This window comes from Euphorbia lathyris, chromosome 1 (genome assembly GCF_963576675.1).
Source record: "Euphorbia lathyris chromosome 1, ddEupLath1.1, whole genome shotgun sequence".
NCBI lineage: Eukaryota > Viridiplantae > Streptophyta > Magnoliopsida > Malpighiales > Euphorbiaceae > Euphorbia > Euphorbia lathyris.
In genome coordinates, this window is record NC_088910.1 from 61,163,304 (window position 1) to 61,235,392 (window position 72,089).

A 72,089-nucleotide genomic window follows, 5' to 3' on the forward strand; every position below is an offset into this window, starting at 1 on the left:
GGTTCACTCAGCCAAACAGTCAGTGTGACTGTTGTGGAAAGAAAGGACACACTATAAAAGTGTGTTGGTATGCTCAGCACCATCGTGCTGACAAAAAATGGAAATACCCCCAAAGGGTAGTTTATTGTGACTTTTGTGGGAAAGATGGCCACACTATAAATGTATGCCGTCACAAAATTAAATATGATGCATCACCTGTTGACTCTAACAAACGAGGACCCAAAAAGACTTGGGCACCTAAAGATAACTAGTTCAATTGCAGGTGAGCCTGAGGTGTGCTGAGAAGTCAAAGCTATGGTACATTGACAGCGCATGCTCAAGGCATATGACTGGTGATGAAACTCAGTTCATCACACTTGTGCATAAACGAGGAGGAAATGTAAGTTTTGGAGACAACAAAAAGGGTAAGATAGTAGGGTCAGGTACTATTGGTGGTAATCCTACTATTGAGTCAGTCTCCCTAGTCAGGGGTCTTAAATATAACCTACTGAGCGTAGCTCAGCTGTGTGACAGTGGTAGAAAGGTTGTATTTAATGCCACTGAGTGTAGGATACTCGAGGGAAAAACAAATGAGTTGATTTTAACTACCCCTCGTGTTGAAAACGTTTTCATGCTAAACCTAGAAAAGAAGTTTTCAAAGAATATATATGCTTAGTGTGAAAGGAAGATAATTCCTGGCTATGGCATAGGAGACTTGGTCATGTAAGCATTGATCTCCTTGCGAAATTAGCAAGAAAGAAATTAGTTGAGGGATTACCCAAACTCATGTTTGAGAAGGATCAATTATGTAATGCTTGTCAGCAAGGTAAACAAACTAAAAAATCTTTTCAAAGTAAAAATGTAGTCTCAACCAAGCGTCCATTAGAGTTACTACACTTGGATCTTTTCGGACCCGTCCATCCGCTGAGCTTGGGTGGTAAGAGATTTTCCTTGGTCATTGTAGATGACTTTTCTCGGTACACTTGGATCATCCTACTGAGCAGCAAGGATGAAGCGTTTGAGATGTTCTCAACATTGGTTAGGAAACTTAAAAATGATAAAGACCTAAAATTAGCTCACATACGAAGTGATAATGACGGAGAATTCAAAAATCAACAATTTGATGAATTCTGTGAAGTCAGCGGCATTGACCACAATTTTTCTGCTCCTAGAACTCCTCAACAAAATGGGGTAGTTGAGAGCAAGAACAGAACCTTGGTTGAAATAGCAAGGACAATGCTGAGTGAGAATAGGCTTCCAAAGTATTTTTGGGGTGAAGCTGTCAACATAGCTTGCTATATACTCAATAGGGCTCTAGTCAGACCTATACTTAAGAAAACCCCCTATGAACTTTGGAAAGGACGAAAACCCAACATTGGATATTTTTGTGCCTTTGGTTGCAAATGTTTTATCCTAAATACTAAAGACAACCTTGCTAAGTTTGATTCAAAAGCTGATGAAGCTATCTTCTTAAGGTACTCAACAAACCACAAAGCATATAGGGTGTTTAATAAACGAACTCAGGTCTTAGAAGAGTCTGTACATGTTGAGTTCGATGAAACTGACCCTGCAGGGAAGATAAGTCAGCCTGTCGAAGATGACACATGCTCAGCTTCCGCTGACCAAAATAGAGCCACTGAGTCACTACCTCAAGGGCTGACCAAAGGTAAGAACGAACCTGAAATTATCTTTGCTGACCAATATAATCCTGCAGAAAATGTTGAAACACCTATCCCTGAAGACACTACACTACCAAAGGAGATCAAGGTTCCAAGAGGACACTCTGAAAGTAGCATTCTTGATGCCGTTGAGAACACCCTAATGACCAGAAATCAACTCAGGAGATATCTCAGCAATGTAGTCTTCGTGTCAGTTCTTGAACCAAGAAACTTCTCAGAAGCTGAGAACGATGAATTCTGGATAAATGCGATGCAAGAGGAGCTCGATCAATTCAAGACAAATGAAGTATGGGATTTAGTGCCTAAACCAAAGAATCAAAAGACCATAGGAACAAAATGGGTATTCCGTAATAAGCTAGATGAACAAGGAAACGTAGTCAGGAACAAAGCAAGACTTGTAGCTCAAGGTTACAGTCAGCAAGAAGGTATTGACTATGGTGAGACCTTTGCACCCGTAGCTAGATTAGAAGCTATAAGAATATTGTGTGCGTATGCTAGCTTTATGAATTTTAAATTGTTCCAAATGGATGTTAAAAGTGCATTTCTTAATGGAGTTATAAATGAAGAGGTTTATGTTAGTCAGCCTCCCGGGTTTGAGGATCCAAAATTCCCAAACCATGTTTATAAACTTAAAAAGGCTCTGTACGGCCTAAAGCAAGCACCACGTGCTTGGTACGAAAGGCTGACTAGCTTTCTGCTAACCGGAAACTATGTCAGAGGAAAAGCTGACACAACCTTATTCATTAAGAAAAAGGGTAAAGATACCCTGTTGGCACAGATATATGTTGACGATATTATTTTTGGTGCTACTAATGAGTCAATGTGCAAGGAATTTAGCAAGCAGATGCAAACTGAGTTTGAGATGTCAATGATGGGAGAACTCAACTTCTTCCTTGGACTTCAAATCAAACAAGGCAAGAATGACATCTTCATTAGTCAGACTAAGTATGCCAAAGAGATATTGAAGAAATTTGATATGGAAAATTGTAAGCCAATATCTACCCCAATGGGTACTGACACTGTGCTTTGTGCTGATGAAAAAGGTAAGTCAGTAGATAGCAAATTATATCGAGGTATGATAGGCTCTCTACTCTATCTAACGACAAGTAGGCCAGATATACAGTACTCAGTATGTTACTGCGCAAGATATCAAGCTGACCCTAATGAATCTCACTACATAGCTGTAAAAAGAATCCTTAGATATTTGCAAAGCTCAGTGAATGCAGGTTTATGGTATCCCAACACGAACGATTTCACACTCGTTGGATACACTGACACTGACTATGGACGAGACAAGCTTGAGCGAAAAAGCACTTCAGGAGGATGTCATTTCCTTGGAAGCTATCTAGTGTCTTGGTTTAGTAAGAAGCAGTCGTCAGTTGCCCTGTCAACAACTGAAGCTGAGTACATTGCTGCTGGAAGCTGTGTTGCATAAGTCTTATGGATCAAGCAACAGCTGGATGATTATGGAGTCCAAACGAGAACAATTAAAGTCAAATGTGACAACAAAAGTGCCATTGAATTATCTGAAAATCCTCAAGAACACCATGTCGAACGATTCCCAGAATATCTCCGGTGAGCAATACGATGACAATCACTCCGACATTAATCCTCCCTCTCCTGCTGAGCATGAATATCACAAGACTTCCTCAGAGTCTCAGGAACAGATCCATGGTCAGCATGACCAACCGATGCCGAGGTCAGCATCCTTAGTGAAAACCCTCGCACTGACCAAACGACTCCTTCGAAGAAAAAGAAGAAAAACAAATAACCTAGATAAAGGAAGTTCTTTCAAGTCTTCAGCAGCATCAAAAACCTAAACGTCTATCATTCTCGATGGTTTTCCAGGAGCTTCATCGAAGAAGAAAAACCCTTCTGCGACTAGATTTCAAAGAATGGATGGACCACCCTCTTTTCTCTCCCCGGAACAACTTATCCACAACTGGTAAAGGAATTCTACGCGAACCTAAAAGTCACTGACGACGAAGATGACTATTTGGTCACCAAGGTTAAGAATAAGGAGATCACCATCACCCCCTCTTACCTTGCTATCCTGCTAAAGCTTAAAGCAGAAGGTGCAGAACTGCGATGCACAAATGATTATAAGCGGGTTGAGTACGTTGCCGAGTTATGTAAACCCAAAAACCACAAAGGTGAGATCTCCAGTACCAGCATGGGTCAGCCTAAAAAACAAGCACACTACATCCTGACCAACTACCTCTTTCCCAAGGTCAACTCCTCCTCCTCAGCCTCAAACTTTGTGCAGTGCTTCATCTGGCACATGCTGAACTACAAACCGCTCAATATGCCCGTCTTTCTTATTGGGGCTTTCCAACGCAGCACCGGGATCCTTTGGATGGGCTCTCTTATCACCAGAATTCTTCAGGATCACTAGGCCAGCTTAAAGGGGGAAATTGATGTAGAGGGCACTGAGATCACCTCAGCAATCCTGTTCGGGCTAGCCCATAGTCTTCCTATCAAATCCAAGAAAGGAAAGGAGGCTATGGTTGAAGAAGCACCTGCTGAGGGAGCTATGGCTAGAGAAGCACCTGCTGAGTTACCTCAGAAAGGAAAGGGAGTTGTGGTTGAAGCAGCACCTGCTGAGCGAACCAGAAAGGAAAGAAAGAGGAAAGTTGACCCATCCTCAACACCGATAGCCAAAGACATTAATCGAACTATGAAAAAGATTAGGCTGGCGACAAGAGAGAAGAAAGTTGCTCCTGCTGAGCCAGCTCAAGAGGAACCAGTGTCAGCTGAGAAAAGGAAGAAAAGAGCTGGCCTTGAGGAAGAAAGTGAGGGGAATCCTGAGCAACCCCTAAAGAGGAAAAAGACCTCTGGGATGACACCTTTGGAAGCTGCCCCCTTGACTGTGTCATCACCAAGGATTCTCACTTCCTGCGAGCTCAGGAGATCAACTTAGAAAAGACACCTTGTGAACAAGAGGAAGAACAAGGTTGTCCTGAAGAACAGGCTGGAGCTAACAAGATACACTCTGCTGAGCCTAGTAACATAGCTACTGCTGAGCAAGCTAATGAGCAAGGAGCTGAGTCACCAGTGACGGACAAGGTTATAGAAAACCTTTATGCTGACCTTGGACTCGACTCCTCTTTTGAGTCACCAGAGTCTATTGCTGCTGACCCTTCCTCTCAAACCAAAACTCAAAAGGGCAGTGCAGAAAAGCGGTTCAAACAAAAGGCTCAAAAGCCCAACGTCATAGACCTGTTGGATGAATCTCCATTGAGGGACCCCATCACTGACTTAACTGGGCTCCAATTCCAATTCTTCACTGATATCACTGAACCAACTCCGGATCAAGTAAAGGAAAAGCAAGCCTCTGTTTCTCAAACTGAGGAACAAGCCGACCCAAAAGCTCCTATGGGTCAAACCTCTACCGACACCTCTGCTCCACCTTCCACTGAGCAAGTGCTCGAAGTTCCTGCTGCTCAACACAATGAGTTAGCAAAGGAAACTCCTCTTGCTAAGACAGTTCTGAGTTGCCTCAACCTCAAGTTTCAACTCAACTCCAGACTGACCCTGAGCAGGTAATTAATACTACTGAGCAACCACTTCCATCTTCTACTGAGCAGTTAGTAAGCCAATCAGCTCCTGCTGCTGGCCTCAATGATAAAAGTGCAACTACTGACCACGCTGGCACTTCTACTTTTGGGCAGCACCAAACTTCTCCAACACCTGCTGCTAACCAGACAGCGGCCCCTGAGAATAATGCTGATGATCCTTATGCGTATTTGGATGCTTCTAAGTCAGGAAGAAGAATCATCCACTCAACTCGAGCTCTACTTCAAGAGATACATCAGTCTCAAGCCGATGATGGTGAGTCCCCTCCTGCTGAGCCAACTCAACTGTCCTCCATCACGCAACTCTTGACCGAACTCAAAGGTCTTAAGGAGTTGATGAGTGTTATGACTTCCTTGGTCTCTCAGCAGCCCAAGCAAGAATTTATGGTCAAGCTGGCGGAACTTCAGCTCTTGATGGTAAATCACATGGACTCAATTGAAGGGAAAATCAATGCCCTATCTGCTGTGAACTCATCATCGGCAACTTCTGCTGAAGTCACTCAGCACTTCACTCAGTTGACCGCCGAGCTCACCGGAGCTCATGAACTTATCTCCTCCACTTCTCAATGCTCCATTGAACAGATTGGTGAAGCCATTCGCCTACTCAACCTGAGCAAAGAAGAAATGGACACTGACCAAGTAAAGACCAATGATATTCTGCACTGCACCCGATCAACTCTTGCACATGTTCGGCACATCAATGCTCAGCGTCATTCGTATGATTCTTCGTTGCTTCGGATGTACTATCAATCCTATGCATGGATGACGGACTCCATTACTTGGATTGGGAAGTCATTTGAGTTTTTACTTAGTATGCTCAGCGCACACATTAAAATCCCCTCTTCAAGTTTGGCCGATGGCATGCAGGTCTTTAAGGGTCTTAAAGATAGTACGAGTCATATGAAACAGTATTCCACCATACTGACTCGTGCTGTTCAACAGGGGCAATTCTATGCTCCTCCCCTTCCGCCTGGTGATGCTGGCAAAACGGGGGAGAAGGATAAGCAGCCAGTTGACGGAACTCAACGTCAAACTCAGCAGAAGCCCCTTGGCTCAACTTCTGCTGTCCCGGGCAATCAAACTCAGCAACAAAGAACAGCCAAGCCCAAAGCCAAATCTAACCAAGTTCAAGCCAATATTAAGAAGTAGAACTAGACTTAGCTTGAAACTTGTATTTCTTATATGGCATCTTTTCTTTGTTAAGCTGACTATCTATATATAAGCATCTATTCTACAAACTATCTTCATATATGCGATGACTATTTGCTGTGTTTATGTGCTGATCTGTCTCATGTAACTACTCATTGAACAACAACAAATTAAAACTTGTGAACATAAAAAATTCAACAAGTAAAATATACTCAGTATACCTCAACTCTGATATCTGAACTTAACTGAGTAATGACAAAATGTTCCAAGTATTGACCTACTTCTGAAGCTGACCTTAGACTCTTTTCGATTAAATCTTAGAAGGTTTAGAACTGAACTAAGTTAGTGGATTCAAGCCTTAGTCTCACTCAATTAGATCATAGAAGGTTTAAAGTTAAACTAAGTTAGAGATCCAACCCTTATAGGGGAGTAACTTCAAAAGAATAGAAAAGGTCAACTATCATGGGGAAGCTCAACACTGAGTTCCTTAATTGAATACTTTTGCTAAGATCAAAATGGGGGAGTTTGTTGAAACACCTTTCCACATGATTTTGATTTGACAAAATTATTCCCATGGTTAAAACAATTAAATTTAAGTGCTTTGATTTAATTGTACTAATATGTTTGTTCAATGTTGAGTAAGTTAACTAAAGAGAACATGAACTGAAAGTCTATAAAAGAAAGACAGAACAAAGTCAGCATAAGCAAGTCACACTACAGAAGCTGAGTGGAATACAACTCAGCTTTGCGAAGGAAATGTCTTTTACAGAAAAGCTTGTAGGCAAAGCCGCTGAGTCAAGCTGAGTAGTAATCAAGTCAGCATCAATAATTCATCAACTTGGAAGACAATGTCTGGCAAATTTCTGAAACAAATCAAAAGCCTCGAAAATCCATCTTAAGGACCTTTTCGAGATGCATGGACCATCTGACTTTTAGCTAGAAGACAAACCTGGCGCAAGAAGACAAACCTGGCGCAAAAAGACGAATCTGACAAACCTAGCTCCTGGTGAAAACAGAAGACAGGATTGGCCTGCAGCTCTGGAAGCTGACCACGTGATGACGAAGAAGACCGTTCTTCCCACAACGGCTATGTCGGAATTCAAATCATTGGCACCCAAGGATTGCTATAAATAGGCCAAATCATCACTTGGATCACACACAGACATACAAGAGATATAGACAGACAAGCAAATCTTCACTAAGTCAAAGATCCAAAATAGAAGCTATCTGAAAAGAAAAAAGCAAGCTCTTACACCAAACTCCAATCATTGTGTAAAAGTCTAGATTGATTCTGTCATCTAAAGTGTTCTTTGTTGTATTAAAAACAACTTCTTATCATTTGTAAAAGGTTAGAAGAGTGAAGCTGAGTACTCGGTTATAGTACTCAGTGGTAGAGAGAAGCTGAATACTCGGTTATAGTATTCAGTGGTAGATAGGATTGAGTAGACGAATAGAGGACGGTACTCTTGCATACTTAGTTGCTATTGTAAAAGGTTTGTGCTCTACCTTTAAAGAGCTCAGTAGAGGATTGAAAAAGCTCGGAGGGATTCCGGGGACTGGACGTAGGCGGAGAGGCCGAACCAGGATAAGTCTGCTGAGTAACTTCTAACCCTTTCTCTTGATATATATGTATGTGTTGCTTGCTTAAAATTACTCAGTAAATAATTTGTACAAGCTGAAGCTGAGTAATCTGAGTGCTGAGTTGGAAACTGACTTAAGTGTTACTTCCCAACTCACAATTGAAACAGCTCTAGTCAGCATCTGATTAAAGCTGTCTTATACCACACTCAGCCTTGCGGACCTGAAACTAAGTTAAACTATCAAACATTCAATTAAGTCAGCATTATTAAGCGAAAAAGTTATATTAGTTCCTAACCCCCCCTTGGAACTAATCCTATTACGTTACACGTGACCAACACCAGCCTCCTTAGATGAAATTGCCTTCACCCTGGAAAAGGCATATGTCCCAATACAGCTAGGGATCTCCTCTCCAAAGATGGGTAGTCCTCTCAAAGCAACTACATCCCTCAAAGTGGTAGACAATAAAGGAGCAAACCGGCGACCATCAATTCAAGGTACCTTCAAGAATACTCATATAAGGTTTAATGTCACATAGTTTCAGGTGAATGAAGTTCCAGATACCAACTGCATTCCAAACATCGATATATCCTGGTTCTAGGCGACCCACCAGCTCATTCCATCCCGCATAACAATGAAGGAATACCGAACTTCTTTTATTCTTAGGAAATTGGTAAGTTTCCCGATGACGGGCTAGTTCAGTATCACTCCTCAAGGGATATGGAGGCAACAAAGTCTCATTAAGTGCAACAACATGGCCAAGAGTAAGGACACTATCCTGCAAATAAATAAACAAGCCATTAGAACCTATAATGTCACTTTAACACATAACCAAAAGAGTGCATCACGTCGGAGATTAATATAAGATCTATGATTAGGCCTTAACTATTAGTTCGAGCTTTTAGTTAAATCGGTTCCATGACATAGTATCAGAGCCTCTAGGACCAAACGGTCGAGGGTTCGAATCCCGGCAACCTCATTAATTTGTGGAATTAAAACACATGGTGGGATGAGCATGTGTTGTGTACCCTGCAAGCCCAAGGGGTATTTGCGTGTGGGGGTGTGTCGGAGATTAATATAAGATCTATGATTGGGTCTTAACTATTAGTTCGAGCTTTTAGTTCAATCGGTTCCATGACACATCAAACCAAGTAAATTAACTTCTGCAAACCGAGGGTCACACTCAAGTTAGAATCAGACCGAATGATGTCAAAATACGAGCAAGCAGCTAGAAATTTAAGTACAACATTTCAGCAATAAGACCGCATCCCAGATAGGTAATTCCAAATTCAAATTTTAGTTAAATTTGTCAATCATTTATTACTAAAAACCTACATGCTAGAGCTTTTAAATAAAAGAAAATTTAATATAAAAAATAAACGAAACAAAAATAATAAAAAGGAAGAAAAGGGAAGAGTTAAAGTTCAAGCACACACAGTTTAGAGTTTCTATTCCTAGCATAATCAGAGAATCCTCATGGCTCAACAAATCAAAGTTTTCTCAATAAATTCAGGATTTGAGAAAACTAAATTCTTAAACATATATATACAAGAACTCAAAAGAAAAAACGTAGATAAAAAGAAAAGATGTGTACCCATATTTGAATAAAAAATAGAATCAAAGCTTGATCACGAATGGAATATTGAGCCTTGAGAAAAGAAAAAGTGGGAAAGGTAAAAGCAAAGAGAAACAAAAGAATAAAAGAGTGGATCCACTAATCCTTGTAGGATTCAAAATAGGGGTGGTAATCCTGCGGGAGAAAAGCAAAAACTGTGGCGATCTGAATCCACGGGGTCGGAGAAAAACTAAAATTTTTGGTGCGGAGGAAATTTTAGCTCCGAAGATTAAATTTGAACGTGGATGAGTGTTACTATCCTCGAACCGTGGAGATCCTCACCCCGCCCCGCTCCCGAAAGACCGCCCGTAAAAATAACTGAAAATTCCGAAAAATAATGTAATATATATATATATATATATAGAACTTTTTGCTTTGTTCGTCATAGTCCTAGCTTCAATTTCACTTTTCAAGTTCGTTTTGACTTCAATTTAATCCTTTAGTAACCTATTTTCAAGTTCTTTACCTTTATTTACCAATTCCTACTCCAAAAGTCACCAATTCCTCAATTAAAAGTTCACTGAAATCATTTTACTGTCCACCATTTTTCCAGCTCCATTTTAGACCATTTAAAGTCCATTTTTGCTTTTGATCTCCTATAGACATTCATTCCTGACTTCCTCAAGTTCAATTTAGCTTTTCGTTTTTTATGATTCCGTGTTCAAAAAAGTCATTTTACGAGCTAATCTCTGTGCCTCAAATTATTTCACACATACTGCCCAGCTTTCTCACATTCTGTCCGACCTCCCATTTCAGACCACTTAGATTTTGTTTCTGTCCTCGACTTTTACCTAAACTCATTCCCGACCTCTTGAACTTAATTTTAGCCTTTTGATTTACTTAATTCCATCTCCGAAAGCTCTCATACGAGTCATCTAATGTCCAACCCAAATCTAGCCCTAACTTTAGTTACTTTTACCACTTTCCATCCACTCAAATACCATGCAAATCAGAAGTCCGCAAACAAAGTCACCCATATCCTTTGCCGATCGATCGTGGTGTTCGTGACTCCTAAGCCGACGGTAATCAATGCGTCACTGAGATTGGCAACTGTGACTCCGAGTTTGTCGTTTGAATTTTTCAATTCATTTCCTTTATTGTAATTATTGCAATTCGATTCCTACACATGTCATTGAATTGTTTACGATTTATTTTGCAATTGTTCAGCTATATGTTGGTATAGAGATTTCAATTATAATTATTCATCATATGCACGCGTATTTTTAAGTAAAGATAGGGTTACAAGTTAATATTGGAGTGCGGAAATCCCAATTAGATTGGCACCTCCACAAAACCAATAAAAAAACCCAAATCCGAATTTTATTAAAAGGAGGAAAAATACAGGGGAAAAAAATTAAGCGAATCGAATTTGTTCTAAATAAGACATATCATCAGAAATAAATCTATTGCAAAAAAGCTGGTGCAGAATTCCACCAATCTATATGATCCGTTGTGACTCCAAATTTAGCCAAGGCATCAGCCATTCTATTTCCTCTGCGAAAAATATGAGTAACTTTTAGCTTCATAGAAGAATAATGCCGAAGACAAGCAATCCAATCCTGTCGCAGATCACATGGAACAACTAGAGAGCGCTCCCTTAGCAAATTTACCACATAAACCGAATCGCATTCCACCCATAGTTTGTGCCATCCTTTTTCCCAAGCAATCTGAATTGCAACAATAATGGCCTTCAATTCGGAAATATGCGCAGAAGAGGTATCCACTCAATTTTCACACTTTTATTTTCCATTATTTATCCGTCTTTTACTTATCCGCATTAGCTAACGGCGCTAGAGATATTTCAATCCTTACATCTCTAGCCAACCGCTTCGATTAGATTTCAAGTTTAGACACGTAAATCCATAAAGTTAACCGTCAATATTAATTGAGAATTAATTTCTCTGGTATGCCTACATTCTTATCACATGCACGTGATAATGTTGAAATGGACATATTTATAAAATATCGCTAACAATTTGTTTTCCTTTATGATTCATTTCTGTTTCGTTTATGTATGCGAAAATGCTTATTAAATAATCAGAATTACATTTTATAGCAATATAAGAATGCAGAATTACATTTTATAGAAATACAAGAATGCAGTTTTGATATTAATATCTACAAATAAGAAGTGATGATAGTTAATTAAATTAGAAAAGTGAAGGTTTGATCTAAAAAAAGATGATATTGAATGAAGACAAATGACACTTTAATTATAGGGAGATTGGAATTGGTTAGACATATATTTTGATAGTTATACATCATTCATCTTAATATTAATGAAGATATTATTATGATTCATAATGAAAATTAAAATGAATTGAATTTGCGAATGATTTTGTGAACTACCCAACCAACGACTATCTTATCCTGTAATTAAAGAAGGTAGTATGTATGTGTTCAAAAACCTGTAATTGGAATAGTGAATCACACATTTATGGACCTAACACTTTTCAACCTACTTTCACACAAAATGCCCCATTACCACTCTCATTTACTCCTATTCCTATCCACATACTTTGACCCCAAATATATGATTACTACTTCTCTGGCGGTTATCATTTCTTTTTTTAAAAGAATAATAATTGTTTCGTTTATAGAAAAAAAAAAAATACATCTCAATATAAATAATAAATTACAATTTAGAATTATATCAAACAAAATTTAATCCGCATCTTCAATATCATAGATCGTAATAAAATAATAGTAGACGGTGCTTGAAACTGTTTTTGGCACAACGATGAGAAACACTCCGTTCAGGATTGATTTCATTGTCTTTTTTTTTCTTTCAGAAATGACTTCTTGATCATTCGATGAGCTCAATCTATGTGATGATATATAATTTTTTTTTCCTGAAGCGGACATCTCCAACATGAACCCGACGAGAGGAGTTGAAACAACGAAAATGGCAGAACTAAATTGACACGCCGTGTCACTTTCCACTTGGTGTGTCAACTGGGCTTGGCGTGCGGCAATCGTGCGAAGGGAGACGAAAAGCCACGGAGAAGCAGAATCACACCCACACGATGTGGGATAGGCGACTCGGCGTGTAAGTCATTTGTGTTACCTTCTTCACCGAGCTAAAATTAGAGGGGACAAGGGCTGACATCTCTTTATTTACTATTTTGCCATTAGGCCTATTTCCCTTATTGCCATTTACACTACTTATCTCATTCTACTTCTATTCTCTCCTACTTAATTTGTAACTATAGTGGGGGTATTTTAATATCTTTACCTAACCTAAGAGGAGGTATATAAACCTCTTTATTTGTAATGAAACACAACTTTTATGAAATTAAAATCTTTAGCCTCCATTGGGAGCTTTATTCATCTTATTTGAGATTAACTCCTTCAAGCATATGCTTGAGGAGAAAGATCTTTGTGGATTTAAGATTAAAATCCTCATCTCGATTTCATTATGTATTAGTTGGTATCTGAGCCGAGTCGTTTTCCTTTCTGGAGACTTCTTCTTGGTAATGGTTCAACAACGTCCCCAACAAGAAGTTATGGAGTCCAATAATAAGAGATTTGAAGAGCTAGAGTCCTTCATGAAGAGTTTGAGTGACGCTTTTCAAGAGCAAAATGAAAGGCATAAAGCAAGTATGAGAGAGCTGGCTCTCTCCATTGAGGAACTCAAGCTTGAGGTCCGAAATACTCACCCACAACCCATTGGAGGTCCTCAATGGAGGCAAGAAGAGGCCATTCGGACTCAACCCGAACGACATCCGACGCCACCCCCTATATGAAATCTCATGCAACAACAAATGGGCCCTCAGGTTCATGAGGTAAGGCGTCCTAATCACGTTATTATCTAAAATGTCGATAGTGATAGTGATAGTGATAGTGATGTAGATATGTTTGATGATTTTGAGCTTAATAGGATTGCTAGAAACATAGGTATCCATAATGATGTTGATGATGTTGGCCATGGGCATATGAATGCTAGAAATAGGAATATTGTGAATGATATTGATGTTGTTGGCCATGTGCATATGAATGCTAGAGATAGGAATATTGTGAATAGTGTTGATGTAAGTGGTCATGCAAGGAGAAATTATTTTGGGAAAGACCCTTACATGGAGAATGTGAATGTTAGAGGTGGATATGAGGGGATTTGGATAAAGATGATGCCTTCAAACTAAAAATTTACTTACCTTTATTTGGGAGTGAGCTTGACATAGAAGGGTTCCTTGAGTGGCTATTGGAAGTAGAGAGATTCTTTGATTATGCGGGAATACCTGAGGATAGAAAGTTTCAATTGGTGGCATATCAGTTAAAGAGGGGAGCCTCGGTTTGGTGGGATCATATGAAGGAAGAGAGAAGAAGAGGAGGAAAGGAGCCGATAAGGTCTTGGTTGCAGATGAAGTCGATGTTGAGGGAATGGTTCTTGCCACCCGATTATGAGCAATACATCTATATCTAATATCAGAATTGCTCATAAGGTGTAAGGAACATACATGAATATACTTCGGAGTTCTTGCAACTTTTGGCAAGGGCTAATTTGTCAGAAACTGAAACCCAAAATACTTCAAGGTATCTTGAAGGGCTACGATATACCATATAACATAGAATCGGAACGCAAATGTTAATTCGAGTTCAAGATGCTAGAAACCTTACTTTGAAAATCCGAGTCTCAAACTAAGTGCGAGGACACATGATGGGTATAGAAGATTGGGAAGTGATGGCGCTTATGGTGGAAGAGATGATTCCAAGGGAGCGGATAAAGGAAAGTGCGTTGCTAGATCGAGTGGCACCAAGGCTCCGATTATGGGTAAAACTCCTAGTAGGGATGTAAGGCCCTTTAGGGCGCCACCACCTCTTAGGGGACATAACCTTTATGCTAAGCCAACTCTGTTCAAGTGTTTTAGATGCAATGAACCAGGTCACCATTCCAATTAATGCCCCAAGAGAAGAAGTGCTAATGTAGTTGAGAGGTATGAGGAGGACTATGAAGAGGAAGATGATGTGTTTTGTGAACCGATTGAGGATTAGGATGATGGAGGTTATGAGGATGACCGGGCTATCCATGTTGTGAGGAGGTTATTGGTCTCCAATAGAGTGGAGGAGGACCAAAGGCACTAACTCTTTCGCACCCATTACCTTGTGCAAGGAGTAAGGTGCAACGTGATCATTGATAGTGGGAGTCAAGAAAACATTATTAGTGATGTAGTGGCTAAGAAGTTCGGGTTGACTATGAATGTGAATCCAAGCCCCTATAGTGTGGGGAGGATCAAGAATGTTGGAGAGATGAAGGTGACCCAAAGGTGTAAGGTGCCTATTGAGACAGAGGAGTATAGTGATGAGATATATTGTGATGTGGTTGATATGGATGCATGCCATCTACTTTTGGGACATCCATGGCAATTCGATCGTGATACCACCCATGCAGGAAGAAGGAGTACCTATCACTTTGTGAAGGATGTATTCGATACGTACTTACACCTATGGTAGGAGAGCCTAAGACTAAAAGGAAGGCTAATTTGATCGTGTTTCCTACTCACAAGGTGTTTATAAACGAGTGTGAGGAAAGTTAAATGGTCTATGTGGTTGTGGTAAAGGCTAGTGGGAAGTCTCATGATGAGAAAGAGGAAGAGAGGGAAGTACTAGAAGAAGTGGGGCATATGCTTGATGAATATAATGATCTCTTTTTGGAAGAGTTACCTCACGGATTGCCACCTCTAAGGGAAATTCAACACCATATCGACTTAGTTTCAGGGGCTAGCTTGCCTAGTCTTCCTCACTACCGAATGAGCCCAAAGGAGAGTGAGATCATATAGGAGAAAGTGGAAGAGTTAGTGAAGATAGGGTATATGAGAAAGAGCATGAGTCTTTGTGTTGTCTCGACTTTGCTAATACCTAAGAAGGATGGCTTATGGCGCATGTGTGTGTGGATAGTAGAGTCATCAACAAGATCACCATTCGGTACAAGTTTCCCATACCACAACTTGACGATATGCTAGACCAACTTAGTGGTTCTAAGGTCTTCTCAAAGATTGATTTTAGGAGTGGCTACCACCAAATCCGAATTAGAGTTAGGGATGAATGGAAGACGACGTTTAAAATGCGGGATGGGTTGTTTGAGTGGTTAGTGATGCCGTTCTGAATGATAAATGCACCTAGCACCTTCATGAGGTTAATGAACCAAGTACTTCGACCCGTGATCGGGAAATTCGTGGTGGTTTAATTCGGGAAATCCATAGTAAGAAGTTGGAAGAGCATTTTGAGCATTTAAGAGTGGTATTGGATTTGCTAAGAGAGAACCAATTGTTTTCTAATGCCAAGAAGTGTGACTTTGTGATGGAGAGTTTTGTGTTTCTTGGGTATGTAGTAAGTGGAGACAGTATCCGAGTTGATGAAGAGAAAGTAAGAGCTATCCGGGAGTGGCCGACTATGAGGAATGTTGGTGATATTATGAGCTTTCATGGTTTGGCCACCTTTTATAAGAATTTTATATAAAACTTTAGTGCTATTGTGGCATCGTTAACTGAGTGTTTGAAGAAAGGAAAGGGCTTCAAATTGGAAGATGAACAAGAAGGTAGATTTGCCTTGATCAAAGAAAAGTTAAGCACGACTTCGGTGTTAGATTTTTCGGATTTTGATAAGTTGTTTGAAGTTGAATGTGATGCTGGAGTAGGAGTTGGGGGAGTGTTGATGCAAGAGAAGAGGTCCATTTCTTCTTTTAGTGAGAAGGAGTTCTATACAGTGGGTCACTTATGAGCTTTGTTCTTTCCTTTTATAGTGGAAGCTTGAGGCAGAGACATTTGAATTTGGACTTGCCTGTTGGAGGGAAAGCTTCAAATGACTTATATCTTATGTCTTCCAAAGGCCATATTAATGCATAAATGACGAAAGCGCGACTGATGAAATCAAACCTATGTTTCATCCAGTTTCACTCAATTTCATTATGTTTCATATAGTTTCACATAATTTCACTCAGTTTCAATTCGAATAGAGTATGTTTCATCCTATTTCACTTAGTTTCAATGCGATTAGACTATGTTTCATCAAATTTCATTCAGTTTTGATATGAGTATACTTTGTTTCATTGATCCGCATTTTGCAAAAAATGCGATACAAAACATAAAATACAATTCACAATTTATTAAAATGTGAAACTATATGAAAAAATATAAACATGTCTTCACATTACAAATCAAATGTGATACAGAAGATATTATGTGAATCACATTTTTATAGAATGTGAATTGCATCACACAAAATGCGAAGTATGTGTGGAATTTCAGACAATTTCTCTCCAATTTCACTCGGTTTCTCTCAATTTCACTCAATTTCATTCAATGTAATATATGGATTTAATGTATAATTCAACAATGTAAAGTCATGTATTATATATATCATAATAAACAAAAATGTACACATAATATTAATAGTCCAAAAGGGTCCCATCAAACAACTATATAGATATACGATTCCTAAAATAAACACCGTCCGCTCCAGTGAAGTCAAACTCATAGCCTTCAGATGAGTACTTTTGCAAAAATACACGTAAATACTCCACAATCATTAGATAACGAATCTTGTTGTGTCACTCTAGCTACCATACACCACTAAATATCGGATTAAGTGTTACACTTGGGTGGAAGTATACGGCTTGTTTCATGATCCTCAAAATGGAATATAGAAAAGGCTCTAAGAATTTTGCTAGCTTCTCTTTAGGATAATATGTGTGGAGGCTATCATAAATGTGGAGATAGCCCTCCACCAAATTTAGTTTGCCACATATCTAATGTTCATTATTGATGTTGAATGGCATGAATACCCTCATAATATCCTTCCAAGGTCTTAAATAAGCATTCGTCACGGATCCATTCACTACATCAAAATGTAATGGTTCATATTTGTACCCCAGATCCATGCAATTGTCATTGGTCAGCATCATTCTGCATAACCATCCGGTCAACCCTGGAACAATCATTCCGCATAACAAAAAAGGCACTGATGTGCTGATACATCTAAACAATATTGGATAATCAATAAACACTATCCAATCTGTATTCACCAAATGAGATTTCTTCTCAAACAACGATGTATGAAAAATAACACCATACTAAAGGCTTAACTGTCATCCTCCTTGCTCCAATCAGTTTTTCCGAACACTCAAAATAGGTCATTGTGAGTTATGGGTTCTACCCCTTTGAAGTACTTCTTCATTATTTCCCGTTTTCTTTAGCTTAATTATCCTCTTCGTAAACTCCTCTAAACCACCAAATTGCAAGAGAAATATTAGTACGTACTCTCAATCACTAAATCTCAATTGAACTCCTCCAATAGAAAACCACATTTCTCTAGGGAGGGATATAACATGCTCAATCTCCCTAGTTAACAACGATGGACAAAGGCACCAGAGAAGGCGACATTATCCAAATCCATGAGATGTCTGAAACATCAGCTTTTGAAAGCTTTTATCTGTGAATGCGTCAATATATTTTGCAAGTGAATCATCGCTTGAATGTCACCCCTTATAGTTATTGTGCCTTTTGAACCCATGCCCCAATGATATTTAAATTTTACACCACTATCCGCTTTTACCGCTTTTATCTTGACAACTAGACCCTATAAAAATGAAAGCATTTTGCATTTCAGTGAATATAATTGCATTTTAGACAAAACATAAACTATTCGCATATAACAAATGGTGTTGCAATTCACTAAATGTGAAAGAAAACTATTCGCATTTACATAAAAATGTGATATAGAAACCTAAATGCGAAACACATTCAATGTATTGGGTATCGCATTTGTCTATATGCGACTATATTTTTTTTAAGACAATCTGTTCACATATCATCATCGTATTTGCAAGTGAGTATATGCAAATCCCATTTGCTGAACAGAGATTCACATATCATCATAGTAATCTCATTTGAAGATATGCAACTACCTAATTCAGGGTTGATAGGTTTATTCGTTCGCATTTTATGAAATGCGATGCAAACTCATAATATGTGAATAGTCGCAAAACTTTTCTTTCACCAGAAATTGCAAGTTATAAACCGTAAATTACACATATATAACCCAAATTAGTTCGTACATCATTATTGTAGTCATTGAACACTAAATCCTAAGCCATTAAACTAAACCCTAAGCCTAACCAAACATATCACATTCAATTCGTGCAAAAAACCCTAAAACCTATCTGAAACAAACAAGAAGAAAATAAACACAGATGGAAAGGAAATACCTTTGATTTAGTTTTATCCTGAAGGTTCTTCTTTGCCCATTTCTCCATCGTTAGACGTTTGTTTGTACAGTTCGCAAATCGCCGGATTTTCGCAAAGAAATGGGAGTGAGGCTCTGTTCTTTATCGCTGAAAAAAACTGAACTGAACTGAACTAAACTGAACTGAATTGAACTGAACTGAATTGAACTGAACTGAACTGAATTGAACTAAACTGAACTGAACTGAATACTACTGAATACTGAACTGAATTTAACTGAATACTACTGAATACTGAACTTAACTGAATGCTACTGAACTTAACTGAATGCTACCGAACTTAACCGAACTTAACAATAATGATGATATTAGACTTTAAAATAATTTTCATGATAATATTGGACATTAATTAACTTATAATAATAATAATGGTTCTAATAAATTTAATAATATCAATAATAAATAAATATATTATTAAAGATAAAACTAAATTGAATATCGAATAAAAGCCTGGGTTGATAAAATCTTGGCTCGATAAAGCCTATGAAATTAAATAAAAATAAGTCTAATTTAAATTAAAAATACAAATTACATACAAACACAAATTTATATATAATTTAAAGCCTATGAAATTAAATACAAATCTTCATATGAATACAAACTCTTAACTTTTTATTTTAATTAAGGATTAAAGTGCAAAAATAACGTATTGGGTCAGGAGTAATTTTACCTCTAACGTCTAAAATGGTGGAATTTTATCCCTAACATTGATAAATTGGATAAATTTGAAAAATAATTCATAATATGGATGCAATTCCTAATTTTTAAATATGGATGCATACTTTAGTTTTTTTTTATTAAATCATATATACTTTAATAAACTATCATTTCTTGACTTTTATCTAATTTATAGATAATGATAAACTATAAATAATAATAATAAATAATGATAAATTATAGATAAATAATAATCATAATTATAATAAATTATATATAAATACTTATAATATAATAAATAATGATAAATTACTGAATACTGAAACTGAATGCTGAAACTGGATGCTGAAACTGAATGCTGAAACTGAATGCTGAACTGAACTGAACTGATTGTTACTGAAATTAAGTGATAAAGAACAGAGTCTGAGAAGGTTGGGAGAAAATGAGAATGTTATGGATATTCTGGAAATGGAAGAATCTAGTTTGGTAGAATATATTTAAATAAGTCTAAATGTATAAATGATTTTTTCATTGGGACAGTTTTGTAAATATCCTTTTCGGAATCTATTCATTAAATCTCAATTATTAATTATCTAATTAATAATTAAAATGGTAGAAGGAGGGATTCCAATAAAAAATAATTTTGCAGGAAAATGATCCCAATAAAAATTATTCACAATCATTACAAGAAATGTAACTTGCAATTATTGGTAGTGTGAGTGACATCAAGTTATGGTAATATTTTAGTGTTGGTAGCTTATAAATCCATTCTTGTAATGTTGCTCAACTTTACAAGAAACGCACAATAATATAGTAGTGGGCAAGAGGACCTCAATACTTTCACCATTTCTCTAAACATAATTTTGATTGAATTCAAGCTATTTCCAATGGTTTAACAAATATTTATACATATTTTAAATATGATATTTAGATTCAAATATAAAAATTGGGTTACATGAAAATTAAATGCTCATTACTCAAAAAATAAAATTAAAACACTATTGTATTATCAATCACACAATTTTATTTTAAATTGTTTCGAGAGAAGACGCGATAATAACCACGAACTAAAAATAACTTGAAAGAGTTTAGGAGGAAAGAGAATCAGCCAATATTTGGACAATTTGAGTGTATCCAACCGAGTAAGGCCCTGTTCTTTATCACTTAATTTCAGTAACAATCAGTTCAGTTCAATTCAGTTCAGTTCAGTTCAGTTCAGTTCAGTTTCAGCATTCAGTTTCAGCATCCAGTTTCAGCATTCAGTAATTTATCCTTATTTATTATATTATAATTATTTATATATAATTTATTATAATAATAATTATTATTTAATTTATTATTATTATTTATTATTATTATTTATAGTTTATCATTATCTATAAATTAGATAAAAGTTAAGAAATGATAGTCAAGAAATGATAGTTTATTAAAGTATATATCGTTTAATAAAAAAATTAAAACTAAAGTATGCTTCCATATTTAAAAATTAGGAATTGCACTCAAATTTATCGAATTTATCAATGTTAGGGATAAAATTGCACCATTTTAGATGTTAGGGGTAAAATTACCCATGACCCAAAACGTTAGGGATATTTTTACACTTTAACCCTTAATTAGAATAAAAAGTTAAGAGTTTGTATTCATATAAAAATTTGTATTTGATTTCATAGGCTTTAAATTATATGTAAATTTGTGTTTGTATGTAATTTGTACTTTTAATTTAAATTAGACTCATTTTTATTTAATTTTATAGGCTTTTATCGAGCCAAAATTTTATCAAGCCGAGCTTTTATTTGATATTCAATTTAGTTTTATCTTTAATAATATATTTATTTATTTATTATTGATATTATTAAATTTATTAGAACCATCATTATTATTATTATAAGTTTATTAATGTCCAATATTATCAATTAAATTATTTTAAAGTCTAATATCATCATTATTGTTTAGTTCGGTTCAGTTCGGTAGTATTCAGTTAAGTTTAGTAGTATTCAGTTAAATTCAGTTCAGTTCAGTTCAGTATTCAGCAGTATTCAGTTCAGTTCAGTTCAGTTCAATTCAGTTCAATTCAATTCAATTCAGTTCAATTCAGTTCAGTTCAGTTTTTTTCAGCAATAAAGAACAGAGCCTAACAATAACTTCTATTTATAGCGGATAAATTAGGTTTAATGATAGTCAAATTTTATCACAACACTGATAAAACCTTTTTTTTTTCTTTTGAAAAACATTGATAAGACTTTATCAGTTATGAGCGGATACCAATTCTAATCTGGTTATCATTCTAACACTTTTAAATTCATAGCATATGTAGAAAGCATAAATATCCCAAACTTGTAATATTTTTAGGGTTAATTATATATAGATGTCATGTAGTTTTTTTTTTTTTGGAAACGCAACCCTATGGTTACAAAATTTTGTATTTTGGTTCACTTTGTCAGAATTTGGCCGATAACAACCTCGTAATGAAAATTTTCAAGAGTTAAATGATATTTTAAGCAACTTTAATTCTTTAACTTTTTAGGTTTGAGGTCATTTAGGTGTTTTTTTCATAAGAGAGAAAGTTAATATTTAGAGAGAGAAAACTCAAAAAATAATGATTTTGAAAAATAAAAAATGCGATTGCATAGTAAATATGATACTAAACAATTTTAGTTTTTGAAAATTTTCATTGTGAGATCTCTATAGGTCAAATTTGGTAAAGTAAAAAAAAAATATAAAATTTTACAACGATGGGGTTGCGTTTTTAAAGAAAAATACCACAAGTACCCATCTGTAAATCGGTACAACCCAAAGCATCTACTGATAATTAACCCATATTTTTATAATTGTTGTAATAGTTATTAAAAGGTCAAAATTGAGTACTCTATATCAGACTACCAACTACCTTCTGCCAATGTGATGCATTTCAAAACAAATCAATTCTAAAAGAAATGAGAAGAAAATCCTAAGAGCATCCCTAGTGGTTAGGTACTCAAACACCCTCCACATCATCAAATAACACTATTACAAAACACCCTCCATAATAAAACACCCTCTTTACAAAAACTCCTTTAGTGGTTAGATGTTTTTACCTTACTTTAATGGGTCCCACACGTCATAACATTTTAATTTCTTCATTTTTAATTCAAATATTTGTATTTATTAATAATATTCAATATATATTCAATAATCATTAATAATTCAATAAAAAATAAATTTTACTATATTATTCAAACAAAAATAAATTTTAATTATTTGTTTAATTTATTTAATTAGAAAAAAAATCGTTCGTTCCAACGGCTATATTCCAACGACTATATTCCAACGGCTATAAATATAAAAAAAGTACATTTGGAAAAACAATTCGGCAGTTGAATAAAAATTATAAATATAAAAAAGTACATTTGGAAAAAAATAAACATAATGCGTTAAATTAAAATAATAATTAAACAGTCAGGTCGGTGATTCCGAAACGTTCCCAAATGTGCTCTACTAGATCCAATTTGAGCTGACCGTGCATTGCTCTATCACGGATCTCTGTATCCCTTGCAAGATATTGCGCGAAATCCCGAATATGTCCACTTTGAACGTCTTCAGGAAGTGTTTCTAGACAAGTTTCTTCAGGAAAATCTCTCGAGTATCTGCCACGCTCATTTTCAACAATCATATTGTGTAGTATGATACAAGCATCCATAATGTCGTGAATTTTTCTTTTACTCCAACTTCGTGCTGGTCCGCGTACTATTGCAAAACGGGCTTGAAGTACCCCGAAAGCTCGTTCAACATCTTTTCTTGCACTCTCATGTCTTGCTTTATAGCAGAGTCGCTTAGGTTCATGGGCATGTGGAAAGCTTTTTACCAAAGCAGCCCATTCGGAATATATACCATCTGTTAGGTAGTATCCCAATTTGTATGTGTGATTGTTAACATTGAACTGTATTGATGGAGCTCTTCCGGTTAGTGTCTCCTTGAACAAAGTTGACCTGTTCAAAACATTGAGGTCATTATTCGCCCCAGCAACACCAAAATATGCATGCCATATCCACAAATCCACAGAAGCGACTGCTTCAAGCATGATTGTTGGACACCCATGATCTCCACGAGTGTATTGCCCTTTCCATGCAACTGGACAATTTTTCCACTCCCAGTGCATGCAATCAAGACTTCCAAGCATCCCAGGAAATCCATGGTGTTCCCCGTGCATCTGAACCAAGCGCTGAACGTCGGCATTATTTGGCCTCCTCATATACACAGGTCCATACACTTCGATAACAGCACGACAAAAATTTTCAACACATTCTAAAGCCGTACACTCGCTAATTTTGATATACTCATCGAGGGCATCAGCGGGAGAGCCATATGCAAGTATACACAGAGCCGCAGTGCATTTCTGTAGCGGAGTAAGTCCATTCCTTTTTGCGGCATCAACCCTTTGTTGGAAATATGTTGTGTGATTTCCCAGGTCTGTCACTATACGTAGAAACAAATTTTTATTCATTCAAAACCTTCTGCGAAACTGGTCCTCCGAATAAACTGGATTAGGAGAAAAGTAGTCACTGAAAAGTCGTTCTGCAGCTTCTTCACGATCACGTCTCACATATTTCCTCCGCCGAGGTTCTGATTGCTGGACATGTTGTTCAATTATATTGAGATCCTCTAGATCATCTTCCTCCATCATTTCCACCATCCTTTGGCCTTGTGTCAAAAATTCTTCGCTATTATCGGAAGACATTTTGATATGAAATTGTAAGAATATTGAATTTTTTTATGTAACATTTCAAAATCAAGCTTTATATAGTTTTTATTTTTAATATATTACCGTTAAATATCATTTGAAATTTAATATTACCGTTTATATAAAACAAAAAAATATTTGTTACCGTTTTTTTTGGATTGATGTAAATGAAAAGCTTTTGTTTTGTTATTAAATATTTGAACAATATTGAAAAGAAAAAAAAAGAAGAAGACCAAATGAAAGCTTTTAAATTATTATTAAATTACTATTATATCAAAAGAAAGAGGATTGCAACCGTTTTTTACTAGGACCCCACTAATAAAATTTCCTTTTCTCATGCTACTCGCCATTTGATGGCGTTTGAAGACCACCATTGCTTTTTTAGACAAATTTGTAGCGCGTACCCAGCCTTCCCTTTTTCTTTCTTCTTTTCATTTTTGACATAGATCAGTATCTGAATTTGGAGGGTATCCAATTTCGGATACAGTAAATTTTATGTAATATAGTGGTCAGATACTTCAAAATAATTGCTAATCAGTCCCTTAGAAGCACCACTAGAGGTGCTCTAACAATCACCCATCCGATCACGCGCCCCTTTCATGTTTTTTCCTCTCATCTTTTCCGTTTTAGCATGTACATCACTCAATAATCATTCTCTTCATTACAAATAAATACAAAAATAATTTTCTTTTCAAGTGTAAAGTTTTGTTCATAAATTAATCTAAATATATTTCATTTTTATAAATTTATTTATATATTTATACCCCAAAGAATATTCCATGAAAACATCTCTTATACGTGGATCAATGTTACCGTTCGAATGAAGAAGACTCACATGAACTTTCCATGAAAACATCTCTTACACGTGGATCAATGTTACTGTTTGAATGAAGAAGACTCGCATGAACTTTCCAATATGAAGTAAGGAATATTCCGTAGAGATGTGAACGGTACCCTCGGGTCACGTGGATTGATATCCACCATCCGTCCCAGTATTTGTACGATGAAGGAAGGAAAATCGTTAGATCATGAGAAACAGTTATGCAAAGGACCATGGGTACATGACAGAATGCGTCGCTTGACATCATAACGGTCCAAAGGCCGTAGGCCTAATGAAACGATGACACTTGGAAGCACGCTTGCTATATGGCATGGTGCACCAATTGACGTCATTGCAGTCTGAAAATTGCAGAGTCAACCGAAGATCAACACGTGTCTAATGAGTCATTAGGGCTCATTCTCAGGATTACAACAGTTATCCTGGCAACTACTATATATAGATAAGGTGAGCAATCCACAAGAGGTATGTAAACATCACAATTACCAAAATTCCTATTGTATTCAATCTATCATTAACCTTTGCTAACTTAAGCATCAGAGCGAGTTGGTCGGATGCCGACCCGTCTCTGACCAGTTGTTACTGTGGGAGTTTAGTGCCCTAAAGACAATTGTTTTAGGATATAAATATTAATGAATAAATTGTTTATTTAATCATTTGTTTAATCAGATATAGCATAAGTAAATATGGGTTAGGCTATGCTTACTTTGTTTTTAACAAAGTAAGCTTTACTTTGTTTTTTCCACCATTGGATGGTGATGAACTTTGACAAAGTAAGCTCATCCAATGGTAGAAAAAACAAAGTAAAACTTACTTTGTCAAAAACAAAGTAAGCATAGAAGGCACCCTATATATATAAAAGACATTAATCTTTCATAAGAAAAGTAATCCCAAGTTTATTTAAGTAGTTATAAAGTGTTCATACAAGCATGAAGTGAGACTATACTTTATAATAGACCAATAAACTTAAAATTAACCCAAGTCAAGTAATGTGTTATAGGGGTTGACATATTACTATTGAGACTTGCATGTAATAGTGTTTTCTATCGAGACAGAGAGCTGATCTCACAAGCTTTAGATATGGAGATATCTAGACAGTTACATGGATCTCGTGAAGGAGTTCATTAGGATTGGGATCCGACTTGAGATAACAGCATGGATAGATTTATCTGAGTGTCAACTGTACATCTCATTGGTATTAGTAGGTATAAGTAATCCTCAGACTCAAACATTTATTAATTAGTGATTTTAGATTATGGAGTGTGATGCTTTGGTTCTGTGCGAGCACGATCCACTACAGGGGAGGCCCTGGGGTGTGTGAGAGCAGGGTTGGGTATCACGTAAAGTAATTGCAGGATAAATAATGTTAGATTGAGCATTCGTCACTCCTGATAAATGAGAGATATATCCAAATGGCCGCTTGTGGTGAATTGACTGAAATCCTTGCAAGGTGATATAGTTGACAGTAGAAATGGAAATTTCACTTAACTTATCTTTCAGAGTAAATTCAACCTGGACAAGTAAAAACAGACTCCTCATTATATGTAACCTTGACATGTTCCATGGTTATAAGGAATTGTCCACATGATATAGCTGATGAAGGATCGAATTATACTGCACTTAATACGGAAAGGTTAACGTCAGTATTCAACCTGACTTCTTATTTGTACTGGGGGAATGTCTTAGGTTCTGCCAGTAATAGCTCGTGAAGACATTCTGTTATATACATGTTGAAATTAATCAGGATGAATTAATTTCAAAGGCTATATACGTACGACTAGTAGCAATAATGACCTAATGGGTCGCACATGGGACTTGGAACCAGAGAACGAAACTGTAATTAGTGGGACATTAAAGCATGGGCTGAAATTTAGAGTATATTAGGGATAAATTAATTTGATTAATAATTATAATTAGATTATAGTTGTAAATTAAATTATAGGATTATCTGATAATGTTAATTAGAGGTTTTAATGTGATTATAACTCTAATTAATTATCTCTAACATAAATTAAAGGGTTAATACACATATTTGCCCCTGTATTATCACGGAAAAACAGATATGCCCTTATATCAAATAAACCCACAAAACTATCCTTGAATTTTTCACAAACCTGCAATTATGCCCTAATCTAACAGACTTACTTATTTGGATAAACGGTGTCATCCCTGTAAACACTACCTTCTTCTTCTTTTTCTCAAAATTCAAAAGTTTAAGAAACCTTCATCAATGGCAATCATCTCATTCATTCTCTCTTTTTCCCTCACTTCATCTCATATAATTTCATCTCATACCATTGATGAGAAGAAGCAACAAACAAGTGTAATTTCAAGTATGGTATCTTCACTAGGTGGGTTCTTGTGATGTTTTTTGCTCATGCTTTTCTCCCTATGCTCTCAAAATTCACGATGATTTTTCTTTAATTTTAGAATAATAAATATAAACTAAATTTAATATTCAAGAGATACAATTTTGTAAAGAAATCTGTTCAGCCCACCAGGCAGTGGATTTAATTAGTAATCCTATTCCGAATTGAACTATAATTGATTAATTAAATAATACAACTAGGGTTAGGATTTGAGAAGTCTATAAATAGACCCCCACACTAGGAATTTTGGCCAACACAAAGAAAAGGCTAAGGAACTGTTTCGAAATTATCCCGGCTAAATTACTATCTTTCTTACTCTCTCTTTGATCTCGTGTCGATTCTTTTAGAGGCAATCATTGCTGTTAAGCCCAAAATATACCTAAAATATCACATATAAATACGTTAAATTTGCATTAAAATCGTGCTAATTATATTCATTTAGAATATTTTTATGTCTTTATATACTTCTTTGATGCAAGGTACTTAATTATTTGGTTAAATCTAAATAGGAGCTAAAATGGAGCTAAAACGAGGGAAAAACCTAAGTTACGTGCCAAAAATACGTATTAATCAGAAGACCGACTCAAGGAGACAAGAAGCAACCGAGAGACGGGGAAAACGTCCCTACCGCGACTGAGATTCTTAAAATCTCAATCGCCACACGCTAACCTCAGTCACCAAAAATTCGACTTTCGTCAGCCTTCTTCCGTGCCCCCTGTCGCGACTGAGATTCTCGGAATCTCAGTTGAGATAACGAAGAATTCTGCACAGCTTTCACATGTCAGAAATCCAAAAAACGCGTCTGTTCGTTTGGATAAAAGCGACCCTCCACCAGCGGACACGACCCTTCAATTACAACCATTCACCAACTATAAATAAGTGATTCATTTCAGAATTCAAGAGTTGGAAAAGTTGGAGAAATTATAGTTTAGAGAGTTGTTATTATTCTGATTCAAAAAAGAGTTAGAAGTTTAGATTACATTTCTGTAAAAACAAACTTGATGTACACAAGTTGTTCTTAGAATAGTTGTAAACACAGTAGTGATTAATTTAGTTTCAAAGATTGTTCAGAGACAAGTTCTCATTCTGGTAGTGGACCTAGCGGTTTCTATTCCGAAGATTCAGCGAGAAGAACTAATGGCTGAAGCGCAAAAGGGTCTGACAAACCTACGGAGTTTGAGGGAAAGATTGACAACCCGGATCTCAAAGTTTTCGTCAAAATTCTATCCATGTTTCTTCCTCTCTGTTAACTTGTGAAGATTCACAATTCATTAATAATACATTTATCTTATTCAATATATTCTTCCTGTCGTTATTTTGATGTTGTTCTGACAAAATGATTTTCAAAATGATAAACTGGTGTTTTTATTAAAACGTTTTATACAATTATATTTACAAAGAAACTTTGTTGAACACTTGAAAGAATTAGTTTTTACGGATGATATGATCGTTAACACGACTTATCGGATATAAAATACTAATTTGATTAAGGTAGAAATCTGCTCCGATCCAGAGAGATTTCTACAGTTCGAAGCCATTTAATTGCATAAATTCTTGAATTATTACATGTTCATAATCTTACCAAAGTTATAGTTGCTTTCTTTGCTTAATGCGAACAAGTTTTATACATATTTCTCTTTCACAAAAGCTTCTGGCTTGTGATTAATTCTCAAGACAGAATTGTACTCTAAGTTAATATAACATTCTCATCTAATCCTAATTAATCCAAACCAATACAATTAATTAAACGATTTTCTTAAAGTTAAACCTAAAGACGTGAATAAAACTGAATTAAAATAAGTTTTAGTTAAAAAGCGTTCCCTGTGGGTTCGATATCTTTTATTAATACAAGCGTATACCGTGCACTTGCGAAAATCGCTCAACAAGTTTTTGGCGCCGTTGCGGGGAACGCCAAATTTTTTAACAAAAATTTAGATTTTTCGTGTTTTATTTCGAATCTAGGTTTATACATATTTATTTTAACTTTTGCAATTTATTAATTTTTAATTTACTAACATATTTATTTTTCAAATTCTGTTTTGAAGGTAGTTTCGGTTCGTGCACGATTTCAGGTTCATGCGCAGTTCTCGAAGTTCAGGCATTGCACCAAACCTGTTAGACCCAGAAATTGAAAAAATCATTAAAAAGAACAAGAAAAACAAGAAAAACAAAAACAAAACTCCATTAAAGACAAATACCGAGCCAGATCTTATGGCAGACCCACCAACACTTATGGATTACGCTAGGCCAGGGGTGGCCGGTGTAACCAATAGTATCGTTAGACCCAGAATTACCGCAAACCAATTTGAAATTAAGCCAACATTGCTTAATATGTTGCAAAATAATGTAACATTTTACGGGTTACCTAACGAAAATCCTAATACCCATTTGAGAAATTTCCTTGAAATTTGTGACACTTTTAAAATACTAGATGTGACTGCCAAAGCAATCAAACTTCGCCTTTTTCCTTTCACTTTGAAGGATAGAGCCAAAGAATGGTTAACTTCGATGCCAGGCGCAACATTTGCAACTTGGGAACAATTAGCCCAAGCATTTTTATCAAAATATTTTCCTTTAGCAAAAACCGCAAGAGTCATAAAAGAGTTAACATCTTTTTCTCAAAATGATAATGAAACTCTTTATGAGACTTTGGAACGTTTTAAATAACTTCAACGTTTATGCCCACACCACCAATTGCCCGCTGAACTTCTAATGCAAACATTTTATAATGGACTAAATCCTACAGCTAGAGGTTCATTAGATGCTATGTCGGGAGGGCTATTTATGAAGAAGACATCAACCCAAGCAAGAGAACCTTTGGAGGAAATGGCAATCAATAGCAGTATGTGGCCCGCGGAACGTGGACATATACCGGTGGCAAAACCATCATCCTCAACCACATCATCGGTTAAAGGTATAGTGAACTTTGATCCAGTCGCGATGTTACAAGCCCAATTTTCTGCCTTATCGCACAAAATTGATAGCTTTATGGCACCGTGCGATACCAATGGTAATCCAATCCAAACGGATGTGGATTATGAAAATATGAGTGAGATCGAACAGGTAAATTTTTTCCAAGGGCAAAACCAAACTAATAATCCTTATTGTAATACTTATAATTCTGGATGGAGGAATCATCCTAACTTTAATTGGAAAGATAACAATAATAATACAAATGCTAATCAAAATCGTACCAGTAATTATCAAAATCAGTCAAGAGATACGATTAGCACTTTATCTTCTAAAATCGACAAATTCATAGATGCTATCAGTGGAAAAATAAGTAATCACGACGATGGTTTTAAACGGATCGAAAATAAATTCGATCAGCTTATTAAAAACCACTCATCTAGCATCCATAATTTGGAGGTCCAAATTGGTCAACTTGCTAAATCAATTCCATCCCGAAAAGAGGGAAGTCTTCCCAGCCATACGGAAGAAAATCTGAAAGAGCAGGTAAAGGCTATCACTCTTTGTTCAGGGAAAAATTATCTAGGTCCGGAAATGCCCGGAGATGCAACATTACCAGGAACTGATTTACCAAAGTCCAAAGAAGATACATCAAACACAAAAAGTTCACCAATTGACTCAAGTACAAAAATTTTTGTACCCAAACCACCTTTTCTGCACAAAGTCCGAAATAAGGACTATGACAAACAACTTTTAACATTTCTGGATAAACTTAAAAATTTGCACATTAATTTAACATTTATGGATGCAATTACGCAAATTTCTAACTATGGTAAGTTCTTAAAGGATTTAATTTCGAAGAAAATTAGTTGGGAAGGAATTTCATCTATTTCGCTAACTGAGGACTATAGTTCAATAGTGTCGAATACTCTGCCCACTAAACTCAAAGATCCCGGATGTTTTACTATTCAGTGTAAGTTGGGAGATATTGAATTCCCAAGTTGTCTTTGTGATTTAGGAGCAAGTATAAACTTAATGCTGTTGTCTATTTTTAACAAGTTAGGTTTAGAAGAAGATATCAAACGTACCAATATGGTTTTGCAATTAGCGGATCAAACCACTAAGAGACCGTATGGTATTATTGAGGATGTTTTAGTTAAAGTCGATAAATTTATTTTTCCTACCGATTTTGTTATATTAGATTTTGCATATGACGTTAATTGTCCACTAATTTTTAGTAGACCATTTATGAACATGGGACGTGCTCTAGTTGATGTGTCGAAAGGGAAAGTAGTTTTAAGGATAGGAGAAGATAAGATCGAGTTTAATATGAACAAAGCGATGAAATATCCTATGGAGGAATTCGCTTGTATGAAACTTGACTTAGTTGAAGAATGTGTCAATGACGTTATTCAAAAAGAAGAAATAATAGAACCTATAATGGGTGAAGAATTAGAAGATAAGGACCCAGAGCCTTTGATTCGAGAAGATGGACCAGTTCCGCCTTCGATTGTAATACCCCCTAAATTAGAACTTAAATAATTACCCAGACATTTGAGGTACGATTTCTTAGGCAAAGGCAATTCTCTACCTATAATTATCTCTAGCAAATTAACAAATGATCAAGAAGAAAAATTGAAAGAAGTTGTTAGAAATAGGATAGGAAGTATGGGATGACAAATTTCAGACTTAAAAGGAATTAATCCTAGTATCGTAATGCATAGAATTCACTTAGAAGAAGATAAGCCACCTAAAGCGGATAGGCAAAGACGCTTAAATCCGAACATGAAAGAAGTAGTAAAAAATGAGATTACTAAACTTTTAGACAATGGAATCATTTATCCGATCTCGGATAGTGAATGGGTTAGTCCAATCCATTGTGTACCTAAAAAGGGAGGCATAACTGTTGTAAGGAATGAAGAAGGTGAATTAATACCTACGCGAACCACCACCGGTTGGAGGGTTTGTATAAACTATAGGAACCTAAACAAAGCAACTAGGAAAGATCATTTTCCTCTACCTTTCATTGATCAAATGATCGAAAGGATAGCCGATCATGCATTTTATTGTTTCCTAGACAGTTATTCCGGATTCTTTCAAATTTACATTTACCTGGATGACCAAGACAAAACAACCTTCACATGTCCTTATGGAACATTTTCATATAGGAGAATGCCCTTTGGTCTATGTAATACACCAGCAACATTTCAACGTTGTATGACAACAATATTTAATGATTTCATTGAAGATATCATGAAAGTTTTTAGGATGATTTTTCAGTTTATGGAGATTCTTTCGATGCATGTTTACAGAACTTAGATAAAGTATTGTCTAGATGTGAAGAAACGAATTTAGTATTAAATTGGGAAAAATGTCATTTCATGGTAGACGAAGGAATTGTTTTAGGTCATAAGATATCTGAAAAAGGTTTAGAAGTGGATAGAGCAAAGACTTCAGTTATAGAAAAATTACCCCCACCAACTACTGTTAAGGGAGTAAGGTCATTTTTAGGTCATGCAGGTTTTTACAGGAGATTTATAAAGAACTTCTCTGTAATTTCCAAACCACTTACTAATTTGCTTATGAAAGATTCAACTTTTGATTTTAATAAGGATTGTTTACAATCTTTCAATACATTGAAAACAACTTTAGTCAGTACACCTATAATATCGAAACCCGATTGGAATTTACCATTCGAAATTATGTGCAATGCAAGTGACTTAGCTGTAGGGTGTGTATTAGGTCAAAGGAAAGATAAGAAACTTCATGTTATATATTATGCGAGTCACACATCCGGTGCACAGTTAAATTACACCACAACTGAAATGGAAATGCTAGCGGTAGTGTTTGCATGTGATAAGTTTAGGTCATACCTGCTAGGATCTAAAGTCATTATCTATACTGATCATGCAGCTTTAAGATATTTATTTGCTAAGAAAGATGCAAAACCGCGTCTTATTAGATGGGTCTTGTTATTACAAGAATTTGACATAAAGATTAAAGATAAAAAGGGAATTGAAAACCTTATCGCCGATCATCTATCAAGACTTGAAGATGAAAACGGTCCCATCGGTGAAACATTAGGCATTCGAGATGATTTCCCCGATGAGTATCTCATGCAAGTACAAAGTGTCATAGCAACATGGTATGCGGATATAGCCAATTACTTAGCTGCTCATGTTGTACCAAATGGATTAAATTCTCAGCAAAAGAAGAAATTCTTTTCGGAAGTTAAGAGATATTTTTGGGAAGATCCATTTTTGTTCAAAACATGCGGCGATGGAATGCTTAGGAGATGTGTTAATGAGTTTGAATATGACTCTATAATGTTAGAATGTCATGCAAGCATTTATGGAGGTCATAACGGCGTAAGCAAAACAGTAGCTAGAATATTAGAATGTGGATTCTTCTGGCCTACCCTGTTTAAAGATGCCCGTTCATTTATTATCCGTTGTGATAAATGTCAAAGAACCGGGAATTTAAGAAGGAAAGATGAGATGCCTCTCACAAACATGTTGGAAGTTGAAATCTTCGACGTGTGGGGAATCGATTTCATGGGTCCTTTTCCTTCTTCTTTTGGCAAAAACTATATATTAGTAGCCGTAGACTATGTTTCAAAGTGGGTTGAAGCAATTGGAACCCCGACAAATGATTCTAAGGTAGTTGTTAAGTTTTTAAATGAAATATTTTGCCGATTTGGAGTCCCTAGAGTTATGGTAAGCGATGGAGGTACTCATTTCATAAATAGAAGCTTTGAGTCGCTTATGAGAAAATACGGAGTACACCACCGTGTATCTACGCCATACCATCCTCAAACAAATGGTCAAGCGGAAGTATCAAATAGAGAACTCAAATGGATACTTGAGAAAACAGTTTCGTCTTCTAGGAGAGACTGGGCACATAAACTTAACGATGCGTTATGGGCATACCGTACTGCATTTAAAACACATAGGAATGACACCTTATAGACTAGTCTATGGTAAAGCTTGTCATTTACCAGTAGAGTTAGAACATAAAGCATATTGGGCTATAAAAACCCTTAATTATCATTTGCAAAGCGCAGAAAAAAAGCGTTTGTTCGACTTAAACGAGTTGGATGAATTACGCTATTTATCCTACGAAAATGCAAGGGTTTATAAGGAAAAAGTTAAAAAATGGCATGATGCCAAAATTAGAGTTAAAAGCTTTAATGTTGGGGATACAGTTTTACTTTTTAATTCCAGATTAAAGTTATTTCCAGGTAAGCTCAGGTCTAGATGGAATGGACCGTTTGTGGTTGTTAAAACATTTGATTATGGAGCTTTAGAGCTAGAAAATTCCAAAGGCAACCGATTTAAGGTCAACGGTAATCGATGCAAAATTTATTGCGAAGGAGCTCCAATTCAAACAATTGAATTCGTGGACGAATTCTATGAGAATTAATTTATTTAGTTTTCATATTTTTAATTTTTAGTTTTTGTTATTATTTGTTTATAATTTTTATTTTTATTTCTTTTTAAATTAATCTATTTTTATTTTGATTTTTTAACTTAACTTAACTTAATTTATTTTTGTTTTTATTTATATTTATTTTTATTTTTGAATATGTGTACAAATAAGTTGTTGTAAAATAAAATTCCAATTTAGTCATGTTTTGAAATATTTCATAAAGTATTAAGTGTTTTTGAAAAAAAAAATAATAAATATTTAGAAATCTCTGTGGAGATTCTAGAAATCTCAGTTGAGATTCTCCATGTTTTAGAATTAGGGAATTCTCAGTTGAGATTTTCAGTATTTTAACATTTCAAAATAACTGTAAGAGATTACAGAAATCTCAGATGAGATTTTCAGTCAGTTTTATCCAAAAGGTATCAGTTTGACACCTTTTCATTTTCAACAGACACAACTTTTCACTTATGTAACCTATATATTCCTGTAGATTCAGAATTCTTTCATTTCATTTCATCTCTTTCAGAATTCTGAATTTCTTTCTTCATTTCTAAAGGCTACAGACACAATCTTATTCACAAACATGACCAAATCTCTGAAAAATGCTAGGAAGAACACTTCTGCTCGTGGCAAGCGTGTAGATATCTCTTTACGCTATGGAGCATGGTTTCCCATCTACAATCATGATGAGGGGAGACGATATTTGCAGTTTAGATATGTGCAGTTTTGTGGAATGCTATATATGGACGAGTTCCTGAATGAAGAACTCGAGATAAGCGATGACATGAATCGCTATCTGACAAACTTGGGATGGACCAAGTTTGCATCCATGAAGTTTCCTATTATTGGAAACTGGGTACTAGAGTTTCTGTCTACTGTTCGTTTCGTCAACAAGAGGCGTGTTCGTCTCAGTTTTCATTGTGAGGGTAAGATATTCACTTTTGGATATCCTGAACTTCATGCTTGGTTTGGTTTTCCACCACGGGACACCACTCCGCACCATCCCGGCAGAGATATGACTTCTACAGCTATATGGAGAATGTTGACGGGATTTTGGAGATTCAATCCACGTCTTGCCTACAACGAATCAATAAATTCTAACTCCATACTGTATCTTCACAAATTTCTCTGTCATAGCCGGTTTGGTCGAGTCAGAAGCAGTGTCGTGCAGGATACAGATTTGTATGTGCTAGGTGATATTTTCCAAGGTAACACAGTTAATTCCTCAAAGATTTTGATGGAGGGATTAGTTGTCGCTTCCCGTTCGAAGAACCGGACAATATGGTTTGGGAATATTATATGTGGAATAATTCTAGGAACCAAGGGATCAGTTTTTGTTCCTTGGACTGATAAGGAACCCTTTCCTATTCTTAATTATGAGTTTTTGGAAAGTGAGGGACTTGTAAAGAGAGAGTTTCGTTCTGGTCCAAAATTTCTTTCTCCTGGAGAAAGACAAATCTTCATACAAGCGAAGATTGACAGGGCCACTGCACGTCGTATTCCAATTCATAGGGATACTGTTTAAATTTCTATTGTTTGATTGTACATAGTGTAAATATGTTTGTTGTTTATGTACATAGATGTTTTGTTTTTATGTATATATCTAGTAAGGTATTTAATGTAATTATCTTCATTATGATTAATAAATTTTCATTTTATTTTTTTTATCATTAATGTATCTTTTAATTAAGGCAAAACCTAAGGTTTTCCTTCAATTTAATGTTTCAGTTTTGTTTTCAGGAATTAAACTTAGCATTAATGTTACTTAATTACAAGAGGAGTTGAATTAATCATGTTGATATTGTAAAAAATATCCAATTTTTAGCCAGCAGTTCCGGAATCTCGGTTGAGATTCTGAAATCTCAGTTGAAACAGCGAAAGAACCAAGTTTTAGGAGAATTACATCCCCTGTAGGTCTTGCTGTCGCGATTGAGATTTTGAAAATCTCAGTCGCGACATGCGACTTGTGTGACGGGATTTGGGCTGAATTTTGCATTAATTCCTATTCCTACTCAAATTACATACCTATTAATCTATCCTATTTAATACCTATAACTTACACCTATATACATCACCTCTATTTACACCAATCAATCATCTTTTACTCTTCCCAAAACCAAGATTCACTCACCTTCCCAATATATCTTTACCCTATTCATCTTCTTCTTCCCTAAATCACCATCATTATCTTTACTCTACCATTTATCTCTTTCAAATCTCTTCATCTCTTTCACCAATTTCACACAAACATGCCTAGAGAAAAAAGAGTTGCTAACAAAACCAAAGCCACTGAAGTCAATAGGTTACGAGTTCAATATGGAGCACCGTTCGATATTGCGACGGAGGAAGAGGGCCGTAAATCTTGCCACTTTTCTCATCACAAGATCGAGTTCATTGACATGCCTTTTATCGATTCTGACACCGTGTTGTCCTCAGATGTGACTCTAGCAAGTGTACTAGATACAAGTAATAAAGTGATAAGTCAAGTATCATCTCCACAGGGATTGAGATCAAAATTATATTAGAAAATCGTTGCTGAACAGTGTGTGTGTAAAGGTATCTTCTTAGTAGGGTTGATTGTTTGAGTTTGGTCAGTTAAGACAAAAGAGTGCTAATTCTATAAAAGATATGACAAAGAGATGACAGTGTAAAAGATAGAACAGGCTAAGCACTGCCGAACAGGTAATGCAAGGTCGTACAACAATCCAACGAATTAGTGACAATACCAATGAAGTCAAAGTATCAGCTTTAATGTCCACTTAAGTCAACTTTCGTGTGTTCTTAAGTTTCTAAGATTTACTAAAACCAATAGCGTCTTAAAAGAACTTTCTTTCTTGCATTAAGATCAAAGCTGCATTTCTTGTTAAGAAAACCTTAGACACAACCATCTAACATGTCTGCTTCGAGGTTGCGAGATAGATAGAGATATCAGTGAAGATGCAAGCAGTGTCCTAACATTCATCTATCACATGCATAAGTGCCAAAGCACAGAAATATAAACCCTCATCAACACATCATTGGTAAAATACTACATATTCATTGCAAAAAGTTATAAAACTTACATCACCGGCCCGGACTGGCCGTGCCCATTCAAAATGGATTACTCACTCATATCCAGCAGTGAGTAATCAGAAGTTCTTGTTACATTCAGAAACTCCATTGGAGCTCTCTTCTATCGCCTAAACAGTGACTTTTCTATTCTAAACAAAATATCCGATCTCCCCTCTTTCCCTTTGCTACATCTATTTAAAGGAGAAAGAACGGGGCCAAAATCGGTACCCGAAAGTACCCTTTTAAAATAATACAGAAATAAGTCAACTCCAACTAAAACTAAACAATAAGAAATGATTATGGATCCTTTTGACCCTTGAACACTCAAGGGTCGAAACTTCTTGTCATCATGCTACTTTAGGTAACGCCACTGAAACACCTTTCCACCTGCTGCCTCTGCCACGCCCACCTCTGTTCTGTCGCTGTCCGTCATCAGATTATCCGGCGTTTGACCGTTGGATCATAGAAAGGCTCCATTCCTCTTTGGCAGTTGCGAAACAAGCTGTTTCCAGCATGTTTGGCATAATCTTTACTTATCTGCAATAAAACATTAATCAACCCTTCATTCTTGCAATATAACAGAAAACACCCCTATTCTTTTATAAATATCGTGTTAAAACTTAGTCAATTTCATGCCTAACAAATACCCCCAAATTGAATCTTTGCTTGTCCTCAAGCAACCAAATGTAAGAAAAAGGAATTCAACAGAAGAAGAGTTAGGAATGAAATATTACAGAGAATGATACGGAGAAAAGAAATTGTTTTACTCAGTGGGGTAGTTGACAGATGCGAGCTATGATCTCTTTGAAAAGTTAAAGCTTGTTTTAAACTGTGTGCCTTTAATCGAGAAATTCCTTAAAGCTTAAAATTTAGACTTCTACTTTCACAAGGAGCAACCAACTCGCCAGACATGCCTCACTAAGGACTGGAATAATTCACTCACTCTCGAATGGCATTTATTTACCATAGGAAAAAGAATGCAACTTTACTCCTTAGCTCAGTCACCACACCCTTAGGGTGTGAGTTTGCCTTTTGGTCCTGAATCTATGGGTCAAAATTCTTCCAAACATAGTCCAAAGGACTTGACAAAGGTTGTAATGTTGGGCTCAGGTTCTGGTTTGACAGTGAAAAGCTATTTAAGTGTATAAATTCTGTCTTTATGCAAATTATTTAACCTACTCAGCTTTCAACATCTTAGCATTTCTTTCCTTACCCGACCCACACATCCTGATTCTCATAACAAACTACCCTTTCTATTCATAGTGAACAATCATTAAAGATTTTTCCATCCAAACACATGATTCCCAGGTTCCTTTCTATCTTTTCTTTAGCATCATCTGCTCAATCGCCTTTGTTTTCCTGATTTGTGTATCTTTAAAAACATATGATTTCAAATTAAGCAGTTGGTTTTTGAAGCACAAGACAGGATTTAGGGTATTTAGGAATATCAGTGAAAGGAAGGGGTTTCTTTGCATGGTTTTTAGAAAGAACAGGTTATGGCTCAAGTTGGTTATCCTGAAATTTTGAGTGCAAAACACATGTGGCTTTTTGTGTAGTGGAAAGGGAATCTAGTTGCCTTTTTCCTCCTATGATTGTTAAAAAGAATCTCCATTTCAACAGGGCAAACCAAGGCAAACTCTCCCTAAAGATAGTGAGTGATGGCCCACTCAGAAAAAAAATCAATGCATAATTTAGATGCATTTGTAGGCTCGAGTTCTCACTATTTTTGGGGAAATGCAATAAGGGAAGGGTTTCTAATTGTGAAAGAAGATTTAAAAATTTCAAAATTTTCGGAACTTCCAGACTCGGGGAGACAAAATTCAAACAACTAAAACTAGACAAATCCATCATAAAACGCATAGTATGTACAGTGATTCCCGTGAACACAAAACAATCGAAGAGATTTCATAAACAGGGAGATGAGATAATAAAGAAAAGATTACAAAGGATATTTACATCAAAGAATCTCAAGGGGATATTTGCTATTCACCAAATCAATTAAATTAACAACCTGAATAAGCATTTATCATGTTATGCCTGCATATGTTGTGATGTGTAATTCCCCACCCCCAAATTAAAACGGAACATTGTCCTCAATGTTATCAGGAAGGCAGCAAAATATAGACAATAATAGCATAATAACATAGGCAGAGTGCACAATTTGATAAAGTAAGGGTGTTAGATGTTACCAAATGCTAGGACAACGACAAAGGTGATGAATCAGACGGGCTGAGAAAGAGAGGAGTTAACCTCTCTATCCGCAGTGGCAGGAATGCCCTCCCCTTTCGAGGAAGCATCAACATTAGCATTAGCAGGTGTTTCAGGTGTTTTTCTTACCGGACTCTTGACGGAAAACTGGATGGACTCTCCTTGCCATGCTCCTCAATACAGATGGTTTTGAGCATGTCTATCGATCCCTGTTGTGACTCATACTTTTTCTCAAGGGCAAATATCATTTCTCGGTTGGCTTGGTTTTGATCAAACAGGGCGTTGAACTTGTCAAGGATGTCCTCGCTCAAAATCTTTGCACATTTCTTATAGAAATCCAGATCATTTGGCCACTCGACTTGTTCAGAATCCGATGATACCGACACAGTTGGTTCACTTTTCCTCTTCCGGCTTTCGACTCTCCTGGCCGCAACAAAGTCCGCCATCCAAACCCACTTTCCATTTACCAGTTTGCCAAACAACATTTTCTGCAGACTCCGGAGATCAATCTGGTCCGGGTGGTTCACAATAGTGAGCCGATAGTGGTCCTCAGGCTTAAAAACCCCTATGGATTCAGCAATTCTAGTCACAATGCTCCCACAGCAGATGAGCGAAGAGTTCTTTTTACAAAAAGCACTGATGTACTCCCCAAACCAGTAACCTAAATTCATCCTTGGCCCGATTGCCATACTCCACAAGGCTGTAAGGTCTGCATGCGGCATAGTGGCTTGATTTTCTCGAGCAAAAATTGTTCCGGAGACCAGCTTATGCAAGTAACGAACAGCATAATCATCAATATTTGATGCCTTGGAAACGCTCCCGTCATAATGAGGCTGTCCCGAAATAGAATTCCAGAAGGCAGTAGGGTCAAAGACATCAGGGGTCTTGGTGAATGCTTCCTTGTAGCTCTCGGACTCTAGGTCATCATCATCTGACGCGCCTAACAAACAGTTAAACATGTTGAGCGAAGGCCTCTGGGTGTGACCCATGAGCCTGAAACTGAACTTCCCTTCTTCATCAGGGTCAGTGATCTCAGCATCGTGATTGAAAGTAGCGAGGAACTCTAACGTCAGTTCCTTATATGCCGGCTCCGTCATCTCAAAGAAGCAGCCGAAATGGCCTGCTTCCATGAGCTTTCGCACACGTTCAGCAAGCTTGAGCCTCTTTAGGGTGTCCCAACAAACTGTTTGTATGGGCCCGAATTCAAGTTTAGCCAGATCTTCATAGTACTTTTGCACCTCAGCATCTTTGAACTGTGAGAGTTTTTTCACTAGCTTTTCATCCGAAATGAAAGTGACCGTGCTTGGTTCCGTCATCTTGCCTTTTTCTTTCTCCTTCTTGGTCGACCCCTCGACTTTTACGTGGTTTCCCGAACCACGAGTTCTCATCTGTAAATCAAACTAAATAGGTGCCTCCGCAACCGTGTATGAGAAAAAGAATTCTTGGTAAAGGTGAGAGAGAATAGTGCGTAAAGACTAATTAGGGTACCCAGCAGTCTGCGTCCTTTAAGTAGAAAAGATGAGACAGATCTCTTGAACTACCGCCCTAAAGATCGTCTCCTAATCTGCCACCTAGAATAAGTTATATGGAGAGATGACCATTCCAGGCGAAAAGACGTAAGGGTACCGTAATTATTCAATTACGGCACACCATCCACTTTTATTTTTTACCGAGGAGTCGTTTAGGCTGAAATTATACCCTATGACAGTGGATTTGACGTGGCCCTTATCCTTCTGATTTGTGTGTTTATTATTTTTTTATTTTGAATTTATTCCCCCCCCAAAACTCTTACGACCTAGCTCCACATCCCTCCAAAGATTACACAAGCAAAACTTAAAACTTCACTCTTATTGACAAGGGTAGAAGTTTTATATTTTTCCTTGTGAATATATCTATTTGACTTGATTGCATGGTTAAAGCAAAAATGAGACAATGTAATTGATATCAGGTAAATGACTTAACATATGATGAAGGATAATAAAATATAAAGGAATTGTTGGAGGGGTACTTTCCTGCTGCAATTGGTGTTTGCAGCGAACACCCTGTGTCTCTGATCAATGGTGCGGAGGGTCCTGGAAGTGAACAGTGTTAATCTTCCTCTTGTGGTCATTCTCAAGATACGGTTTGAGACGCTGCTCGTTCACTTTGAAAGGAGCATCACCGTTTTTGAAAATTTCCACAGCTCCATGCTCGAACACCCTGTTTACCGTGAATGGTCCTGACCATCGCGACTTTAGCTTTCCCGGAAACAGCCTCATCCTTATTTTGACCTTCGTGAAAGACTTTTTCCTGGATCTTTTTGTCGTGCCACTGTTTGGTCTACTCTTTGTAGTTTACTGCATTCTCGTACGAGAATAGCCTGAACTCTTCCATGTCACAGAGTTGAAGTTTTTGCTGATCTCCAACAGCCTGTTGCTCAAAATTTAAAAATGTTAATGCCCAAAAAGCCCTGTGTTCCATTTCAACTGGCAGGTGACAAGATTTTCTGTATAACAATCTAAACGGAGACATTCCAATTGGTGTTTTATAGGCCGTCCTATATGCCCAAAGAGCATCGTCAAGCTTGTTTGCCTAGTCTCTCCTAGAACTGCCAACAGTTTTTTCTAAAATTCTTTTGATTTCTCAATTGGAAATCTCCACCTGTCCACTTGTCTGTGGATGGTAAGGTGTGGCAATTCTGTGAGAGACTCCAAGCTTGCCCATCAGCTTTTCAAATTTGGCATTGCAAAAGTGGGTTCCTTGATCACTAATGATCGTTCGTGGGACACCGAATCTGGCAAACAGCCTTTTCAGGAATTTTACAACCACACGGGCGTCATTGGTGGGACTAGCCATTGCTTCAACCCACTTGCTCACATAATCTACAACCACTAAGATATATTTATTCCCAAAAGATGTAGGGAATGGACCCATAAAATCTATTCCCTATATATCAAAAATTTCACAAACAACTATGTTGTTGAGGGGCATGGCATTTCTAGCCGAGATATTGCATGTTCGTTGGCACTCATTGCAAGTGCTAACGAATAGATGGGCATCTTTAAAAAGTGTTGGCAAGAAAAAACTTGATTGAAGAACCTTGGCTGCCGTTCTGCTAGCGCTATGGTGCCCTCCAGCTTCTCGGTCATGACAATGGCTTAGAACATCCTGTTGCTCCTCTTGAGATATACATCTTCGAATAATTTGATCAGCGCACAGCTTGAAAAGATAGGGGTCTTCCCAAAAATAATATTTAATTTCAGCAAAAACTTCCTCCTCTGATTAGTGGACAAGTTGTGCGGCTTAAGCGAACTTGCTAGGTAATTAGCAATATCGGCAATATCGGCAAACCATGGCGCAGGCTGTGCGGCGTATAGATGCTCGTCTGGAAATTTTTCCAAAATCTCTGGTTGTTCCTGGCTGCCTTGGTGAGAAATTCTTGACAAATGATCATCCGCGACATTTTTCGTTCCCTTTTTATCCTTAATTTTGAGATCAAACTCTTGAAGCAATAATAGCCAGCGGATTAACCTAGGCTTAGCATCCTTTTTCGCGAACAAGTAGCGCAACGCAGCATGGTCTGTGTGGACAACTACTTTGGACAACACCTTGTAGGGTCAAAATTTGTCGAAGGCATACACAACTGCAAGAAGCTCCTTCTCTGTAGTGGTGTAGTTCTGATGGGCCTCGTTTAATGTTTTGCTAGCATAATAAATGGGCATAAACTTCTTCTCTATCCTTTGTCCAAGAACAACTCCCACACAAGTATCGCTCGCGTCACACATCATTTCAAAAGGTTGCTCCCAGTCTGGTCCTACCAGTATAGGTGAGTTGATTAGCTTGCTCTTTAAGAGTTCAAACGCCTTTAAACAGTTTGCATCAAAAGAAAATTCCACTTCCTTATGGAGTAAGGCTGACAAGGGTAGCGCAATCTTTGATAAACCTGCGGTAAGACCCTGCGTGCCCCAGAAAACTTCGCACATCTTTTACATTGGCCGGAACAGCCAACTTTTCTATTACTTCCACCTTCGCTTTGTCCACTTCCATCCCTTTTTCTGAAATTTTATGCCCGAGAACAATTCCGCCCGTAACCATGAAGTGGCATTTCTCCCAATTCAAAACCAAATGGGTCTCCTTGCATCGCACAAGCACGACTACTATCAAAAGAGTTACCATACACAGAAAAGTCGTCCATGAATATTTCTACGGTCCGCTCCACCATGTCATGAAAAATGGACATCATACATCTTTGGAAATTGGCTGGAGCGTTGCACAGTTCGAACGGCATTCGTCTGTAAGCATAAGTCCCATACGAACATGTGAATGTTGTCTTCTCTTGATCCTCACTATGAATTGCGATCTGGTTGTATCCTGAATAACCGTCGAGAAAACAATAGAAGGCATATCCCGCTAATCGCTCTAACATCTGATCAATGAAGGGCAAAGGGAAACGATCCTTCCTTGTGGCTTCGTTGAGCTTTCTGTAATCAACACAAACTCGCCATCCAGTTATTGTTCTTGTGGGCACCAACTCGTGTTTCTCGTTGAGGACTACAGTTGTTCCTCCCTTCTTTGGTACAACGTGAACAGGGCTGGTCCACACACTATCAGAGATTGGGTAAATAATGCCGGCATCAAGAAGCTTGGTCACCTCTTTTCGCACAACCTCCTTCATGTGGGGATTCAGTCTGCGTTGCGGCTGGACAGATGGCTTATGCTCCTTTTCCATCAAGATTCTGTGGACACAGACTGCTGGACTGATACCTTTTATGTCATCGATTTTCCATGCGATTGCATCCTTGTTTCTTCGCAAAACGGCCATGAGTTGCGCCTTCTGATCAGGAGTTAACTTCGAGGATATGATGACTGGACTTCCGCTGGGTGGTTCAAGGAAAGCATACTCGAGGTGTGCAGGCAACGATTTCAATTCTGGTTTAGACACCGGCACAGTTGGTATCTCCGGTGGTTCTTGATGAGTAGGAACAATAGGATCGAAAGGAGGTGTCGGTAGGTTGGATTCATTGGAACAGCCTGTGCCTTCACATATGTTCACCTCTTCTCCCAATAAAGTCTCCAGATTGTCCTGTTCCTGCAAAGTAGAAAGACTTTGAAAATCATCCAAAAAACAGCATGTGTCATCATTATTGTTTGCACGTCTCATTGCCTCGTTCATTTTGAAAATGACTTCTTCCCCATTAATCCTCAGGAATAATTGTCCCTCTCCTACATCTATGCTCTAACCGTGGCTAAAAATGGTCTACCTAGGATAATAGGAACATGCAAGTCTTCATCAATGTCCATTATAATGAAATCAACGGGCAATATGAATTTTCCTACTTTGACTAGCACGTCTTCCACTACTCCCTTAGGATAACATACTGAACGATCGGCCAACTGAATGGACATACGAGTAGGTTGGGGTTCTCCTAATCCAAGTTTAGCATATACAGAATAAGGCATCAGGTTTATGCTTGCTCCTAGGTCACATAGTGCATTTTCAATATTTAGCTTTCCAATTGAACAAGGAATAGAAAAACTCCCTGGATCTTTTAGCTTCTTAGGTAGCTGCTGCCTGTTTTAGAGTATTGACGAACAATCTCTGTTGAGTTGGATCATGGAAATGTTTTCCAGCTTCTTTTTGTTAGACATGATGTCTTTGAGGAATTTTGCGTATGTTGGCATCTGTGCCAGTGCTTCTACGAAAGGAATGTTGATGTGAAACTTCCTTAAGGTGTCCAACACTTTAGAATTCTGTTCTTCCAGCTTTTTGTTGATCAATCACGTTGGATATGGCACAGGTGGAACATACGGCGGTGGTGGCTTATACATCTTTTCGCTTTCCCCTTGATCCTGCTTACTGGTACAGGTTGTCTTCCTGGTTTCTTCTTCACTGGGAACAGCCTGTTCCTGCTCCCCTTCAGCTTCTTTGGACATTCCTGTGCATTCATCATTTTCATCAGTCGATATAATGTGTTGAGTTTGCTTACCAGATCTCAGGGTGATTGCCATGACATCGCCCTTTGGATTTGGCTCTGTGTTGCTCTGCATTATTCCCTTTCCTTTTGACGTAGATGCAGCCAACTGGTGAACTTGTGTTTCCAGATTTTTAATTGATGCTTGTGTTTGTTTCATGAACTGCATCATCATTGTCATCATATCTGGCTCTACATCTTCCTTTGGTGGCACATGTTGTTTATAATGCTGCTGAGGTTGCCTTTGGTAGTGTCCTCCTTGCTGTTTTTGATATTTTGGTTGTTCCTGCTGGTTCGGCTGGCCTGTCCATCCAAAATTCGGATGGTTTCTTGTGGCAGGATTATACGTGTTGGAATATGGGTTAGGTGGATTCCTCTGATTATACCCTGCGTAATCATATTCTGCCTGTGCGCCTTTTCCCTGCTTAACTCGGGGACAGTTGATGCTAAAATGAAGGCCTCCACAAAAATCACAAATGTCATTGAATGGTGGTTCGTTGTGAATTGAAGACACATTTATCTTGCCCAGCTGTCTAGCAAGCTGTTCTACCTGACTTGTCAATTTTGACACAACATCTTCATTTCCCATCTTTTTTCCTTCACTTCTGGCGGAGTGCCAGTTGTAACTTGTGCTTACTACCTTCTCAATAAGGTCATACAAAGCCTATGGCTCAAGATCTTCTGGGTTACCGTTGGTAATGGATTCAATCTGGATTTTTTAGATGTTTGTTACACCATTATAGAAATTCTGCACTTGCATCCACATAGGGATACCATGATTTGGTACCCTTCTCAACAGCTCTTTGTATCTTTCCCAGGCTTCTGCTAGCGACTCATCCTCTTCTTGTACAAACCGAGACACTTCATTTCTCAGTTTTATGGCTTGTCGAGGTGGGAAATATTTCATCAGAAAAGCTCGTGCCATTTCTTACCAACTTGTGATTGTCCCTGGCTGTAAATTTCTTAGCCAGTTTTTTGCTTTATCCCTTAGGGAAAAAGGAAACAGCTTCAGTCTGATTACGTCGTCAGAAACGCCTCTGTTTGATCTGAACGTGTTGCACAGCGTGATGAATTCTTGAATATGCCCATTTGGATCTTCAGATTGAAACCCATTGAATTGTACTGAGGCCTGGATCATCTGTATTATGGACCCATTCACCTCGAACATGTTGTTCCCCTCGTTAGGTAACACAATGCATGAAGAATGTCCCTCTGTTGTGGGTCGGGAGTAATCTCTAATCCTCATGATTGGAGGATTGTTGTTTTCTCCTTCTCCTTCAGGACCAGGCTGAACAACGTGTTCCGGTCCTCTTCTAGCCATTCTTCTTTCTCTTTGTCTTTCTCTTTGTCTAGCACGTCGAGCTCCCGCTCGGTTTCGTCTACACGTTCTCTCTAATTCGAGATCGATAGGAAAAACAGGAGGTCCAGCTCTACGCATAAACAAGTTGAGAACTCCTTTTTCCTGCACGCCTTAGCAAACAGATTAAAAACACCCTGTTTCACAGAAATTTTAGATAAATTTTGTTGCTTTCAATCCCCGGCAACGGCTCCAAAAACTTGTTGTCCTCAGATGTGACTCTAGCAAGTGTACTAGATACAAGTAATAAAGTGATAAGTCAAGTATCGTCTGCATAGGGATTGAGATCCAAAATTATATTAGAAAATCGTTGCCGAACAGTGTGTGTGTGTAAAGGTATCTTCTTAGTAGGGTTGATTGTTTGAGTTTGGTCAGTTAAGACAAAAGAGTGCTAATTCTATAAAAGATATGACAAAGAGATGACAGTGTAAAAGATAGAACAGGCTAAGCACTGGCGAACAGGTAATGCAAGGTCGTACAACAATCCAACGAATTAGTGACAATACCAATGAAGTCAAAGTATCAGCTTTAATGTCCACTTAAGTCAACTTTCGTGTGTTCTTAAGTTTCTAAGATTTACTAGAACCTATAGCGTCTTAAAAGAACTTTCTTTCTTGCATTAAGATCAAAGCTGCATTTCTTGTTAAGAAAACCTTAGACACAACCATCTAACATCTCTGCTTCGAGGTTGCGAGATTGATAGAGATATCAGTGAAGATGCAAGCAGTGTCCTAACATTCATCTATCACATGCATAAGTGCCAAAGCACATAAATATAAACCCTCATCAACACATCATTGGTAAAATACTACATATTCATTGTAAAAAGTTATAAAACTTACATCACCGGCCCGGACTGGCCGTGCCCATTCAAAATGGATTACTCACTCAGATCCAGAAGTGAGTAATCAGAAGTTCTTGTTACATTCAGAAACTCCATTGGAGCTCTCTTCTATCACCTAAACAGTGACTTTTCTGTTCTAAACAAAATATCCGATCTCCCCTCTTTCCCTTTGCTACATCTATTTAAAGGAGAAAGAACGGGGACAAAATCGGTACCCGAAAGTACCCTTTCAAAATAATACAGAAATAAGTCAACTCCAACTAAAACTAAACAATCAGAAATGATTATGGATCCTTTTGACCCTTGAACACTCAAGGGTCGAAACTTCTTGTCATCATGCTACTTTAGGTAACGCCACTGAAACACCTTTCCACCTGCTGCCTCTGCCACGCCCACCTCTGTTCTGTCGCTGTCCGTCATCAGATTATCCGGCGTTTGACCGTTGGATCATAGAAAGGCTCCACTCCTCTTTGACAGTTGCGAAACAAGCTGTTTCCAGTATGTTTGGCTTAATCTTTACTTATCTACAATAAAACATTAATCAGCCCTTCATTCTTGCAATATAACAGAAAACACCCCTATTCTTTTATAAATATTGTGTTAAAACTTAGTCAATTTCATGCCTAACACACGGTAAACGTATTTTCTTTTACCGAATGTATTGATGAATTTTTATCCGTTCTTGGTTGGACAAAATTTGCTAGTATGCGTTTTCCTAGTAGTAAATTGCATATTGTGGAGTTTTTAGTCACTCTCAATTATGACAAGAACCGTGGTATTATTTTTTTTCGAAATAATGGTATTCGTTTTGAGGTCGGGTATACGGCGATGGGCCGATGGTTTGGTTTTCCTACTCAAGATTTTTATTCAAAACCAAAGACGTTTGATCCACACACGGTTTGGCAATCTTTAACCGACTTAGATGTTTTTCATGCGAAGAACACGTCTAGTAAATTAATTAAGGATAATTGTATCTTTTTCTTTCACAAATTTTTATCCTTTTCTTTATTTGGTCGGGTTGCAAGTTCAAAGGTGCAAATCCGTGACTTGTTTGTGTTAGATTGTATTTTTAAGAATTTGACCATTGATAGTAATGGAATGATATTTACTAATTTGGTCCGAGCTTCCGCTTCCCGTAATAAGCAAGTGCCAATGGGTAATTTAATTACCCACATTGTTTTGGGTGCTCGAGGTGAATTAGCGGATTATCAAAATTTGCCTCATGTTGGTTTGCCTTCCTTGGATATCACGGCACTTCAAAGAGCCAATTTGTTGAAAAAATTGGGACCACCCGTATTTATATCACACGAGGATCGTACAAGACATATTTTTGCTACTTTGGGTGGTGAAGCTTCGAGTTCTCAAGGATTAGGTGCCCAAGACGATGATGAGGAACATGATGAGGAATTTTATGAAGAGGAGGAGGAGGAGAATGTTGATGCAAATGCCCAAGAGCAAGCAAATGAGGAACCAAATATTGACGAACAAGTTGGATGGCAACGTGTTTTGACACAAATGAACGAGAATAACCGTCAAATGCATTTGCGGTTAGATGAAGTCGTTGCCAACAATACCGAAATGAGTTCGAGGATAAACACGGTGGATGCCAATATCACTACTTTGAGACGTGAGCACAAATCTACTCGTCGCCGGTTGCTATCTTTCTTCTGACGCCAAGGAGTTGAGACTACGCCTTCACCACCGAGTTCACCTTGATATGTTTTTTTTTGTCCTTTCTATCTTTAACTCATTTTCATGATTATTATTATGTTGTGTTAAGTTTGGTACAATATTTCTAATTATGTTTGGTACACTTATATTTATTATTATGTTTGAATGTTCTCGTACCATATTTTTAATTCACATTCGTATGATTTAATTTCGTACTATTTTTTCGTGTTTTATCAATTTTTGCACCTATGAGGACATGGTCCAAATTAAGTGTGGGAGGAGATATTTCATATTCATTTTAATTTTAAGTACGAATGAATGCAACGAATGAGAATGAATGCTATTTATTTAAGTATAAAAGCATGAGTAATGTATATAATGCAACATTTTTATAAACAGAAATGCAACATTTTTTTTATTTAGTGCGACATTTTTTCAAAAACAATGACATTTTTCATAAACATATATTTTTGTTAAGTATATATTTCATATGTTTCAAATAATTCAACTTTCAAAACAATGTTTAACATATTTTAAGGTTATCATTATCGTTAGAAATAATATTTCTATACAGGCAATATCTTTTTAATATTTTTACAAATCTCCGAAACGATTTTATCAAAAACGTCTCGAGTAAATGTATATAAGTAAATTTCTTTAGTTTCAAATCTCTATTTTATATCATGAGTACATGATAGATATAAATCTTATTTTCAATTTTCAACTAGGTTTATAGGCATAAATCAAACTAACAACTTTAGCTTTTTAGCTCGGTATGATTTTCGTCTTACATTAAAAACCAATTGAAGTTTTTAAGGAAACTTTAGCCACAATACATGTTGAATTTCAAGTCAATATAGGATGAATGTGCTATTTTTCTTTCCCAATTTTATTTACATGTTAATTAAATCAAGTAGTCGTATTCTTAACTTTTGGCCATGATTGCGACCACCCTTATCACGGTCGAGGTATGAAAGGAACGTTAGAAATTAAAGCAAAATTAAACGTGTTTAAAGTTTTAAGTAACGATTGCGTCCACCCATGGCATGGTCGGTACCTCTTAAACGAACACAAAAGCAAATTAATTCATATAAAGTCACGGACGAGACCACCCTTATCACGGGCGTGACTAAGTAAATATATTAAACCTAAGTCCTTAATAAATCTATATTTGTAATAGTTTAGGTTTGGGAAAGGAAATTTTGTGCTTTGAAATGCCTTGTGACGAAAGATTCAAAAACATGCGTGCTTACACCATCCCGAATACTTCAATATAAAAATTGAGATACAAGACGAATGATATATCTCTTTTACACTAGCTAGATTGATACTTTGCGTATAAATTTACCATGAAAAGTTTTTCTTTCGGTTTAACTAATTTAAAGAGGAATATATGGATATATGTTCTATTTATAAAGAGATTGATTAAAGAATAAATTCAGTGAAATTTTGCTCGGGACTAGCAAAAGCTTAAGTGTGGGAGTTTGTTAAGCCCAAAATATACCTAAAATATCATATATAAATACGTTAAATTTACATTAAAATCGTGCTAATTATATTCATTTAGAATATTTTTACGTCTTTATATACTTCTTTGATGCAGGTACTTAATTATTTGGTTAAATCTAAATAGGAGCTAAAACGAGGGAAAAACCTAAGTTACGTGCCAAAAATACGTATTAATCAGAAGACCGACTCAAGGAGACAAGAAGCAGCCGAGAGACGGGGAAAACGTCCCAATCGCGATTGAGATTCTCAAAATCTCAGTCGCGACACGCTAACCTCAGTCACCAAAAATTTGACTTTCGTCAGCCTTCTTCCGTGCCCCCTGTCGCGACTGAGATTCTCGGAATCTCAGTTGAGACAGCGAAGAATTCTGCACAGCTTTCACATGTCAGAAATCCAAAAAACGCGTCTGTTCGTTTGGATAAAAGCGACCCTTCACCAGCGGACACGACCCTTCAATTACAACCATTCACCAACTATAAATAAGTGATTCATTTCAGAATTCAAGAGTTGGAAAAGTTGGAGAAATTATAGTTTAGAGAGTTGTTATTATTCTGATTCAAAAAAGAGTTAGAAGTTTAGATTACATTTCTGTAAAAACAAACTTGATGTACACAAGTTGTTTTTAGAATAGTTGTAAACACAGTAGTGATTAATTTAGTTTCAAAGATTGTTCAGAGACAAGTTCTCATTCTGGTAGTGGACCTAGCGGTCTCTATTCCGAAGATTCAGCGAGAAGAACTAACGGCTGAAGCGCAAAAGGGTCTGACAAACCTATGGAGTTTGAGGGAAAGATTGACAACCCGGATCTCAAAGTTTTCGTCAAAATGCTATCCATGTTTCTTCCTCTCTGTTAACTTGTGAAGATTCACAATTCATTAATAATACATTTATCTTATTCTTCCTGTCGTTATTTTGATGTTGTTCTGACAAAATGATTTTCAAAATGATAAACTGGTGTTTTTATTAAAACGTTTTATACAATTATATTTACAAAGAAACTTTGTTGAACACTTGAAAGAATTAGTTTTTACGGATGATATGATCGTTAGCACGACTTATCAGATATAAAATACTAATTTGATTAAGGTAGAAATCTGCTCCGATCCAGAGAGATTTCTACAGTTCGAAGCCATTTAATTGCATAAATTCTTAAATTATTACATGTTCATAATCTTACCAAAGTTATAGTTGCTTTCTTTGCTTAATGCGAACAAGTTTTATACATATTTCTCTTTCACGAAAGCTTCTGGCTTGTGATTAATTCTCAAGACAGAATTGTACTCTAAGTTAATATAACATTCTCATCTAATCCTAATTAATCCAAACCAATACAATTAATTAAACGATTTTCTTAAAGTTAAACCTAAAGACGTGAATAAAACTGAATTAAAATAAGTTTTAGTTAAAGAGCGTTCCCTATGGTTTCGATATCTTTTATTACTACAAGCGTATACCGTGCACTTGCGGAAATCGCTCAACAATTGCGATTGCTATTAATTGGTTGATTACTAATATTCTTTCTTTTCTGTGTTGATCATTGTTCGTGACTCACGGATTAAGAGTTATGGGCACTTCGTTTGCAACTGTAGATAGTTCATCATATAAGGTATTTCATTCTATCCCTCTTTGTATGAAACAACAATTAACAGATCTTGGAAAAAGGAAATAGATAAAATAGATAAAATTTTATTATTCCGCTGCGCCTAGGCTTGTCTATTTTCCTTCAGTTACTCCCATTTCAGATCATTCAAGGAGGTTCTACAAGACTACACATATTGCATGGCATTGTTGAAACACAATTTCTATAGAGATTTTGAGTATGACAAAAATAACTATTAAGGAATTAGATCCCCAAAATATTTAATTTCAAAATTGAATTAAGTTGTTTTATGTGTTTGTTAAGTGTTGATTATAATTTAAGCATAAATTGAGGACAACTTAAAAAGGTCTTCAAAGAATTAAAGGCCCAAAGCTTAAGTCTGGGCCAGAATCTAGAAGCCATATCTGGAACTAAAAGCCCGTTGACAACCAGTCAACTCAAGCATTCGAAAGGAAGAAAAACCGATAGAAGACATAAAAGACCCTGTCATACAAGCATCTCTCTCTATCAACCATTTATGGAAAGAATCAAATTGGACGTCTGCAACGCTTGAAGTCAAAAGATGATCATTGGCACATAGCTCAATGATCGATAAAAGCCAGATTTCATCTACGATAAATTTCCCCATATGGATAAATTGGAGTGGATAGAAGCATTTTAGAAGATAGAAGAAAGACGAAGGTTTTCCCTCCAACGTTTGAATTTAAAATGATCTTCTCCAAATGATCCATTATTAAAGCCAAGCTAAGATTTATTTTTCACAACTGATCTTCACGCAAAAAAAGAGATAAAATCTTCAAGTGAAAATTAGAGCAAATTGACATACACATTCATTTTCATATTTTTGTAAACTCAATAGAGAGAGAATAGTTCAAAATGATTTCTATGTTAGAACCAAATTTCTATTGTAAATCAGTTGTGACTAGATATTATCCAAGGGCGAATCCGTAAAGCTTCATGTAATTGGAGGACAAAAAGAGCATTTAGCCATCGACTGTGACTAGAGATCCGGCACATAGATGGCGTACAAAGCAAGTCATATGCCACCAGGAGATCCATGATCCAAAAGATATGCCTCCGATGATTAGACATCATAAAAAGGCTCGCGACCGCCATATCTTGGGAGACCCGTCATCCAGCATTGATCCGCCCAAAGGATGTCGGCATCGTCTTCCCATATGGAAACTGAAACCATTGATGACAAGTAATAGCTCCATAAATGAGCTAACGGTCACACTTGAATGAACATAGTAACTACCATTAAAGTGGCATTAATGGAAGGGTCTCTAGTTACTAGATCGATGGTTACAACTATCTCAGTATAAATAGCCTCATATCCCAAAGCATTGTGGTACACTTTCTACACTACACTTTATGCTTACAGTTTATCATTATTCTATATTTTACTGACTTAAGCATCGGAGTGCCCCGGACGAACCCAACGGAGCCCCCCCATAGGTGGAGCTCCGATGGAAGTTCGTTCATAAGTTATCAATTGGTGCGGTGAAGGTGGACCTCTAATCACAAAAGAGTTTACACTACGAACACAAATGACAACAGAAGGACAAAATCCTTCTTCTGGAGTAACCACTCCCCCACTCACCATTCCAATTTCAGTAAGCAACACTCCTGCCATCCCTGTTAACCAAAAGAACAATTCTCCTCCTCTCATTCAAGATACTCGAGAAATGTCACCAAAAACCTATACCGATCAAATCTTAGATCTTGTGAAAAACAATTATAGCCTGGAGGCCGCGAATCATTTGAGGCCATTGCTGGAAAACCCGATTGTTGGCGGACCAATGATAGGAGTTATACCGCCCCTTCGACGACCCCTAAGGGTTAGAGCAACCAACCAAGGCAATTGGGGAAACACCATCATAAGACCGCCATTTGGGATCCAATCGTCATTCCTAGTGCAACTAGGAAATACGATTGATGCAACAATCAGCCATACGACGCTTGGGCATAACCTGCCGTTGAATATGAGACTGTTTGATGACCCGCCAAAAGGGAGTAGAAGAAATGAGCAAGTACCTCCCACAAATGTACAACAACTCCCCGGAGTCGCAGCAGGAGTAAGGGGATAAGGGCAAACTTATACTACAATGGCTGGAAATGTACAGCAACCTGGTGCGGCGCTCGTACAAGAACACCAAGGTGACGGAGTTACGGATCACAGACATAGAAGACGTTCCCATTCCAGTCGTACACGCTCATATTCCCGAGGCAGGCGTACGCCTCTTCGTCCTCGAAGGCATAAGAGGGCTGGTGGATGATCTCCTTCTGACCCATCGTCTAGTTCATCTAGGTCCAGGCGTAGCAGATCAAGGAGCAGAGAACGACCAGTGGCGGATCATGTCTATATTAACGCTGAAATAGCTAGACGTTTGCAAGAGGCTCTGTTGAGGCAGAATGAGGAAAATGAAAGACACAATCCTCATGCAAATAGGGATTCGCCATTTACAAGACGTATCTTAAGATTCGCACCAGACAGATGGTTCAAAGTCCCAAATCTCCAAGCTACAAAGGAGACGATAATCCAGAAGCCGATGCTAGACAATACAGAGTACTTATGCAAATCTATGGTGCTAATGAAGGTATTCTTTGCAAGATGTTCTTAACCACATTGAAAGGACCGATGTATGATTGGTTTCAGTAGCTTCCAACAGGTTCTGTAGATAGTTGGGAGCAATTAAGCAGAGAATTTTGTGCAAAGTTTTCTGGGAGCATTCCCCCAACTATATCATCTCACAAGCTCTTTGAACTTAAGCAGAAAGAGGGCGAACCCCTCCGAGAATACATCAATAAGTTCAATAAATTGTGCATCCAAATCATCGATGTAGACATCCCTACGACAGTTGAAGTGGTGAGAAAAAACACAAAATGTAAAAGCTTGCAAGAAAAGTTAGTGATGCACAAACCTCGAAGTATTACGTAGCTGATGGAACGAGGCAAAGGATTTATAGATTTTGACGACATCCGAAGAGAATCAAAATCTCCCCCAAAACATGGAAAAGGCGAGTCCAAAAGAAAAGATAAAGAAAAGGAGCAGGAAAAAGTTGCTGATTCATCCTTTAGAAACAGAAGGAGGAATTCAAGGAATAGGCCAATGTACACTCCATTGAATGCCCCTAAAAGCGAGGTATTGATGTGGCTTGAGAACAGCCAACACAGGCGGCACATTACATATCCCGAACCAAAATGGAGGGAGTACACCAATGTTGGAAAGAATCCTAAAAATTATTGCACATACAACAAGATAAACGGCCATGACACTTATTTCTGCTGGGAATTGGTGAAAGAAGTTGAAAGATTAATTGAAAAGGGCAAGTTGGATAGGTTTATCCTAGTTGAAAAAACAAGATGATGACAAACAAAAGACTAATCCAAAGAAGAAGGCGAAGGGTGTCATAAACGTCATCATTGGCGGACCTGGCTACCAGCCTCTAGCAAAGAAAGCAAAGATATCCGCCCTTGATAGGTCGGACCTTAATCGTCCTTTTGTAGAAATCGGTCCTGTAATTCCCCCACCTGCAAACGCCCTAGTTATCACTATGGTAGTAGAAGGCTGATAGATGAAAAGAGTAATGGTTGATACAGGCAGTTCATGTAATGTAATCACCAGAGGAGCATTCACCAAGTTTAAAGTTGATCCAATCCAGGTAGAAACAACTATCATCGACATCCTAGGAGTGAACTGGCAGATGAAGATCAAGCATGTATATGTGATTTAGAATTCTCCATTATGGATGGGCAGCTCGTTTACAACATCATCCTTGGGCGGCCCTTTAATTCCGAAGTTGCAGCTTTGATCTCCATTCGCCATCTGGCAATGTACATCCCCACCAGTAAAGGAGGAGTCATGATCAATGGGAATAAAAAAGTGGCTCAAGAAACCTATTTGGTTTCTTTATCTGTCCGTCCATAGATAAAAGATGATGAAGACAAAGAAGAAGAACCCATTACCACTCCTTTGGGTGATACAGAGATGTTTCTCATCACGGAAGGCAAGCAGGTAAAGGTTGCCAGAGGATTGAAGTCAGAAATCAAAGAGGACATCACCGAAGTCCTTGTTGAATATAAAAGTGTATTTGCATGGGAGAACGAAATCCTGACTGGAGTGAGTCCAGATGTAATCACTCATAAATTAAATATAGCTGAAGACGCCACCCCAGTGGCACAAAAAAGATGAAATCATGGCCCCAAAAGGCAAAAAGCTATCAAGGAAGAAATAACTAAATTGAAAAAGGCTGATGCAATTGAAGAAGTCATATACACATAGTGGCTAGCGAATGTTGTGCTAGTCAAGAAAGCTGGCAGATCCTACATGATGTGTATAGATTCCACAGATCTCAATAAGGCGTGTCCCAAAGTCAAATATCCCTTGCCTTGTATTGATATCCTAGTTGATAGAACCACTGGCTATGGAGTATATTCATTCACAAATGTCAAATCTAACTACCATCAGATCCCGATGGAACCTTCTGATCGCATTAAAACTTCTTTTGTCACATATCAAGCCACCTATTGCTTCAAGGTTATGCCTTTTGGGCTAAAGAATGCGGGAGCAACGTACCATCGCATGATGAACAAAATATTTGAGGGTAAAGACGAGAGCAATTTCTCCATTTATTTTGACGATATGATTATTAAAAGCACAACCATAGAGAAGCATGCAACTGATATCAAGGAAGTCCTGGAAGTGCTCTGCAAATACAACATCAAACTCAACCCAGAGAAGTGTACCTTTGGAGCCATTTCAGGTAAATTCCTTGGTTACATGATCAGTAAAAAAGGAGTAGATGCCAATCCTGACAAAGTAAAGGTTGTCCTGGATATGAAAGCTCCTCAAAACATTAGAGAAGTACAACGCCTCAATGGGCGAATCATTGCTCTTGGAAGATTTATCTCTTGTTCCAACCAGCAAGCCTTTCAAGGCATCAAACAATTCCTTGTAGAGCCGCCCTTGATGAGTAGGCCCATCAAAGGAGAAGATTTATACATGTATGTGTCTGTTATGGACAAGGTTGTATGCACAGTGATGATTAGAGAAAAGGAAGGCCAATAATATCCGATATTCAAGGCTGGATAAAATGGCCTTGGCGGTTATCACAACCTCAATCCGCCTCAGACCTTATTTTTAGGTACATACGATCATAGTCAGAACCAACATCTAATGAGAAAGGTGCTACAGAAACCAAAAACTTATGGCAGGTTAATGGAGTGGTCGATCCGCTTTGGAGAATTCGACGTTCGCTATAAAGGAAGATCCACCCTCAAAAGCCAAGTCTTGGCGGATTTCATAAACGAATTCACTGAAGAAACTGTTAACCCTCCAAAAGAAAAGCTAGAAGAATGGACCATGTACACCGACGATGCATCATCAACTGAAGGCGCTAGAGAGGGAGTTGTAATTAAGGGTCTAGAATTCATCAAAATACGTTATGCAACCAAACTAGACTTTCCAGCAACAAATAATTCAGCTGAGTATGAGGTCTCAATTCTTGGACTTCACTTGTTGAAGGAAATTACACCAAAACGGGTCGTGATTTACAGTGATTCCAAGCTGATGGTGAATCAGATGATCAAAAATTTCAGTGTAAAAAATGAAACTCTGGTTGAATACGTGGAGGAAGCTAAGGAAATTCTTAACCATCTAAAAAGCAAGGAGGTGAAATGGGAGATGGTCCATGTTCTAAGAGGATCAAACACAGAAGCAGATCATCTTGCCAAATTGGTTTTCGGTAAAGATCAATGTGCGAATCTTGAGTGTCCGTTCGAGATTAAAACAAAGCCAGCATTCACCCGAGAGATTATAGCAGTGATAATGTTCACCCCTAGAGATTGGTGCACCCCTGTCTATCAATATCTAACAGATGGAACCTTGCCTCAAGACAAGGATGAAGATAGGAAGATGGTGAGAAAAACAGCTTATTTTTCAATCATTAATGGTCACTTGTACCGCAGATCGTTCAGCCAGCCTGGTTTGAAATGTGTTACATTGGAAGAAGGTCAGGAGATTTTAAGAGAGTTGCACGAAGGCGCATGTGGAGCCCACGAAGCATCTGACACCATCTTTAAAAAATCAAGGCTATTGGTGTGTTATATATGGACGCTAGCAAGTGTATTAGGTCAGATGTAGTGTTGGTAAGCCCAAGTGTCGTATTCCACATGGATTGAGATGAAAATTATGTGAAAGATTACATTGAATAGCTGTTCGAATATGCAAAATATATTTGATATTTGTTTGGTGAGATTTTTGTACTGAAAGTAGTAAATAAATACATAAATAAAAATAACAAGATTAGCACAAACTCAGAACAGGTAACTGCTCGCACGGCTGTTCCATTAACATAAGCATACATAAAGTTCATGGTTTGAGTTTCTCCCTCATAAATCACTACGACCAGGTATCCCTTTTTCCATATATTCTAAGAACAATGCTTAACCAAGTGTCATTGTGCTAAGTTATTCCAGCGTTAAGAACAAGGATCATTCATAAAAGAAACCTCAATATATGGTTATATTCGTGTTTGTCCAAAACAATATACATTAAATGGTTATTTCTATGAGTTAGGAGCACTGTCATGTCATCCCTCATCACCATAACTTAGAGTTGATCATTGTCTAAGACATTTTAGCATACCATTTAATAACCATTCAGTGATAAAGATGCTTCATTAACAGAAAAGGAATACTTACAATCACCAGCCCAAGCTGGCTAAGCTTGCTAAGATGGATGTTCCCTCATTTTCATGAGGGAACAACCTCGAACACCATAAAAGAAAAGCTCCCTAAGGAGAAGCTCCCTAAATATAAGTGGCTGGAGGTAGAAGATCAAGAGATCCTTACAAAGCAGAAAAATGAATCTATTTATACTAAAAAAAGTTAATCTAGGTTAAAAGCGTAAAACTGTCAAACAACTGTTTGAATCACTCAAAGCAACTAATCTTAGCCATCATATTACATAGATGTCTTAGGATGGTGACATGTGGTTGAATACAGCTGTATATCACTTCTTATCTCTCTCCACATTCGTAGATCCGCGTGTAAACCCGTTTACCCACTTTTTGACCCGAATCTGGACGGAAACACGCTGTTCGATCCTTTCGCACAACTGTTTGCTTAAACTTGACTGTTTTGTCAGAATAGATATTTGCAGACACTGGATCCGTGTATAAGTCTGTTTACCCACTTTTTGACCGAATCTGGATGGAAACAGGCTGTTTGATCCTTCAGCACAACTATTTGCTTGACTTTGGCTATTTTGTCAGAATAGCTATTTGCAGCTTGGATTTGGCTACAAACTTGGTCTTTTATGATCTTTTCCATTAATGTTCTAGCCCATAAATCTTGTCAAATATACTCATACCAAATAAGCCCCAACTTAGACATTTGCTTGTCCTCAAGCAAAATAGAACGAAGAACAACTGTTTGAAGAGAAAGAAAGAAGATGACACAAAACAAAGACAACAGCAAATCACAAGTAGCAAAATTTTCTCATACTTTAATTACGGAGATTATTCCAAGTTTGACTCAAAGAAAAGGAAATAAAAAATGATTAAGTCAACAAGAATTTAAATCTCCAAATATTTAGCATGAAGTGCAATTTGATCACAAAGCAATTGCTAAGGGAACACTCATCCTCACTCATAGTGTTTGATATTTAAAGGTTAGGTGTTTAAGCACTCAAACAGCTATGCAATCAGACAAAAGATTATGACTTTGCAAATCGGTCCAAACAAAGTAGCCCATAACTGACATGGCATAATCTAAAGGGTTTTGAAAGGGTTGTAACTGGGTTATGGTATTAGGATATGAAAGTGAAATTTTTGGGTGAAAGGTAGTTGTTCAATTATTGAGTGAACAAGCATTTTCTTTTAGAAGGAACAGTTGTATCCTACAAGCATATATGCATTTGAGAAGAGCAGCTATTCTGTTTTTTTAAGATAAACATTCTGCTCCTCTTTCTTTGGAAAGATTGGAAAAAACAATGCTTGAATGGTTTTTAGGACAACAGTGAACAACTAGTTATCATGCCTTAAAGTATTTTACTCAAAACAACTCTTTAGGGTTAATTGTAATGATTTTCAATGAATAATTGGTGAAGGTAATGTGTGGAGGGTAAGCAAAAGTCAGGTTAGACTTAACATGGTTCTTTGAAAGAGGGTATTATTTTAAGAACAGGTGTTCAACAATTAAGCACAACTGGTTAATCTAATGCCTTTGTCATTTCATGCCATATAGCTATAAACAAGATGTAAGGGCTACCAAAGCAAAGCCTATCTATTCTAAAACATGCAAAGCCCACTCAACAATAAAAATGTTGCATAAACATGCAAATGAAGGCTCAAATCTCATTGAGAAGGGTAAACATGCAATAGACTAAAGTAATCAAACATGGAGATTGTCATTCTTATTAAGACAATCAATTCAAAATTATATTTCTATATTATCAAACTCAAAATAGTCTCAGCAATCAAAATATAAGTAAATTAATACTACATAGGCTACTACTGCATACATGGAAGAAATGGAGAGAATGGATATATACACAAATGAACATGTAGCTGTTCAAGAGGCGAACAACCAAAAAAATAAACAAAAATGAACACATAGCTGTTCAAGTGGCGAACAACCAAGAAAAACAAACAAAAACAAACACATAGCTGTTCAAGAGGCGAACAACCAAGAAAACCAAAAATTAAAAAAATTGGTGATTAAAGAGGACAAACCAAACACAAAGTCACCATTAAGGGAATTAGAAGACATGGTAAGCAAACAGCAAGCAACATTATCAAGTAGTAATTCCTCCACCCCCAATTTAAAAATTTGCATTGTCCCCAATGTAACTATCAAGCAGGAAGCAACAACAGAAACTACACATACCAACCGAACAACCAAAACCATCCAATGGGCAAGTGATGGTAACAGAACAATCAGTTGGAAAGAGAGGTATAAGTTTGCTTAGTCAAAACGGATGGAGAGGATTCAACATCGCCTTCTACAACAACTGCATCATAGGGGTACCTTAATCATTTAGATCATTTCCTTTCATAGGGGGGGGATGTGCTTAAATCCTCTAAAGTAGCAGGAACAACTGTTCAACCTGATCAGGGGCAGAGCCAGGACTGAAACCTCGGAGGGGGGGGGGGGGGTCCATTGTATGTAGAAATTTTTTTTCGTACGACGATTCAAGAATTTGATTCCTATTGCAAATGTATTTATATACAAAAGTTGTTTTGAATTTTTTTTCGATATATTCATTGTTCACTAGTAGTTGATTGAACTAAAATCTAAAAAATACCTAAACATCAACAATCCAATTAAATCAAAATCCCTAAATATCAACAATTCAACTCAATTCGCCAATTTAATTTAATCAAAATCTCTAAACTAAAATCTCCAAATATCACCCATTAAATACAATTCAATCCAATTTAATTCACCAATTCAATTTAATGAAAACCCCTAAAATTTAACATATTATCAATTCAATTTAATCAAAACACCTAAATATCATAATTTAAATTAAAGTAAATAGAAATATCTAAATTATACCCTAAATTAGAAATAATTCAACCCTAAATTAGAAATCACTAAATTAGATTCTTTAAATTAAACCATAAATTAGAAATTCCTAAATTAATTGCAATTACTAAGTAAACAACATATTAATAATCCATAATTTAGCAACCCCTAATTTAGAAATCATATACCTAAACCTAGAAATAAAATAAAGAATGAAAAATAAAAAACTTACTTGGAGAAAGTTGAAAGTTAAATTGAGTGAGAATAGAAAATAATTGAATAATTGAAATTTTAAACAAAGTATGGAGTGATTTGGGAAGTTGTCCCCAAATTTTCCCCTCTTCTTCAACATCTGCCATGGCCGGAGGGGCTCTGGCCATAGTAGAAAACCACATACACAGGGGTGGAAAACACCCCTGGTGGTGTTTTCCGGCGGGCCGGAGTGTCGAGAGACCCCCCTACCCCCTGGCTCCGCCCCTGCACCTGATTGCACTTGTTTTGCACAGCTGCAGTCTATGAAAAACAAAGGAAGATGATAACAACATAGCTGAACAGTTGAGCATAAAGAAAGAGAGAAAATAGAAATGAAATTGTGATGAAAAAGTTGGTCATTTCTCTCTCTTTACACTCTTCTCAATCACAAAGGATTGAGCCCCCAATTTTTTTTTTAAATGATGGCTTTTTACTTTTTCTATGAAAGATTGTACCCTCACATAAATCAAGAAAACCATTTCACCTTCCCCAAATTTTTACAAGACATCTCACCTACTCAATTTTCAAATCAAAGTAAAATTTAAAACTAATCCTCAACCTTATATTTGTAAGAAAATAGACAGGGCCGATCCTGAGATTTCGGTGGCCTAGGGGCGAAGTACCGAAAGGGGCCCTAATAAATAAGTGCAAGTAAAAAATAAAGCAAAAAAAGTCAATTATATATATAAAAAATTGCTTTAAGTACCATGTTGCTTATACGAAATATTGTCTACGAGCATTTCTAGATGCAAAATCACTAATAACGGTGTCTATATCAATATGTTCTAACATATTTCTCTCAATACATAAAATGGCTAGACCATTAAACCTTTCTTGTGACATTGACGATCTCATATAGTTTTTCAATAATTTTAACTTCGAAAAACTTCTTTCAGCAGATGCAACAGTCACTGGCATAGTTAAGAGGATTCGAAAAGCAATTGAAATATTTGGATAACAATCTGATGCTTTCACAAACTCCAGAATTTCAATTGCTGACATCAACTCATTTGGTAAAGTTATTTGTAACACTTTCATTTCTGAAAAAAAAATCATCTGCATCAACATCCGAAAAATCATTATAAGAAAATGTAGTCTTAAAATTTATGCAAGATTTTCTTAATTCATCATTATCCAATGATTTCAACCTTTTTGAATCAAATAAGAATCCAAAAATACCTTTAAATATCTCTAATTGATCAAATCTATCTTTTAAAGATTCTCTTGCCATATCAACGACAATAAAAAAATAATTAATTCTAAAGGATTCCTCTACTGATTGTATTATGTCATCATTATCATTCTCGTCAAATTGTTTTTTCCTAAAAACACGACGCTTTGTTGGAAGTGTTGGCTCTATATTCATATCAAGTGCAAGGGATTTGGCAATATTCATACAAGATTCAAACCCTTCATTTCTATATTTTTCGAAGTATAAAATTACACCTTCTACTTCCTTCATTGTAATATCAATGCACATGGATTTAGATTGTAGTTTTTTACTCACCATATTTATAGCAAATAAAATTTCATACCAAATAACCATGCTAAGTAAAAATTCAAAACTTCCAAGAGAATTAGTTAAACTTTCGGCTTCACTTTTTGACTTGGCATCATCACAACTATTATACAATTCCAACAAAGCTAATCTTATTTGAGGTGCTTGAAATCTTATCGCTTTAACACTTTTAATTCGACTTTCCCATCGAGTATTACACAAAGATTTCATTGTTAATCCCGGAACATTATCAACTAAAATTTTCCACCTTTTGGTAGAATTAGCAAATAATGAGTACAAACGCTACACAATTCCAAAAAATGAAATAGCATTAACACATGAATGTGCCATATCAGCTAGAGTAAGATTAAGACTGTGACACGCACATGGCATATATAAAGCCCTCGAATTTATTTCAAGCAATCTCTTTTGCACCCCTTGATGTTTTCCTTTCATATTAGAACCATTATCATAACATTGCCCTCTAACATTATCAATATCTAAATCAAGAGACTTGCATACATTTAACAATTCATTAAAAAGTCCTAATCCAGATGTATCATCCACTTTTAAGAACTCTAAAAAAAACTCCTCTATTTTAATTTTGTCACTCGACATATTCACACATCGTACTATCAAAGTCATTTGTTCTTGATGGCTTATATCCGGGGTACAATCAAGAATTATAGAAAAATATTTTGCATCCTTAATGATTTTTAGCATAGAAGTTCTAACAGTATGGGCTAAAAGAGAAATCAATTCATTTTGAATTTTTGGACCAAGATAATGATAGTGAATTTCTTGGTTTCATATACGTCTAACATGATCTTGCATAACCAAATCAAATTCAGCAATCATTTCAATTAAACCCAAAAAATTACCATTACTATTCTCATAAAGTTTCGCACATGATCCACGAAAAGCTAAATTATGTTTCGCTAGACATTTTACCACATAAACTATTCTAACCAAAACTTGTCTCCAACGTTCATTTTCTTTTGAAATTCCTATTTGCAAATCTTTATCAATGCCTTGATTATTTTTTAATCTTACTCTTGCTTCAGTCCAATTACTCATATTAGTCATATGCTCAAAACTGTTCTCATGTTGTTTGAGTCTCTCACTAAGATGCTTCCAATCATCCACTCCATCATTTGCTAAAAGACTCTTGTTGTTTTGAGATGTGAATAATTTGCAACAAAAACAATATACTTTATTAGCAAGTTTTGAGTAAATTAACCATTTTCTATCATTATTCTCTCCATTACTCAACTTTCGAAAATAATAAGCATATGAAAAATGCCTAGAAAGATTATCTAAAGGAAATGTAAGATTCAAATCCCTTATAGGCCCATTTTCAACTAATATATCCCTCGCTTTATTGTCGAGATTACCCTAGTTTTTTGGATCATGAATATCCAAAGAAGGGACTAAGTGCTCATCAATATCAGCATCATCAACATTTAATACATTTGGTACATTTTCATTGTCATTCAAATTAGTAGCATCCTCGTTGATGAGATTTCCATCACCCAATTGTTTATTCAAATTAAAAGCATCTTCATTAGTAGGGTTTTCATCAATTAATTGTTCATTAGATTGTTCAATATTAACTTCATCCACACTTAATCCGCCATTGGAAGACTCTTCAACTCTTTTAGAAAAAAATTTGTTTATAGAACCTTTTTGCGATTCTATGAAGTCTTGTGTTCGTTTTCTTTTTTTCCGTTTTTCACTACCACATAAATGCTTTCTAGGCAACATTATATATTAAAACGGTAATTTATATGACAACAAAGTTTATATAAAAAGTAAAGAACAATAGCACCTGGATCTTGAGTTTGACTTAGATTATGGAAAAATAAATTTGAAGAAGAATAATAATAAGGAGTAGCGTCTGGTCTGAGTGTGGTTGAATTTGATTTGTTTTTTCTTCACCCAAACCCAAAATTGCTCTGATTATTGAAGAAAATTTAACGGCTTTCACCTTTAGATAAAAAGAATGATGAAGATGGATAATAAATTGAATGAGGATTTATATAACCTTTAATTGAAGAATGGAGATGAAGAGTTGAAAAAATATAACCGTTTATGGGAGAGATAAATTAGAAATTTATGGAATTTGGGGGAGATTGATTAAAGAAGATGACAAGTAATTACAAAATGGAGATATAACGTATTTGAAGTTCTTTTGGATTAATTGGTGAGTTATTATTTTGCTAAATGTTATTTTTTTTATGGACTGTAGATGTATATTAGTTATTAAAGGTGTATTTTAGTTATTAAAAGTCCATATATTTAGGGATATATTAGTGATTTGTGAAAGGTGAAATTCTATCATTTTTAAAGAAAATGAAATTCTATCCTTAATTAACAACATACACATCTATATAAAAAGGAAAAAAATTGAAATTCTATCCTTAATTAACATGATATACAACTTTATAAAAAGGAAAAAAAATGAAAATTTATCCTCAATTAATCGGATGCACGCATATATAAAAAGGAAAGCTGACAAATGAGGGCTGACTTCTAATTATTGGGCCCAATTATTCATATTTAAATAGCTATTTTATTTTTATACTGATATATGTAATAAAAGGCTAAGTAATAGTATATTTTGAGGCCCTCATTTTCTTGGGCCCTGGGCAGGCGCCCCTCCTGCCCATGCCCAGGGACGGGCCTGAAAATAGACAAGCCTAGGCATAGCGGAATAATATAATTTTATCTATTTTATCTATTTCCCTTTTCCAAGATCTGTTAATTGTTATTTCATATAAAGAGAATACCTTTATCGAAGAACTATCTACCGTTGCAAACGAAGTGCCCACAACTTGTTATTATCAACTCGTGAACCACAAACGTTTGATTCAACACAAAAACAAAACTAATCAGTAATCAACCTTTAATAAATAGCAATCGCAATGATTGCCTCTAACAGAAATCGATACGAGATCAAAGATGGAGTAAGAAATAAAGTAAATTAGCCGAGACGACGACGGAACAATTCCTTCTCCTCTTGTTTCTTATGTTGGCCGAAATACTGAGGCTAGGGGTCTATTTATAGACTTACAAAACCCTAATCCCAGTTGTGTTAGGAATTTAATTAATTGGAATCTTATTCTGAATAGGATTCCTAATTAGATAATTAAATAAACACTTTAATATTATCTAAACAATAACTAATTATATTTAGATAATTATTATTAATCAAATTAATAATTAATTAATGTTAGAGATAATTAATTAGAGTTTTAATTGCATAAAACATCCAATTAATATTATCAGATAATTCTTTAGTTTAATTCATAATCATAATCTAATTATAATTATTAAACAAAATTAATATCCCTAACTAATATGCAAATTTCGGCCCATGTGTCTGTGTCCCGCTAATTACGTTTTCGTCCTCCAATTCCAAGTCCCATATGCGACCCATTAGGTTCTTTATTGCCACTAGCCGTATATATCCTTTGAAATTATTCATCACGATTAATTCCAACATATATATAACGGAATACCGTCGCGAGCTGTTACTAGCAGAACCTATGATATTCCCCCAGAGCAATTAAGAAGTCAGGTTGATAACTGACGTTAACCTTTCTGTATTAGGTACAGTATAATACGATCCTTCATCAACTATATCATGTCGGTCAATTCCTTATAACCATGGAATGTGTCAAGGTTACATATAACGAAGAGTCCGGGTTTACTTGTACAGGTTGAATTCACTCTGAAAAGATAAGTTAAGTGAAATGTTCATTTCTACTCTTAACTGTATCACCTTGCAAGGATTTCAGTCAATTCACCACAAGCGGCCATTTGGATATATCTCCCATTTATCGGGAGTGACGAATGCTCAATCTGACATTAAATATTCTACAATTACTTTGTGTGATACCCAACCCTGCTCTCACACACCCTAGGTTCTCACCTATTGGAACGTGCTCGCACAGAATCAAAGTATCAGACTGCATAATCCAGAATCACTAATTAACGAATGTTTGAGTCAGAGGATTAGTTATACCTACTAATACCAATGAGATGAACAGTTGACACATTAGATAAATCAATCCATTCTGTTATCTCAAGTCGGGTCCCAATCCTAATGAACTCCTTCACCGGATCCATGTAACTGTCTAGATATCCGAATATCTAAAGCTTGTGAGATCAGCTTTCTGTCTCGACAGAAAACACTGTTACATGCAAGTCTCAACAGTAATATGCCAACCCCTATAACATATCACTTGACTTGGGTTTACTTTAAGTCTATTGGTCTATTATAAAGTACAGTCTCACTTCATGCTTGTATGAACACTTTATAACTACTTAAATAAACTTAGGGTTACTTTCTTTATGAAAGATTCTTGCCTTTATATATAGTTTCATTTTAATGCTATATATATGATTAATCAAATGATCAAATAAACAATTTATTCATTAATATTAATATCCTAAAACAATTGTCTTTAGGACATTAAACTCCAACAATATTAAATTATAATTTTGAGAAAATAGTTTTTAATTTTACCTTAAGAAAATAAAGAAAGGTGAAAAATATCTCAAAATATCCAATGGCTACTATGAAAATTAAAAACACAATATATAAATACAGAAAAAAGCATTAAAATAAAGGATAGAATGCTTGGGGTTTCCAAGACTTTTGCTACAATTGGTGTTTGCAGCGAACACCATATTCCTCCTTGCTTGTTCATAGTTACCGCATTGATTTTCCATTCCATTCTTCATTTAGCACGTTTGAGTGTTCTTCTCCTCCTTCTATATTGGTCCTGTCACATGATCTAATAGAAAAAAAGAAGTGGCACAGCTCTACACATAAACTAAAACAATTATTCTAATCTAGCACACTATGAACAACCCAGTTGAACAACTATTTAAGCATATATTTCACAAAATTTTCACTTTCAATCCCCGACAACGGCGCTAAAAACTTGGTATGTTATATATGGACGCTAGCAAGTGTACTAGGTTGGATGTAGTGTTGGTAAGACCACGTATTCCACAGGGATTGGGATGAAAATTATGTGAAAGATTACCTTGAATAGCTGTTCGAATATGCAAAATATATTTGATATTTGTTTGGTTAGATTTTTGTACTGAAAGCAGTAAATAAATACATAAATAAAAATAACAAGATTAGCACAAACTCAGAACAGGTAACTGCTTGCACGGCTGTTCCATTAACATAAGCATACATAAAGTTCATGGTTTGAGTTTCTCCTTTATAAATCATTACGGCTAGGTGTCCCTTTTTCCATAGATTCTAAGAACAACACTTAACCAAGTGTCCTTGTGCTAAGTTATTTCAGCGTTAAGAACAAGGAGCATTCATAAAAGAAACCTCAATATATGGTTATATTTGTGTCCGTCCAAAACAATATCCATTAAATGGTTGTTTCCATGAGTTAGGAGCACCGTTGTGTCATCCCTCATCAGCATAACTTAGAGTTGATCATTGTCTAAGATATTTCAACATACCATTTAATAACCATTCAGTGATAAATATGCTTCATCAATAGAAAAGGAATACTTACAATCACCAGCCCAAGCTGGCCAAGCTTGCCAAGATGGCTGTTTCCTCATTTTCATGAGGGAACAGCCTCGAACACCATAAAAGAAAAGCTCCATAAGGAGAAGCTCCCTAAATATAAGTGGTTGGAGGTAGAAGATCAAGAGATCCTTACAAAGCAGAAAAATGAATCTATTTATACTAAAAAAAGTTAATCTAGGTTAAAAGGGTAAAACTGTCAAACAACTGTTTGAATCAGTAAAACAACTAATCCTAGCCATCATATTACATAGATGTCTTAGGATGGTGACATGTGGTTGAATACAGCTGTATATCACTTCTTATCTCTCTCCACATTCGTAGATCCGTGTGTAAACCCGTTTACCCACTTTTTGACCCGAATCTGGACGGAAACACGCTGTTCGATCCTTTCGCACAACTGTTTGCTTAAACTTGGCTGTTTTGTTAGAATAGATATTTGCAGACATTGGGTCCACATATAAGTCGGTTTACCCACTTTTTGACCCGAATCTGGATGGAAACAAACTGTTTGATCCTTCCGCACAACTGTTTGCTTGACTTTGGCTGTTTTGTTGGAATAGCTATTTGCAGCTTGGATTTGGCTACAAAGTTGGTCTTTTATGCTGTTTTCCATTAATGTTCTAACCCATAAATCTTGTCAAATATACTCATATCAGTTATCAGGATTTTATTGGCCCACCGCGAAACAAGATGCGCATAAGCTAATAGAATCTTGTCATAACTGCTAGGTTCACGCAAAGGAAAACCATATGTCAAAAGCTTTACAGAAACCAATCATAGAAGGATGTCCATTCTCAACATGGGGCATTGACATAGTTGGTCCTTTCCCTCTCAATAGGAAGTAGAGGAAATTTGTAGTGGTTGCAGTGGACCATTTCACAAAATGGGTGGAAGTTGAAGCCGTATCAACAATTACTAACGAACGAATGGTTGATTTTGTCAGAGATAATATTATTGGAAGATCGAAATTCCTCACACCATCATCACATACAATGGAACACGGTTCGACTGTGAGGAGTTCAAATTCTTTTGCAAGGATTGGGGAATCCAAAACAGATTCGACTCCGTATACTAGCCACAGTCCAATGGCATGACAGAAATCACCAACAGAACCATTGTGAAGAGTATTAAGAAAAGATTGGGCGAACATAAGAAGAAGTGGGCAGACCAATCAATGAATGTGTTATGGGCGTACCGCACAACCCCTCAAACCGCCACAGGCGAAACATCATTTGCACTCACTTAGGGGGTAGAATCGGCCATCCCAGTTAAAATTCAAACCTCCAGTGACAGAGTTTCTTTTTTATTATTGTGAAGATCAAAATGAGAAGAAATTTAGAGAGAATCTCGATCGCCTAGAACAAGAAGGGAAAAGGCGTACGTCTGAATCATCGCCTACAAGCAATAGATTGTTGCATACCATAACAGAAATGCTAGATTGGTGGAATTAAACGAAGGAGATTTAGTGATGTGAAAGGCTGACAAAATCCAATTAGCTGATGGAAAAGGCAAATTGGGGATAACATGGACATGGCCTTACCGCATTGTCTCTAAAATTGGACCCGGGCTTTCAAAATACAAGACATGGATGGACACACTTTGCTGCAAAGATGGAATATCCAAAATCTCCGCAAATATTTTCTCAAAGAGTAAATGCAACTAACTCTCGAGCACTCTTTTTCCTTTAATAGGTTTTTCCTATTAAAGGTTTTAATGAGGCTCATCTAAGAGACCATCCATTGTAATAAGGTGAATTATTATCAATAAAAGATTATTTTTGTCAATGTATTTTTTCTAAGTGCCCATTGCAGAATATAAATATTCTTGACTTGCAAAAATTGGGGGGGGGGGGGGCAACAAACACATCCTTGATAAGTCCAAAATGCATGCATAATTGTGTTTGTTTTCGTGTAATTTGTCTGTTATTTACTTTATTTTGGAAAGATTTCACGTGGGTATTTGAGTTTTATTTGTAAGGTATTAATTATTTGGAAAAAGCTAAATCGGAGCAAAAATGGATTAAAATTGAGCAAGATAGCAAGCTTTCAAGTAAAGTCACGTCCGAGAAGTTGAAACAATCCTCCAAGGACAAGAAGCAAAGTCTCTGTCGCGGATGAGATTGCCAAAATCTCAGCAGAGACATGCTGGCAAAGGAAGCACGCGCTTTCCCTCCTCTCCCTAGCGTGTCGTGGATGAGAATTCTCGATTCTCAGACGCGTCAACAACAGTTCATGCACTTTTCCATCCTTATTTTCATCCAAGCGACGCATCTTTTCATCCGGATCGAGGCTACTCTTCACCAACTAGTAT

General features: G+C 36.6%; 1 non-coding gene and 1 pseudogene across 1 annotated transcript; both read right to left on the bottom strand.

Annotated features, from left to right (window-relative positions):
• Positions 1-22,897: 22,897 nt before the first annotated feature.
• Positions 22,898-24,184, bottom strand: LOC136218281 (uncharacterized; annotated as a pseudogene).
• Positions 24,185-29,983: 5,799 nt separating this feature from the next.
• On the bottom strand, positions 29,984-30,090 carry LOC136216198 (small nucleolar RNA R71). The gene has a single exon (XR_010683188.1). It is a non-coding gene; the product is annotated as a small nucleolar RNA R71 (small nucleolar RNA).
• Positions 30,091-72,089: the final 41,999 nt, after the last annotated feature.